This window comes from Semicossyphus pulcher, unplaced genomic scaffold (assembly GCF_022749685.1).
Source record: "Semicossyphus pulcher isolate SPU_LCO1_2020_fin unplaced genomic scaffold, fSemPul1.0.p SCAF_13, whole genome shotgun sequence".
Taxonomy (NCBI): Eukaryota; Metazoa; Chordata; class Actinopteri; order Labriformes; family Labridae; genus Semicossyphus; species Semicossyphus pulcher.
In genome coordinates, this window is record NW_027211637.1 from 2857156 (window position 1) to 2910465 (window position 53310).

At 43.1% G+C, this 53310-nt stretch overlaps 1 protein-coding gene across 1 annotated transcript; it reads right to left on the reverse strand.

Moving 5' to 3' along the window:
* Positions 1 to 776: 776 nt before the first annotated feature.
* ephb2a (eph receptor B2a) lies at positions 777 to 44158 on the reverse strand. Its single transcript, XM_069660260.1, has 16 exons — positions 44059 to 44158; positions 18469 to 18533; positions 16389 to 17073; positions 11260 to 11415; positions 8932 to 9267; positions 8548 to 8672; positions 8277 to 8439; positions 8052 to 8160; positions 6140 to 6207; positions 5901 to 6023; positions 4619 to 4866; positions 3659 to 3874; positions 2503 to 2652; positions 1393 to 1586; positions 1147 to 1302; positions 777 to 975 (listed from the first exon to the last, which is right to left on the reverse strand). Exons 1-16 carry the CDS (start codon positions 44156 to 44158, stop codon positions 867 to 869), a joined length of 3003 nt encoding a protein of 1000 aa, XP_069516361.1. The 3' UTR covers positions 777 to 866.
* Positions 44159 to 53310: the final 9152 nt, after the last annotated feature.

The window sequence follows — 53310 nt, forward strand, 5'->3', positions numbered from 1 at the left end:
TACCGTGACCAATGGCTCCTCCTGCACCGGTAGTGAGGCAGCAGAGCACGCTCATGTGCTGAGGCGTTTATTCAGTTAGATCATTTTAGAACATAGCTTACTGTTTCTCAAACGTTACCTTCACCGTCTGTAAGATCTAAGTTCTGGCAAATTTGGTGGCAACTGTGTTTACTTACAATTCCAAGTCCGTGTTTAAAAAATGGATCCAAAAGTTCTGTTACAACTTGCACATTTATCGACTAGTGGTCGCAGCAAACAGCAGCTACTTATAGGTGCAACAGAAGAAAAGCAACCGGTGGATCTTTTAATGTTTTTGATGAAATCTGACTGTCATGAATGTTACCAAAAATGGTGCTGCTAAAATAAAAACTTTAAATAGTAATAGTTAACTAAAACAACGAGGGCTCCAGCACTGTGCCCTGCTGCCTCCCAGTCGAAATCTAGACAAACACCACAGTGTGAAGGAGCTGGCAGCAACAGCCCGATGTGAAGCAATTTTGTTGAACAAATTTAGTGAAAGTGCAAGGCCTAAATTATCTTATTTAGTGCTTGAACTCGGTGCTGTTGGTGGTATTGAAGTTAAAAGGTGTTTCCCTAATAGACAAGGACTGAGCAGTTTAGACTGGGTTCTTGGCTGTTACCTGAACATACAGCAGCTCATAGGAGAACAACCAAACACCTGTGCTGTGCTGCAGACTGATGGAACCTTCTCGAGAGAGTTTGCAGGGCGGGAGGGAGAGGCTGAGGTCGCACTGAAGTCAGTCTGTGTGAAGGTCCTCAGCCCTCCTCGGAGGTTCCAGGAGGATGCAGGGTTCATGGCTCCTTGTTTTCCCTACAGTAAACAGAGCTGGTGTGTGCTCCTGGTATCACACCTCCACCGAAGTGATCTGGTTCATCTGGGCCCTCATGGACTGGATGCTGTTGAGGATCTTCTTCTGGTGACCGGCCAACGTCACTCCTACTCTGAGGATGTCCCTGAAGAGAAAACCATCTGTTAGTACCACTTAAAATCCCTTCCTGTTTTCTGGATGCTGAGTAACTGTTTAGTGACTAATATAATGTTAGCTACAAAGCAGCAACAAGTTAATATATTTTTGCCAGGCTGTCTTCTTAACAGCGTGGATGTATCACAAGTATCTAACATACTCCATGGTCATTTGAGACACCACGTCAAAGCTGGTGAAGTCTTCGTTGGTAAAGTTCTCCTTGTACTGGCCCATCTTAATGGCCTCCAGCCACTCATCCACTGTGCTGAAGGAGGAGAAGTCTGGAGTGCTGCGATCCAGCAGAGGTAAGTGGACGCTGGTGGACAGAAAAAAGAAGAACATGTCAGCCTGTGAGATGAGATGACTTGTGATGGCAGTGAAGTGATGGAGGTCCTCTCTGCCGTACCTCGAAGACAGCGGTGTCATGGCCTTGAGGGTGTTGGGGTTGCGGATCATCTTGTCCAGGGTGCTGACGATCTGGCTGAACTTGGGCCGGTTGTTGCGGTCTTTCTGCCAGCAGTCCAACATCAGCTGATGCAGTGCACTGGGACAATCCATGGGGGGAGGCAACCTGTAGTCCTGCTCTATGGCATTGATTACCTACAAGAGGTTACATGAAAAATAAACAGTTGCAGCTGCATATTCAGTAAAATAACAGAAAGCTTGATTGGTGGTATTAGAGATGAACCTATTTCAGCTGGTGCCAGATGTTGACTTTAAAGAGGATGCGATGCTAATTCCCAGCTCTATAAATTTATTGTAGAATTCAACTAGAGCAGCTTTGTGTGATTTACAGTTGAAAAAAAATGTGATTTATCTTATACTAGCCCTCACTCTCGCCTGTCATTTCAGCAGCTGTCTGAAACAAGCCGTTTTAGCTCCCGGCCCACTTTCTTCCCATCTTTCTGGAGGCCCACTAAGCGGCCTCAGCAGCATCTCCCAGCAGCGTTGTTATCCTCTGCTAGCTCTGCTTGAAACTTAAATCTTGAGAAGTTGTGCTGAACAGAGCGGTTGGCATATTTCTTCGACAGACAGACAGACAGACAGGGTGGATGAGCACATCCCCATACCTTTTGGACTGCTGTGCCAGGAGCAGATGACTGAATAAAAATATTCATGACTTGTTTCAGAAAAAAATGTTGGAAACCTCGTATTCAGAGGCGTCTGAAGCCTGAACAACATGTAGTAGCGAGCTAGATAGTCGGTGCTGCTGCTGTTGTAACTGCTTGCTTTCTGTCAGCGTCTTGGCTGCCTGGTCTGTTATTTCCCTAAACTACTCATTAGATTTGATTAAAATAAACACTAATTATGTTTGAGCATAATTAAAGCAACTCATAATATCAGAATAATTAGAAAGACACTATAATCAAACAAATCTACTCATGGGGGCTTCAAAAACAAATATGAGATTCGACTGAATTAGAGCAAATTATAATAAATGCATGCTCATTATCGTTCAGTGACAGTTCTGTGATTAAAGTATGAATTCCAGACTGTTCTTCAGTGCTTTACTCACATCTTGGTTGCTCATGTCCCAGTAGGGCCGCTCGCCATATGACATCACCTCCCACATGACGATACCGTAGCTCCAGCAGTCGCTGGAGGAGGTGAACTTCCTGTACTGGATGGCCTCCGGAGCCGTCCACCGGATGGGAATCTTCCCTCCCTGGAAAAAAACAAGCGTGAAGGTCAGCAGTGGTATAGTGGCATCCTTTACTGACCCTCTTTTTGGAAATCCAATCCAGTCCCTCCTTCTCCAGTTAAGAGGAAACGTCTTGCCACTGAAGCGAGTGTACAACACAAAGAGACTAAACAGGCTGCCCTCAGGTGTCACATCCTGAAGCTTTGCTGCGAGCGACGATACGTTCATTAATCTATCGCTTGTGGCACTCACGGATCGTCGGGACAGTGCTAGCCGGCCCTTAGCCCTCAGGGAATGATTGATTTAAGATTCAAATTTTTGTTAATAATGAATATTAAGGAATGTCAATCTATTTTTTTAAGATTAAAATTTTTACCTTAAATCTTAATTTTAATCTCCAACTTTAAAGACCAAATTTGACATTGTTTCTATCAGATAACTGATAACAACTTATTACTTTAAATCTTAATTTCAATCTCGGTTAGTTTCTGTGTTCCCTCATCCGGTTACCACTGTGGGTCCCCTAGTGTCCGCTCCTCGCTCACTGGCCTTGTCCTTCACCTGAAACACTTGCGGACACAGGAGGGGGGTGGAGGTGGAGTTAGGCTTCCCCACAGGCTTCCGTAGGTCCTGGCTCCCTGACAAACTTTACTACTCACTTAGTGTTTGTTGTCCACTACTTTGTCCCTACAGGAGTCTCTAAGCATATTTAGGTAACTTCAACCTGTCAGGTGACTTAAAGCATCAGCACAATTCTTCTGGAGATACCCTCCTTATATAATTTGTTTTTGGCTTTTCAGTTTCTTCATTTTGTTGTGTAATCAACTATTGATGAAGATTCAATAATCACATTTTGTAAGCCATCCCATCCCAAAGACGGGCTGTCCAAAGGACGTATGAAGCAGAACATTATAATTGTGCAACTTCTTCTATTCATTCAACACCACAAACATTTAATGGCTTTTAGTAGGACCCTTAACGGTTTATTAAGAGACCTTATAAGCATGGCCCCTGTAGTCTAAGGACTCACCAGAGCGCTGGTGTAGGTGGGGTCTGAAGTGTCCTCCTCGAGGAAGCGTGACAGGCCGAAGTCAGACACTTTGCACACCAGGTTGCTGTTCACCAGGATGTTCCTGGCTGCCAGGTCTCGGTGGACGTAGTTCATGTCACACAGGTACTTTATTCCTGCTGCTATGCCGCGAAGCATCCCCACCAGCTGGATCACTGTGAACTGCCCGTCATTTTGCTTTAAGAGAAACACAACAGAAAAATGTTTGTTGTTTTATGATGAATGAATCATGACTGCCTTTTGCTGGACAATAGGACTGTAGAAAAGATTCCTTAAAATCAACCACATACTACATGTCTTTGCTGGCGTGGGATCAGACCACCTTAAATGTTCCTCTCGTGTCTTTTGTGAATCCTTAAGTGATGCTACAATGTCTGCTTTTACCAGCTACTCTTTGAAGGATGATGCAAATTCACCTTTACATCATAACTTCACATCGACAGAACTCTTTCTCCTGTAGAATCTGAAGTTGCCATCAAAATTGCTGTGATTATTTCTGGATGTTGAGTCTTTCTTGGACCTTGGAATCAGGCCAAATTGCTATATATGCTATAAAACATGTAGCTTATTCTCACATACACAATGCCTAATGTTTGCATGTAATGTGACACTATGATAGAGCAGTGAAAACAGCTTTCTGTTGCATCTATTTTGGCCCATTTTTCAGCACCATGGACAGAGACCAGAGGTCCAATTGAAGTATTTGTAGTAGGTAACCAAGGGGAGTTAAAACACAGCAAATGTGTTGTCCTATCAAAGAAGAAAGGCCTTGAACAACCAGGCAGATTTCATCTCCCATAAGCAGTGCTTCATTTTCAATAACACAAACCTTTTCTGCCTGCGTCACTGCAGAAGATGCAGCACATCACGATCAGTGTCTGGAAGGCAACACTGTGATTAATCTGTGTGTCTCGTATTTACCCTGAGGAAGGAGTCGAGGGATCCGTTCTCCATGAACTCAGTGATGATCATCACAGGGCTGCTCTTCGTCACAACCCCCTCCAGGTGGATGATGTTGGGGTGGTCGAACTGGCCCATGATGGACGCCTCGCTCAGGAAGTCCCGCCTCTGGCGTTCCGTGTAGCCCGCCTTCAGAGTCTTAATAGCAACCAGGATCTCTCTCTTGCCTGGCAGCCGGAGATTTCCGCTGCATACCTCTCCAAACTCTCCTGATGGGAAGATAAGAGCAGACAGAGGAAGGTGAATGACCTTTAAAGAGAAGACTGTCAAGCTGTGTTCAGATAAAAAGCGGAGGGATGGTTTTCCCTGACAGATAATATATCTTTGTTCGTGTTGGTTAAATATTTGGCCTTCCAGATAAATCAGGAAACCATCAATCAGTCTGGGTTCAGCATCATTCAGAGGCACACACAGCTCAGTGAATTTTACTGCAGTTTCAAGGAACTGTGTCTGGATTAACTTCCAGCTACTTCGACCCGTGCCCAGCGAGAGCCAGATCTCTCAAAAACTGAAGCTTCACTGTGTCAAGCAAGTCACATGTTTGTTCAAATCTAGCTTACTGCGGCTGCATGAACCCAAAATAAACATTTTACTGTGATTTCATTGCAATAAACTGGAACGGCAAAATAACTAAATCATGATGCAGGTGTGGAAAAACTTTGATGTCGCATCAGGATGGTTTTTGATGCAACAACAGGACATCAGAAGAACGTGGACTTTAAACAGGCACTTTTGCATCAGGCCTGAGTTAAGAACATTCAACTTGTGCAGATGCAGACGTGTATTCCCATGATTCCTATCACATGATTTGTGTCGGCAAGAGGGATTTGGAGTCTTTTTGCTTCTGTTGTTAACACACCTCTCAACAAATGGTATGTCTTAATCCAAACATTGTACTAAGCGCTTTATTCTTTATTCTAGGAAACTGAACTAGTAGTTTTAAGTTTTAATCTTGAAAGACAGGAACATGAGCCCTGATGAGGGGTTCCAAATTGGAGGGCGCCGGTTTAGCTCAGCGTTTAAAGCGAGTGCCCCGTGTTTAGAGGCCCAGCCCTCGACACAGTGGCCCCAGGTTCGACAGCCCTTTGCTGCATGTCATCCCCACTCTCCCTCCCAAAGGCCAAAAAAATAAGTTCCAATAATTCCAAGAAAAAAGTCCCCTTGTGAAAAGCTCTGTTCAGGGCTCACCTGCCTTCTCTGATACCTATAATCATTTCCTTTCATGCATGTTTCCTTCCTTTACCTGCACCAATAACTTGTTCAATCTTGACACAAGAAATGTCGATCTCCTTGGCGAACTCTCTGACAGCTTCGTTGGGGTCTTCATATGTGAAGGGGTCGATGTAGATCTTCATCCCTGGCGACACTTCAACAGAGAGAAAGAAGAACAGACAGCAACAGCTATACACACACAAGCCTGAGCAACATAAGAACGTAGAGCAACCGAGAAGAACATACGGCTCAAAGTAAGTCAATACTTACTGTGACCACTGGTGTAATGCTGCAGTTTGTCCGTGTACTCTGACTCTGTTCTGTCTGAACTCCTCCTGCTGCTGAGAAATACAGAGAACAACAGTAAGAAACACGATCCACTGACGAAGACCACGAGAGTCTATTGAGGCTCTGTATTATTTTGGTACATTGATCTCTTCTCTCATTTCAGATATCTTCACTTCCTGCTCTTGTATGTCTCCTGTTTGAGTGTCTGCCTCCCTGATCGGTTGTATCCGCCTCATTAGTCCCACCTGTCCCTCATCATCTGTGTATTTACCTACATTTATGAGGTCATGAATCATTGGATTGGTTTCCATTGGGGAAAGTTGGCGTGAATGATGCCTCAAGTCAAAACGACAAATCCGTTAGTAGGAAAAAATGTTGGTACGTGACTTGCAGAGTCGTCAGACATGACGTTATGTCATGCAGAAACACAGCAGACATGAGTAAATGTTTGGTTGGGGGTCCAAATCTTTTTAGGAATGTACATATTGCATATAATGTTTCTCCTCACATGCACTTGGTAATGGTATTAGGTTGTAATCATTGGTTGGGTGACATAAATTACTTCTTTGCGGTAAAATTTAGCAAATCTTCTTTGCAGCCTCCGAATTGTTTCTGTTTTACGACATAAAGTTAAACTCACAAAGTTGGAGGAATGACTTCCCGACTCAGGAAATTGGACCATCCCCTCAACACATACTGCAGGTGTAGAGTTGGTCCTTGTGCTCTTTGTCTGTTAGCCGTTCCTCTGAGCTCTTGTGGTTAAAGTTCAAGTATTCTGGATCCAAGTGAGTTCTAAATGGACCTTGTTTTTATGTCTTTACCAAGCATTTGAAACCTTTCCCTGTTTGGACTGAACATAGTACCAAGCTGAGTCCTTTGTTCTGCCGGCACCAGTCCGAAGGTAGTGGAGTGTTAGTAATCGCAAACAGCACCATCCTATTGTTATTCATACTGGGAATCTGTGTTAAAGTGCATTCTGTGATATTTCCATGGCTTTGGCTTTGATGCTATGAGGTAAACAAGTTTCATGGTCCTCATGTGGCATGAATAATAAATGATACATATCTCCCCACAGCAACATATTTCCTGAACTAACATTAGCCTGCTGTTCACTCCTGCACTGAGTACAAAATCTTCACTCTCTACCCACAAAGCCGTCCCTGTATCTGCAGTCTTGGAACCCATCGGCTATCGTCTGACAATGATATAGCCTCTGGGAGCAACAGTCAACTTTTCTGGGCTCCCGGTGCAACCAGCTGTTAGCGATGAAGCACTTTCAGCCGAGACTTCCTTCTCTGTGCGGTGCCGTTGTTTAGAGTCCAACTGGCAACTTGAGAAGCGAGAATGAAGTGGAGTTGAGAACGGCTTTCTAGCTGCACTTGCACGCAGATATCTGTTCATAGAGATTCAGTAAGATAAATCTGATTTTCCGTTCCACCCCTTTTCTCTCCACATGGACAGTTTCCCTTCATACTGCCAATGACCTCTGACACGCTGGCGGACAATACTAGTCGGACTACAAACAGAAAAGACTGTTTCTCAGCGCTTCTATCACCATGCCGAATCTCCTTATAGAGACGAATGGATCTGCATCTCTTTAACCTCAGTCAGACCTGCACACCCTCTCTCTAACTTTGCTTCACCCACTCTCAACCAACCCCACTTCAACATGAAACTAAGGACAGAGAAGCGTCACCATTTTCAGACTCTGCAGAGCTTGTTTAGCTCATTACTTTGGTTTAAGTGAACACTGAATCTGGGGTTTGGTTTACAGCACATAACAGTAGATGGAAATAAGACATCAGTAAGTCATGTTCCTAAACTTTAAATGAGTTTAATGAAGCAAATTAAATTATTATTAAATAGTTAATGGGCTGTAACATGTGTGGCTCACCTCCTGCAGACTATTATGAAGACAGTGATGGCGATGATGAAGACGACCCCTGCAGCAGCTGAACCAATGATGAGGGGGAGCTTCTCCTGGATACTGGAGTTATATTCCTCTGCAAGTGCAAAGACACAAAATCAAGAAATGTGACTCCACAGATGAATTCACCTTTTAGGAAGCCCAAGTTTGAGACAAATTTGGCGGACAAGTACACGTGATTGTCATTCTTACCTTCAGTCATGGTTTGGAAATACATTTTGCCGCTAAAGCGTCCAAATCCAGCGACAGTCCGAGCCCGAACCTGAAAGACGTAGATAGTTCCAGGCTTCAGGCCTCGTATGACGGCAGTGTTGGTCTGACTCCTCGTCAGAGACGAGTTCCACTCGGCCTGGTTCTGAAACACATGAAACACAAATCATGTATAAAAAATTCTGAGACAAATGCTGGGACGATTCCTGAAAGTGTGCCATCGACTGACTCTTCTTCATTGCCCCTGACGTACCTTCTCGTAGTACTGCAGCTCATAGTCCAGGATGACTCCATTGGGCTGGTCAGGCTGGGACCAGGACAGAGTGATGCTGGTGGGGCTTCTGCTGACCTGGTGGATGATGGACACTGCTGATGGTGCTGAGGACAAAACAAGACGACACAGGTCAGAGCCTGCAGAGAAAATACTGACAGACAGACAGGCTACTGAAACTGATCAGATTTTTTTAATTATATGTTTAAGTCTAAATGACCAACTCTACTTTCTGCAATTCCAAAACCTTTTGTACCTTTTAGTCATTTACACCCTAAATATTTAAAAATATGGCCTATGTTTCTTAAAAAGGACAATTCCCTTTAAAGTAAAGTTCTGCTATATAAAACGTTTGGTTAGCCTCACCGGCCTGGTTGGTGGTGATGTTGACAGATGTGTACTGCGGTGAATAAGGGCTCTGGTCTGACACCCCGTTAACAGCTTGTATTTCGAAGGTGTACTGGGTGTGAGCCAGGAGGTCGCTGATGTGGACGCGGGTGTCCGTCAGTCCCAGCTGACGTGGGACGAACTGCACATTGTCTCCACAGCGGGTGCACCCGCCCCGCCCGCTGCCGCAGCTCTTGCATATGATGTTGTAGACGACGTCTTCCCGGCCGCCACCCTCCTGTGGCGGGCTCCACTCCAGCCTCAGGGAGGTCTCGTTCACGATGGAGATGACGTTTTGTGGAGCTGATGGAACAGCTGGAGAGAAGGAGTGTTTTTGTGATTGTAGGGCAGACTTACAACAGGTTCCTGCTTCTTTAGTGTTTCTTTTTAACCAATGCTGCTTAACAAATACCCTAAATATGGTACATGCACAACAATACGATCCTTTACAAGATGTTAAGATACACGATTTGATGCTATACAGCAAAGTTTCAGGAGCAGGACCACACCTCAAGCACGTCTCTTCCGGCATTCCCATAAATTCTAACCTAACTCTCTCCTCCCCTTTCGCTCTCGTGTCCTGCACCCCTCCCTCCCACCCCTGCTCTTTTTCTGTTTCTTTCTGTCCTTTAATCGGCAGGTCCCTGAGGGGGTTCGTCGTGCCCGGATGAAACGGCGGATCCCCAGTAAAGCTTCCCCAAAACTCTAACCGCAAGAACTTCAACCTCTCCATGCCCAAGCATCATTGTCATCAATCTCATTAATCAATTAATTGTTAAATCATATCCTGTTGATGGTGTGGTACAATACGATACGATGCAATACAGTACAATACGATACGATATGATGCGAAACTACAAGATGCAACACGACACGATATAGTGCGAAACCATACAATACGATATGAAATGATACAACATGATATGACATGACACGACACGACAGGATACGATACAATACGACACAATACGACACGATACGATACGATACGATACGATACGATACGATACGATACGATATGATGCAGTACAGTCTAATACCGTATGATACGATACAGTACGATACAATACCATGTGATACAGTACAATACGATACGATGCGATATGATACGATGCGATACGATACAGTACAGTATGATGCGATGTGATGCGATACTATGCGATGCGATATGATACAGTACAGTATGTGATGCGATGCGATGCGATACGACACACTATGATCTACTTGTATTGTCCCTGGAAACTGGAATTGGGGTTATGAGTTCTCTTTTAAGATTTAATAAGGAGCCTGGCAGCAGCATTCTAAATTAACTGAAGCCCCTAAAGGTTACGTTTACTTAAGCATGAGAAGACTGAGTAACAGTTGTCCAAAGGGGATGTGATGAATACATAAAAATGTCCATGTTCTTTGAAGAAGGAAAGGACCAGAGATTCTGCAAAACTGATTAAGACAAGACTGGAGAATTATTTTAACGTGCAGATCGAAATATAGATTATCATCAAAAGTGGCACCAAGATTATGATACTGGTGGAGAGTGAACCTAGTTATAGTGAATGTGTGGCGTCTGGGCCTCACATAATGACTTCCAATTAGTCTGTGTTCATGAGTTTATTCCACAGCAAGATAGGAGAAAGGACACAAAGAGCCGGAGGACATGGCTGCTAAGAACGACGTCTGGTATATCTTGCTGCCACAGTGACCTGAATCTGGATAATTGTCAGAAAATATTTGGATAGTTCGATTTTAACCCTCTCCTGTGCAGCCTTCCCTTTTCAGTCTCAGCCAAAACAGACAAACTACCTCACTGTTCACATGGAAATAATCTAGATCATTGTTGTGCCCCTTGCATTCAGAGTACGCAACTGCAGATGGGCGGCTCCCTAAAAAGCTGTTTTGCTGATTTTTCATGCAAAGAAATCTAAATACTTTGCAGCTTCAAAGCTCTTAAATGTAAGAATTTGCTGCTTTACTCATTCTGTAAATTAAAAGTCTTGGGTTTTTGACTTCTGGTTTGACAAAGAAAGAGGAAGGACATCACTTTTGCCCTCTGGAACACTGTGATCAGCATCTTTCACAACTTTCTGACACTTTGGTTTCACAGCAGACACAGCAGTCTCTCGGGTGAAAGAGAAATACTTTGCAGTCACAGAGCTCGCCCGTGTGCACCGCTAAGTCCTGCATACCCCGCCCATCCAAGTGAAATAACCCTGCTTTTAAGGAGTCCCACAGGGGTGTATGGGTATTCAAGACGCTTCTGTTTGCACATTGAGCACTGTGATTCAAGGATGTACAGTTCTGTATACGTACTTGTGCAGGGCATCTGTGGGGGGTCGGAGTCAGTGCGGTAGTAGCCGTTGCGGCACACGCAGTTAGTTGCTCCCTCACTGGTGGTTCTGCTGTTGATGGGGCACTGCAGGCATGTGTGGTCTCCCTGTGCAGCCTTGAAGAAGCCTGATACACAAGCTGTAAGAGAGGAGGAGGTGCAAGGTACAAAGAAGAGAGAGAGAGGAGAGAAACGGAGTGAAGATTTGAGAACAGTGACATGGGAACAAAATGTCCCATTCGAGAGATGACAAAGTTTTTTTATGAAATCACTCCAACTTTAAATCACATCAGCTGCTTCAACAATGTCCCCCATCAGTACGAGTATTAGTCAGATCCTAGATTACTGCGTCTAAGGTCTTTCGTCTCACATTTTCCCCACAGAGCATGTTTATTCATGACGTCTGCATTTCATAAAGGTCATCTCATTGAAGTGACACGCACTGGGACTCCTTCAGATCCTGTCAGCTCTGCTGTCCACAGGGTCGTAAAACATGTCAGAACATGTGGAGCAGAGGAGACGCTCTGAGATCACGACAAGAGAGAGCGGAGAGGAGATAAAGAAAGCTTTTTATCATCGTTTTCCTTTCTTCTGTGTGACTGTATGATGACAGAGTCTGACAGTCTCCCACAGTGACTTTGAAGTTAGAGTTTATTGTATAGTTACTGCGGCGACGGTTAAGATGTACCTGTGCTTTAAAAACTATAATCCTGACTTATGTCAAGCCAGCAGCTTTCCATTCAGGATAACAGTGCACTTTTCTATTATTATGCCTTTAATTATTCAATATTCATTCATCTTTGATGTGTCGGTGTCGTCCCTGTCAGCTCAAAGGAAGCTGTTTCACACCTGACTGACCTCAAAACAGCCGCTTCGTTTGAACAAACCCGTGGTGATGTATCCTCCTCACTGTGAACCTTGAGCTAAAAGTGTTCCCTGTTAAAAATAAACCACAAATTTAAATTGTAAAAAGTGGGAATGCACTGTATTTCCTTCCCTCCCTTTTTGCTGATTACAATACCGATATATTAGGCACATGTTTTTTTCCACCTAATAGCAGAAAACATCAAGTCTCCCCTGTAGTGGAATTGATATCATGCCTACTCTCATTGTTGTGGCCAAAAAACTGCCATACCGCAGACATCTTGCACATCTTCACGCTTGACGGAAGACGTATTGTACAAAAGGTCTGATCACTCGTTTCGGGGCGCACTTGAATGCAGCATCCCCCCGAGACACGGCAGTGAGCGAGACATGCCTGGACTTGTTTACTGCACCTACTACGGAGACATCAGTGATCGCAGACGGACTCTTTTTGTCGCGTGTGCAGAAAAATGACATATCTGCCGATGCTGATATGTCATTTTCAAGCCATAATCTGCAGATACTGATAATGTGCCGATAATATCGTGCATCCCGAGTAAAAACAAACGTATGTATTTCAGTAGCTGTGACACATTTTAACACAGTTTGCAGAGTTATAATTATAGATGAAACAACAGCAAGGAAAGAGATGAAAACAAACAACAACAAAGATGTTTGCAGAAAAGCACATCCTCAATCCAATAGATCAAGTATCTGTCAAAATCCAATCACTGATTGATTAATTGGTTTTCACCTCTTGTTGGTAAAAAAAAAAAAAAGTCCGCCTGTAAATTTCAAAGTCAGTGAACTAAGTTTTATAGGAATGTTTATAGCCTCTGCTTCTGACTCTGAACCAATCAGAAAGGTGAAACAGCCGCCGTTAAGCAGGACTTTAAGTTTGCGACCATGTCTATTAAAAAACATCTTCTCAGCTTTGTGACCACTCTCATGGAGAAGGCATTAGATAGCGTGCTTTGCTTTAACTTTACATACGGGATGACTGAGCCTTCTTATGCTAGTGCTCGAGATATTACCACATTAAGTGACCCAATATGCCTCAAAGCCAGGCTAATGGGTCGGCTCTCTGTGCAGCACTGATTATTTTTAGTCCTGGTTTTCTGTCTCCATTTAAGATGAAGCGCAAATAATGTGGTATAAAAGCACATTGCACCACATAAAGGAGGCCTTATCTTGTAATTATGATGGCCGTGTCAGGTAATTATGAGTCATAATGAGGGGAACACTAAGCTGTAATGATGAGATCCTGATCTGTAATGACGAGAAAAGGTTCGGTAGTTATCAGGCATCGTTATTTCAGAAGACAGAAGACAAAGAATTTAATATGATTTTTATCTTTGAGACTCTTGGATGTGGCTGCCAGTCACTGAGTAATGTGGGTGGTATTTTTATCATTATTACAAAGTGTGACAACAATACAATAAGCTGAACAATAAGTAAGTCAACATTGTGCAGACATCTAAAAGACCTCTGTGTTGTTTAGGAACAAAGCACTGATCTGAAGTGAGTGCATTCTCTCTCTCAGGTTGTGTAAACTTCTGCTGTTGCAGGATGGCTGAACTGAGTCTGACGGGTCACAGAGTACACCTGAGCGTAACACCTGTTGTCTTAATTATGACATCTGATCCTGTAGTTATGAGATAGAGACGTCTCATCTTAAGGTCTCCATTTTTTTCTGTCGTGAAAGCAAAGCGCTCCTCGACTGGGATCTTGGACCCGACAAGATTCGACCCTGACAATCTGTAGCTGCATCGGCCCCATCCCATAAATAATAACAATGTTATATTTGAATAATTAATATTTTATCTCAAAACATTTTGCAGCTTCAGCCTCAATTCTTTTCTCTCTGACCTTTTCTCTTCCACCAAATGGCTTTTCTGGACTTTTATTTTCAGTTTCGTTTGTAGAGGACTTAAATTCTGTCCGTTGTGCATTGATTTCATCTGATTAAGTTATTTGCCCCCTGACCTCGGATATGACACTGACTGATCCACTTCAAGACGAGGGAAAGTGCATCTGTCGGGGTGGCCTATCAACAAATGTGGGATGGGAGGATGTCTGTGAGGATCCTAGTCTCCTTTCCCCTTCTCTCTCTCTGTCTCTCTCTCTCTCTCTGTCTGTTTGTGTGTGTTCATCAGGAGCTGGGTGTGGATCCACACACCTGCCACTCATCTGCAACCAACTACCTATACACTCAAGGCTCAGTCTTCCACTCTCCGCCAGATCGTCTGTTAACCCTGCATGGTACTCAGCTCAGGCTCTTATTTTGAAAGTATTGTTTGAAATCAAGTTGCGTCTTATTTACCCTGGTTCTGCTTGTAACTAGATCTCCATGCATCCAGTGCCCAGCTCTAAGACCTCCACCTCGTCAACGTGGCCAGCCCCTGACTCCCCTGACTAGGACCTCCTCATTCGGACAAGCTAAAATCACCTTTTAAGACTTCAAGACTTTAAACTCTGTTTAAGCTTAACATTATCCCTGTTCACTCTGCGGTTCTGCCTCAGAGCCGTAACGAAGCTCCGCTGTCATGCAGCCTCTGCCATTTTACATTGGACCAAGCAATGCCGGCGTAAAGCTGCCCCAGTGTGTGTTTCTAAATAGCATAGCGGAAGCAAAATGTGTGTGAGGTGTAAACAAACAAAGCACATGATGCTTCAAATACACAAGGCGCTGTTCTGCCCTTACCTACCCTTAGCAACACATCTAAGGCTAATTAACTGACATGTATCCTGTTTGGTCAGCCAATACACAAACAAGTGTTAAAATTAATTGTTGTGTTAATTGGGAAGTTGCATGATGGAACTACTTCTTGAAGAACAAAAGTGTAACCACCCGCCCCTTCTTTCCGTCTGTTGTCTCTGGCTTGTGAGGTTTACCAGAAACCATCAGTGAGCACAGGTGTTGGTTTCGGCTGTTGTTTCAGGATGTAACTCCCCTTTAAACCATGAACTGTTGCCTTTAAATATCTGTCTGAGTACAAAAAATCGGAGGCGTATTTTACAAAATTAACTAGTCCTTTGAGGTCTTGGTTTCCAGGTGGGTCATGGTTGAATTCACATTTAATCTTCCATCCGTCCGCCCAGGGACATCAGTAAAACTCACCGTATGGTTAATTTAGGTTGGAAGCTACTGATTTAACTGGGTGAGCGTACGAGGACTGTCAGGACACATCAGCATCCAGCCTATGAAAGAGTGAACCACGCTGAGAGTATGTGGGTGCTCAAGTGTGTGCCTGCTGGGGGGGCTTCAGTACAGTTACCATTAAAGTGACAGTACTGAGGGGCTTGTCACCAATTAGTACTGACTGATGACAGGTTAGGTCATGTACTGCTTACATTTTTTAGACTTGGTCTCAACCAGTGTAGTATGGTGGTGGATGTGGTCTGAAGATGGAAAGTGCTGCATTAGAGCAGTCTGTTTACCATCCAGTACATTACATTACGTAAAGTCCAGGTAATGAATCCTGGTTCCCTTTGATTTAAGTCCTGCAAGAGTCCAAGTTGACTTTTTGGCTCTTCGTTAAAGCCTGACCTCAGAGTCACATCATAACAAAAGGTAGACGGGTACCTGGAGTGTCACATTTTGAAGCTTTGGGCAAAGCTGCCACATTAGACACATTTGGAGTGAGAACAGGCTGGCTGTACAGATCAATGATGGCAGCAGCTGTCGCCTCAGAAGGCTGTAATAGCATGAAACTACAAATGAATGATGAAAACCTGACGCCACCACAATGCAGCACACATAGCTGAGAAGTGACGGGGCAAACACGCGTCATCATCTGTGTTTTGCTTAAGTCTGGAAACACACACTGCTTAAAAAGATGGAGCTGTACTGAGGACACACACTCGTCATTGGACACATCCGACTCAGCCGCAAAGCTTAATCCCACGATGCAATGCGGGGATAATTCAGCCGTTGAGGTCTGAGAGAGTTTAGTTAGAAAATCCTTTGACCTTCATCTGCCGACCATCAAGCTATGTTTTCTCCTGCGCTGATTTAAAGAGGATCATGTCAAATGTAAAGTCCCCACTCAGCCGAGACACAGTACAGGTCCTGATCAGGATTCATGATATGGATCAGATTGAAGACTTTAATACCAGGGAAACTACACAGCTGGCAGGCACACACGGAAGGCCCATTTCAAGTGATCTGAACACATGCACAGCTCAGACATACACCACAGTGTCCCTAACACATGATTCAAAGGGGCAGCACTGGCCAGCTTCTTACCTCTGCAGACTGTACCATTATCCACCGCCTCGTATCCAGCTTTGCACATACAGCGCCCAATGGGTACCATCCACTCCCCGTCCCCGTTACAGTACAGCTTGATGGGTACATCCACCTCCTCTCCGTTGGGAACACAAACCCCTCTGGCTGCCACCAAAGAGGTGCTCTCTGCTCCAGACAGAGTCTCCGGAAAGACGGCGCCGTTCTGGATCACTCGGGGACATTTCCTGTAGTAGACTCGAACAGCGATAAGCGACATGCAGGCTCCATAATCCTGAAAAGCCAGGTAGAAGCCGTTGCGTGAAACAGGTCCAAAACTCCGGACTTCACTGTTGATCTTCATGATGCGGCCCCCGAGGTCCACCTGAGAGAAGCTCTCGTCAGCAGCTATAGTGTCCACTTTCACCCAGGGGTTCTCCATCCAGGACGGGGCAGTTTTAGTGGCAGTGTCCGAGTCCGACTCATAGTAGTACAGGTTGAAGGTCTCCTTGCAGGAGCCGGGGACGTTGGGTATGGAACTGCAGTCGCGCACTGAGAACTTCATCTGAACATGGATGCGTTGAGCTCCACGGCGGCGGATATATTTGGTGCGGACCCAGTTATTCTGGCTGCTGTCAAAGACGTTGCAGACCTGGTATGTTCGGATGGTGTTCATGTTTTCATCATAGCCGCTGACTTCTTCCCACTAGAGGACAGACAGGAAACAATCAGAGAGTAGCACACAAATACAAACACTGCAAATTCAAAGTTTAATCCAAAAGGAAACCGGACTTAGTGGAAGTTCTTCAAGACGTTTCACCTCTCATCTGAACACTCAGGATCATGTGAGCCTAACAACCCATCAACACCAGAGGGTGCTAACAACATCTGTTGCCATTAGGTCAACAGCCCAGGTTAACGACTCACCCTTGATGACACAACCATTAGCATGCTAATGACCTACAGAGGCTTATATTTCTAGCTCCATCTACCAGGCAGTTAGAACTGAAGAAGCCTTTCAGATGAGAGGTGAAACATCAAATAAAGTCCAGCTGCCCCTTTTGGATTTAGCTTTGCGTAACCAAAGCTGTCGTTTTCCATTTCCTTCATAAACTATTAATATGACCAAAATGAAATGTGGATATAGATGAACTTAACAGCGGCTGAAAATCTTATTCACTAAGTCTCAGTACACTATAAGGTTGCAGGTACATCAAAGAAGATGTTTTAGCACACTCAGAGGTGCATCACATTTTCAAACATGGAGGGTAGTGAAACGTTACAGTTCAGCCGACTATTAAGATTTGGTTAATTTTAGGAAAAGAGTGTACTGATGGTTAAAAGAAAACCAATGAAGACAGGCTTTAGGTTTTCATGCCCAACCACCATCCTATACCTCCTCCCTAAAGGTGTGCCCAGACAGAAATCAGAGCAAACTCTAAACACAGTGCGCCATCATGCAAAGTCAACGGGAAGGCACAACGGGACACTTACTTATGTAATGTAAAGTTTAAATCAAAGTGTAAACTGAGGCAGACATTATTTTTTTTTAAAGATTATTTTTTTGGCTTTATTTTAGAGCGAGGACAGTGGACAGTGACAGAAACAGGGGATGTGGTGGCCGATTTAACCGCTGAGCTAAACCGGCACTTTCAGTTGTGTGCCGTCCACAGGCGACTTTATGAACAAACTTGTCAAGTAAAAATAGACAAAGTCAGAACTGTCTAACAAAAACACTTTGCCACACTCCCACAAGCTGCACATGAATGACGTGTATGAATGCTATGAAAACACAAGGCTAAAATCTGTCAGGAGATAACATCGAGTGCTGCAGGCTTTCTGGTGATGCCTGGATGGAGTTGACAGACACTCAAAATAAGTCGCCTTATCTTATATATAGACCTCATGTTAACATAGATTATTTATGTTTCTACTGTAATGTACAGTCTCATATATAATGCACGCTTGTACGTCTGGTTGAGGCTCCGTGTAATGTCTCAGATGTACAGAACAAAGCAAACCACAGAGATCTAGCAGTGATAATAAAATGAAAACACATGTGTTGCCTGTTTTACACACTGTTCCTGTTTCATGCACTCACCCCCTGTGACGGGCTGATGGTCCAGCCCAGTTCTGCTGTTGCTGTCGTTGAATCCATCAGTACTTCTGCAGGAGACAAAAAGAAACGGTTTGTTTAAAACTTACATCATTTATGCAATATAATTAAAATGCATTAAGTTACAAAGTAAAATGTTTCTGTTTTTTGTGTTGTAACCGGCCAGAATCCAGGAGCCATTAAATGAATCTGACTCACGCTTCAAAGTGACACTTTGCCCCGGCAAATGTCAGAAGAAATTATTTAAGTTAAATCAACCATTAAACCTCTGGGAAACACAGAGGAGAGACTACACCACACAGAACAGGCTGTTTGTTTAATAAAGTACGAATTAATGTTTGAATAGAGCAACTTAACTGATGAGAAGAGATGACTCAATATCTGTTAGATTTATCTCAGCATGAGAATGACTGGCTGATTCCACTGCATTGTTTTAGAAGCTGTTACAAGAACATAGGGATGTGTCTGGATATGATACCTGTGTCTACACACAGCAAAATGAGTGTGCATGCAGGTGAAGTAAAAAAAACTGCAGTAATCGTGTGTTCAGACCGACACCAAGCAACATGTTGTGCAAAGCAAGGTCAATTCAAAGCACGAATACACATCAACCTGCTTTGAAATGTTTTGAGGGAGATCACGGAGAATCAGAAATGGTGGACAAACTCATTGTCCTCGTTATATACTTTTTAATTAAGTTTAAGTTTAAAATGTTTGTTGCAGCAGCAGGACACAGCTTGTGTTTGGCGTCTAGACCTCATCACTCCTCGCAAATTTGTGTTAGAAGAAATCTGAGGAGTGATGAGATAATATCTTAAACGCCCTATACGGAGCCTGCAGGTGGATGCTAGTGTGGTGGTGGGGCTGAAAGTCAGAGCTCTGTACTGGTGCAGGGCAGCGGCGGCAGTGACAGAGCAGAGGGAGAGACCGGCAGCTTAAAGAGACGCCACATTGGGAGGAAGTGTTTGTTAGGTGATTGTGAAGTAGCTCGCAGGCGTCGCTCCATTTGTTTAAAAAAAAACAAAAAAACATGAATATTAAACTTTTTCTTTTATTATTTCAAAGCAGATTTTTGTGGTAAATAGTGGAGCTGCCAGGCTTCATAAATCAAGTCTGGAAATAATTGATTGATTGAATGTTTCATTTAGCAGACGCTGTTGTCCAAAGCGACGTACATCTGAGAGTTAATACAACACAAGCAACGATCGAGACAGGAGGGAACAACGTGAGTAAGTGCCAACAAACAGCTTTAGGTTCGATCAGACACAGGTGCTGACAGCAGTGCACAGAGGCGATGCACAGGGAGTATGCTTGCTCTTCATATGAAAAAAATGTTTTAAGGAGGAGTTCAAATCAGAAATATGTAAAAACAGTTTCTTCCCTTTTTTAATTCAGTGTGCACAGCGAGCATGAAACTGGAAACAAACGACTGGCTGAACTTTTGCCATAACACGGCTGATTCAGCCAACTTCATTTGTGCATGTGCATGTTCCTGTTGCATCACTTGATTAATGTAATTACTGTTTGTGAAATCCTATCTGCTATGAAGCGTTTTACTGTCCACAATCTTTCAAACTAATGGCTCTGTTACTCAAACTGGACTTCCTGGATGGCATTTTAATATCACACCAGTTCCTGAAGCAACACTCCCCCGCCAACACGGCCCCCTTAAATTTTTTAAACAGAGCTAATTTTATTCTGCTGTATTGTAGAGCTCCCTGACAGGTCCTCCGCCTGCCTGGAGGCATCCTGCTCTCCCCGCCACTACACCCAGGAGCCTCTGAGTGGGGTTATAATCTCCATGCCGTCCCCCCACCACAATGTCAGGTGAAACCATGCTGTGTATCCCACACGTGTTCAATTATTCACGCCATCCTGAGAGTCTGCGGCTGCTGAGTAAATCTTCCAGTGGCTCTGAGAGGAGTCAGAGATGGTGAAGAACGGGATGTTACAGAGAAGCTCCTCCCTGCCTGCATCCATGTTCCCAAGTAAAGATAACAAGAATTCAAAGTGAGGATTGTTTCATTCTGGTGCTTTTATTGTCTGCCTTTATGATACACACAACCTGTCAATTAATCTCTGCATGTAAGGAGCTATTAGCATGCTAACAGAGCAGGAGTTCACTGAAAGCCTTTAAACATGCTGCTAACATGTTGACAAATCAAACAACCAGAGTCCATCGAGACTTTAGAGTAAACAAACATGGCGGACGACGGGCAGGAAGAACTGGCGATGACAGTTTTTGGACTTTTTACTGAAAATTCAGGAAGAAAAAAGAACAAACTGTGGATGAAGTGGTGGAGACAGCGTGAACACGGGCTGTACATGTCACTTTATGCTTCACGTTTGCTTTTGTCGCCATGGCTGCGGTTGTTGTGCTTCCTTCTTCAGTCAGCTTGCTTCCTGATTGGCTATCGTTTGGTTCCACAGAGTGCGTGCTCGGCTGTCCTCGGGGTTCCTCCCACACAACAAGAAGAGGATCGTATATATTTTGAAATCAGAGCGGCCACGACATCAGTGCTGATTTAAATCCCCTCCAAAAACACTTCATACAAACTTTCCATAATGTAATCGAATAATAGTTTGTTAGATCCTCTCTGCCTTCTCCCTCAAGCTGTCTTTTTTCATTAATACTTTTTGTGTGTAATCGAGCGCAACACCACAAATTCCTTGAGAAGGGACTGCCTGGAAGTTTCATTAAGTCCCCTCATTTGCATGATTCATTTTGTCAAGACTCCAAGGACATGATGAAGACATACAGCTGTTGGGCAGAGATCAGGGAGGCAGCAGGATGCAGCCGGAGGGGCCACCGATGGCACAGGAAGTACCACTTAGATATCAGACATGGTTGAAACACTTCACGTGCTTGTTTGTTTTACCCTTTTGCCATACCTGCAATCCAAGTGTGTCCCAGTGCTTCTGCTCTGAGGAACAACTACGGCCTGCAGTGATCTGATATTTGTGCGGTTAGTCTCTGAACTCCACAAACATCTTCTGAGTGTTCACAAAGACTTCTCTCACGCACAAATCAACTGATTGCAAATGGAAGTGGGAGCCAAAATGTTGCTCCAGCATGTTCAACAACAACAACACAAACATAAATGAACTATATAAGTATTTAAAAAAGGTCGTTCTGCTCCCCGCACAAAGTGTGTGCTGCCAAACAGCTGTGATGTCAGATGTGGTTATACTGGCAGACTCGGGCATGATGGGTTTCACCAGAGTTTCCGACTTCATATTGAACTTGAATGAAATCTTTTGGTCTATTCGGTGTCTTTTCTAAGCTAGAACTGAATGTAGCAGAACTGTTTGGTCTTCTTAGTCTCTTGAGTGGGGTACACACTACAAGATAATCAGGCTGATTCTGGGCTTGATTCCTCCCTCCAGACAAAAGTAAGCAAAGTCCTGATTTTTTGATGGTTCTGAAGATGATGTCTCCAGATGTTCCTGTGGTGTGAGGGATGTTAAGAGTTGTTTTATTACCCCGATGAGTTAAAATCATAAATATTAAACATAGTATGTCAGTGTGTGGGGGGAACCCCGGGGACAGCCACGCACTCTGTGGATCGTCACGTTGAACCAAGCGATTGGTAAGCGAGCTGACCGAAGGAGGAAGCACAACAACCGCAGCCATGGTGACCAACGCAAACGTGCAGCATAAAGCAACATGTGCAGCCCGTGTTCGCGCCGTCTCCACCACTTCATCCACATCGGTTTCAGTACACCAACACGACGATCTCTACCAAAATCTCTCTCTAACTCACGTTTCCACCGTCCTTTTCAGGTAACATCTCACCACCCGCGAGACTTCAGAGCGAGACTTCTCCTTGAGCGAGACTTTTGTTTCTGGTTAAACAAAAAGGATCTTACTCTGACAAAAAAGGATCTTTGTAGGGATCATTTCTGTCATGTTGTCGGACACCTAGAGTAACAATCTGAGCTTGTCAGCGGCAAAAACAAGCACTTTAAATGGACGTACTTTGATCCAGGGCATTTGCCCCAGGGGACTATGTTGCAGCGGCGGAGGACATCTACTGGACCAATAGCAAAGGTTTTTATTCCTTATTCATTTCGACACAAACATTTGTAAAAATAGAGCCCAGGTTTAAAAATACCAAACTTCTCCTTTAACTTATTGACTGGTTAGAAACTGAGCAATGACTGCGTTATAGGTCATCAAGATTTACAGAGGAGATTCAGAAGTCCTAAAAAATGTTGTGAGCTGTGTAATTTGGCACCATATCAGGTTTCATTAATCAAAACGATCGCACATCATCAAATGTTTTCTCTACCAGTCTGGGAAAATGAAACATGTTTTAATCTAAAGTAAATTGGAAATTATGCAGGCGGAAAAAAAGTGTCTGTGTAATGAATTCACGTCCACACAAAGACGATAACTTTTCTTTATTCAGTGTTATGTTGGTTTTTGGTCTCAGGCTGAAATGCCAGCATCCACTGTTGCTTCTAAATGGCCCATTTTTCCAGCCTCTCGCTTCCTGTTAGTATCAGCAGCGATTAATGAGGAGCTGGGAGGGAGCGGCGAGCCAGGTGTCAGAGCCGCCGCTAAACAGGAATAAAGAGGCCATGAGCACTGACCCGCAACCGATTCCCACAGACTCAGCCAAGACGGAACAAGGAGGGACAGAGGAGAGCGGAGAGCTGAATGTGTCTCTGTGCTCCGGCCGTGATACAGACGAGTTCACTTTCATCAGCCATGTACGAGCTTTCATTTACATTATAACAACGGGAAAAGTGATCGAATGAGGGTGTTCTCTCTTATTATGAAAGGTGTTTCCTGTTTCTTTTATATTCTCGCCACACCCTGTAAGACAGCTTGTTTTGGTTCAGTCTCAGCGCTCTCATTGCCCTGGATATGAGCTAACAGCTCTGATAAACTCGCTGTACACGACCTGCTCCGTCGCAAGCAGCAGACGTAAGAGTTAAAGACTCGCTGGTGATCACAGCGGAGCGTTTAGCAGTTAAAGGGGCAGTTATTTCCCTCGGGTGGAGGAGAAAAATGACACAATTGGGACGTTTACATTCAGCCGAGCTGAAAAAAACAACATATTTATTATTCATGTGGCGGGTTATTGGAATCGTCTTGGACAATATTTTACAATTAGTCTCTCATTGGCACAACCGTTATATATCCTACATTCTGTATGTAAGGCAGGCAGCATCCAACAATCCAAGTCCATCTTATTAAATCGCTTTTTACAAGGTGTGCTTGAATTCGTTTGAGACGTATATTTTCCAGTTGTGTACAACTAAAATTGAGGCATTGCAGTTTCCCAGTTTTCTTTACACAGATAGTTAAAATAAAAATATTTATTTTGACTGACACAAACTTTGCACGCTGTTTTTTCATTATAACCTTTTGGCCCTTATTGCAGCTGAATTCTGCCCCAAACCACCTGCAGGTTTTAGGAATAAAGCTGTGTACATGCAACAATCTGGTGATGCAATATGTACCACACTATAAGAGTTACATTTTTATATATTGCACTATATTGTGTACTGTTACCTAAGCTTTATATTGTGTTTATTTGATCTATGTTTAGGGAAACTGACAAGATGATGGCAGTGATGAAGAGATGAGAACTCCATGGATCTGATGAGCGTTGAGCATCTTGTGAAGTTACACTTGTAAATATTCGCACAGAAGGTTTAATGCAACTTGAGCTGGAGCTTTATATATTTAACACACCTGGTAGCATGGAAGCAGAGCTTACATGTACCTTGCGAGAACATGCGAGAGCTCCTCGTCTCCAAGGTTTTGCTGCAGACTGTGTTACCATATAACACGTAGTAATGCGCAAGTACATTACACAGATTTATATTTAGTATAGTTTCCACAAATACTGAATCTTTTGCATCACATTGTCTCTGAAAAGTGATTTGATTTGAAAATGACTCATGATTTTAGTCATGTCAGCGCAGGCAGCTGGCTGCTCTTCTGATATTTCCCTTCAATATAACATACAGGCTAACCACAGCATAAAACTACGACTTTACTCTCGTAATCTCAGATTCTTTCCTTCTTCAAAGTGTCCCTAACACTCTGCGTCCTGACACTGTACATTAAAGAGTGTTCTTTGTAACGATGTTCACTGAGGCTGCAGAGGTTGTGCAATAGATTCATGTAGTTCTTATCTCTTATCATATATCAGTGTTTTGTAACATGTGAATATGTGCATTTTGTGTGATATACAAGGTTTGAAATTTGCAGTTGTGGTAAGTGAAAGATACTTTGTTTACATTATATTTGTTTTATACTGTTTTTATTATGACTGCTGTGGAGGCAGCTGCTGTTCATGTGTGCAGCTTTGAACAAATGTCCCCACAACAGAAGTCTCTTGTATCTTATTATATATTGTAAGGAACGCACCCTATAGTTATGATCGTATTTGTGGGGCCTGCATTTGCATTTATTACAGAACACATAAAGGCACTACTTTGTGTGCAGTCTGAAAAAAAAAACATGGCATGAAAGAAATAAAACTTTACGTGTGAACTACGAATTAAAATTAAAAATTTGAGATTTTCACAAAACACGATATGTGAAAATTCAAGTGCAGATATTTTCTAACACCACTATTCAGAGGATGAATCCTGTCATGATCAGAGAGCTCAGACGGAGAGGCGAGCGGAGACGACACAAGTTAATATATCAGTTAATAATGAAGAGCAGCGCTGCAGCTGAGCATCTAAAATGCAGGCGGGCTGGAGCTGCTGCTGATGGGAGCTGGAGCACAGAAATGGGGACAGCGTGGGCTGGTGAGGGCGGGGGTGCATTAGTATATGTTGCTATGTTGCCCTCCTTTCGTGACTAGACATTTGTCATGGCAAGTCCTCGGTCCCTGCAGTTAGAGAACAACTTACGGGACACAATATGCTGCTGGAGATCCTCTGACATCAGAAGGAGCTGCTGAATATTAACTCTCATGACGTCCTGCTGAAAATCAAACTGGAACTCTGGGCTCTTAATGATTCTGACTCGGCTGAATCATCTTTATGAATTATTTTATTTAGGGATGGAATTTATATTTCAGAGTGTTGGCTTTGCAGCTTGTTCTCATCACACATCAGCTCTCTCTCTTTTTCTGTCTAATAATGGCTCCCTCCCCTTCCCACTGGCTCCATCTGTCCCTGCATTCCTGCAGTATATATATAGAGAGAGCTCTTGTTCCGCCTTTCTCTGCATGATTCAATGAAAAGTAGGGCAAAGAGGAGGAGAGAGTGGGCCAAGTCCAGCACACATAATCCTTGTAGGCTGCGCCACGCTCTGTGCGCCACGCTGGATTAAACCCACCGGGACACATCAGCGAAATTCACTTTGTTTAATGTCACCGCCGAGCCGCCATGATGCTGGAACCAGCTCTAACACAAATTACTGAATGACAATGGTTACGTCTACATATTCAGACTTCGTTAAAGTGGACGTAATCTCCTAATTTGACCTCTTAATCTCAAAGTTTCATGTTTACTGCCAGTCAGTTATGTAATTTGAGTTATTGATGAATTTGTACCAGTTATTACTTTTTATTATCAGGTTTTGGAGGTTAGCTGATCGTTTGGTCCTGTGTTGCTGTTTTACAGAACATTGTGGTGACCTGGTGCAGAGTTTTAAATATGTATTACTGCCTCAAACTGATAAACACAACCAGCGGTCGCTACATACACCAGAGCTGTATTTTATGACCACCAGTGTGGGGGGTAACTCGTCACAAAGTAATCCTTGGATTACCTTTTTTTTGTCATATTTCTCTTTTCCATTGTTGCCACAAAAACAGAAACTCCCCGAAGCTCTGTTTCTGTTTCTCTCCTCCTTCTTGGCAGGTAGCTGCATACCAGCAGAAGGTAAACACAGCTGTGTCAGTGCACATGCGTAGCTAGCTCATTCAGCTAGCGAGCTGTCAGAGAGGACAGCGTTTACTTTGTGGAAATATTCACATGATTCTGAATGTTTGGGTGAAAGGGACGAGAACAACATGACGGTGAAATGTAAGCTGTGTCTGGAGGAGAAGTGCTCGTCAGCTGTGAAGAGCTCGACTTCAAACGTGAAGAAGCATCTGCAGCTAAACACAGCTCCACAACACTGGTGGGACTAAGAGCCCGTGTTGTGTTGTTGTCATGAATGCCTCAGACCATTTCACTGTCAGACTGTTAGCATCATAAAGAGCTGTAAAGGTTATACTGCGTCTGTCATTCCTGTTATTAGGCTGCAGAGTTACAGATTATGGGCCGTAAACGAGGCTCTGCAACGACGGTAGAGTCGACACATCAAAGGTAGACGTGCAGCAGGCTACACGCCGTCCTGATGATAATACACACACGTGGAACGAGTCACAAAGGGGTTTAATTTTTGGTAACGCAAAGCTAATCTAACACGTTACTTTTCTCAGGAGGTAACGCAGGAATGTAACGAGTTACTTTTAAGTTATGCTACCCAACACTAATGACCACAACTTGAAAAGTAAAAACTGAGACCATTTGGTTTTAAAAGTCTATTTTCTTCCAACAAAACAAAACTCTGTCCTTCCTCTCCAACTCTTTGTTCAGCCTTGTGTCTGCAGCTTGATCACTGATATGGACGAGGAGAGAGAAAAGGTGTGGAAATAGATAGAATAGAACAGATCTGAAAACTTCACATTTTGTGTGGTAGAGACAGTCCCTTGACCAGAACAGGGACAAGATGCTGCTGATACACACACTCAAAGCCACCTGTGTAACTGTTCGGCTGCCTCGAGCATCCAGGTGACATTATCTATGACAGTAGCTGTGAGGCGTGCGTGTTTACAGGCAGGTGAGACTCAGACTCTTTCAGCACAGCAGTCAGTTCACTGTGAGCTCTGGGGCCGGTTTCACAAAGATAGACGTCTATATTCATCAGCAGTTTAGTTCTTGACTATCTCAAGCAGGACTATGATGCACTGAATTCTGGGTAAATTGAGACTTCTTTCAAAGCAAAAAAAAAAAGGCCGACGGAACCGCATGTAACCGCTCAAGTCCATTTACCCCAGCAGAAAATGTTTGTCTATTGGAGGTTATGAGGGCATTTTACTTGCGTAAATTCAGCCACGAGTGTAACAACAACAACAACAACAACAACAACAACAACAACAACAAAACAAAAGACAAACCTGAAATGGAAAACATTTGCAGCAACAGTAAACAGTGTTAATCTGACCGTTGAAAGGACCATCAAGTACATAATTTGGTGCTACTGGTCAGCAGGTGTCACTGATTGTTACCATGGTAACATGGGTCTTAGAGCTGAGTTAGACTGGGGGTAAGGTGTCTAATATTGTTGGCTTAAAATGAGTCAGTCTTTATTTTTGTGAAACGGTCTAACTTGCACGAGACTAATCTTTGAGCAACATTAAGACGGGCCTAACACTTTAGTCCAGTCTAAAACTTCTTTGTGAAACTGGCCCCTGATGAAAGGCTGCACTTCTCCTGTAGACGAGTCATCGGAAATGAGAACAGGGTGAGTTTCACTTTTGCATGAAGCAAGCGAGGTTTCACATCCTGTAATCTGACTGAAGGACGTGCACACATCGAACTCTCAATGCTGAAACGTTACAGTGAAGATGCCACTGTGAGGTTTTAATATCTCACGACAACACTGGTGTTACTGATTACAACAAACATTTACAAGATAGCAGATGAATATCTGTAGAGTGCTGCTGCATTCACGTGGATCAGGCAGACAGCAGACTATCATTTTAGTGGACAAGAGACTCACAGTAAAATTTGGAATCTTTGCCAGCAGAGATTAGTCGACAGACACGTGTTGTCCAGAAGGTCTCATTTGTCTGACATCTACTCCGCCTGAATCCGTGTAAATTCAGTGAACTTTAACTCCATCATCTTGTCAGTCAGCTGCATGGCTCTGGGTTAACTCTCATTAGTCCGGAGACATGTGAAATCAGACTCCTGCTTCTCTGAGCAGCGACTCTGCTGTTACAGCTGTACATAGCAGACACTACCAGTCAATATTGCAGCGTCTGTTGTCCGAGTATTTATTGATAACATGGCTGAAGAAAAGCGAAATGAAAGCAGGGGCAGTTAGTTATGTAATCAGTGTGTGCCTGAACACCAAGTAACACTGGTGACACAAACTACAGCAGCAAGCCGAGTGTACAGAGCAGCCCTGCTGGGTACACTACAAAAATACAATCACATTCATAGCAAAATGCTGATTAGATTTTGTAACTGGACTCTTGAAGGAGAAGCAATTACACCTCAATACCCAAACAACACGGCAGCTGGTTTAAAACACGTTCTTACATTAAGCTCTTATTATTTAAGAAGCAAGAAGTTTAACACATGCGGCCTGAGACTCCAGCTTCAAGATCTCAGTGGCCTGCCTGTGTCTCGCCGTCGGCCATCAGAAGCATTCACATTTTTCCAGCACTCCAACTTGTGCTTTTCAGAGGATTATTTTACTCCCAGCTTTCTAGGATGTCTAAAGAACTCTCTGTACCAGAGGGTGATCCAGGACTGACTGCCAAAGGAACTCAGTCCAACTAGCTGCGTCAATCCCCCTCGAGAAGCTTTGCATGATTCACACATCAAATATTCCTTATTTCTGTGGTCCTGGCTCTTTTTGCATCCCCTCAGTCTGAAACAAGTCAGTGAGCAACGCTTCACCGTCCTGCGGGTGTGGAGGATAGACGTCTCTTGGCCTGCGTATTCAAGCTGCAGCGCTGATGACGTATGTTCAGCTCAAATACTTCTACACTATTTTATAAGAGAAGACGGCAGTGTTTTAATTTGTTAAAGAGGCAAGGCGAGGCCAAGTAAAGACGGTCTGCAGGGAAATACATGGAGATATTTGTGTCTGATCCAACTTCTGCTAATTACGAACAACTACTGAAATGTAGTTAATGAGTTTTCATCTTCAGGCTCAGTGCTCTTCATGATGATCTGATGCCCAGAGGTTTTATCTGTTACACCATCTCAGCTCAGGGAGGAAACAAGTTTCAAACAATGATGGAGTTACGGGTAAGTCGACCAAACTCTCACCTACATGATATTTAGTGAAGATATTCAGATAAAAAGACAAATACGATTTATTCCAGCAGCATGGTGGCGACAGATTGGTTGGGTGTGGGCCACTAAAATCACTAAAATGTCTACCACCACATGAATCCTTGACTGTACTGAGAAATTTCAGCAGATGGAACCTCTGAGGAAAAGGTTTGACAGTCAGTTCCATGTGAGCTCGGTGTACTTTCCTCTCCTGTAACGTCTGTGCCTCGGGCTGCCTGCTGGCCTGGATGCAATCAGCTGCTCCACAGATTGAAGCTGCATACAGTAGATTTACCGTGAAGCACGATACAAAAAGTAAACAGGCAAAAGAGGAAGATGGCGAGCTCACTGAGCTCTCTGCTCTGCAAACTCTGCAGTAAGAAAACCTCTCCGACAGGTTCAATCACTTTCTGTCTGACAGTCTTTGCTGAGTTTTCATGCATACGTAACAAAATACTACCAAAGACATCTTTTCAAATAACCAGAGAGTTAAATCAGCCTTTCTCATGCACAGTGAAGTGACAGCAACTGAAAAAAAAGTGCTTGTTATTTTAAAACAATGACCTCTTTCACAGTGTGCATCCACAGAGTTACTGGCTGCTGTAATCATCACTCCTCCTCTCAGATCGTGGATCACTGTGTGAGTAAGGAAGGCATCGATTCTTGGCCTGCAGTGTGGACGGAACGATTACAACGACCAATAAATCAATAGCTTTGTTTATCCACACTGGAGTGATTGGCTTTGTAGCAGGATGCAAACAATAAGCCCCCATTGAGCAAGTAAATACAACAGTGAAACTTAAATAAAAACATTTGAATACACAGTAAAAAATGCTCAAAGTTAAATATGGTTTCTTACAAAGTGTGATGCAAAGATCAACAGAGTTTCCCTGCAGTGAGAGTCATTCTGCTGCATGAACATTAACCTCCTTAGTAATCATCAGTATATCATTAGTGATGATGGTAAATGTAGTCACTTGGAGCAATAAATATGTGCTGTACTGAAAGCAGATTTCTCCTGCTAGTGCAGTCCTGCTTGCAGTGCCTGCATGTACCAGGATGCATTGCAAGCAAGCAGCTGCAGCATCAGCCTCACTCCACTGCATTTCTTTCTTCTCTGGCTTTTATAAATACGTGAATAAATATCCAGTCAGTCGAAACAGTGTAAAATGTATCCTCATACATTTCACTTAGATTTCAGAATAACATCTTTAATGTTCGTATATGTAGCTTGTTTAGAATACAAGTCATTTCTGCAGGGTTAGAAATCACAGCAGGAACAGTCTGTAGTTCTTTCAGGACCTTACGAGTTCAAATGATGATACAACGAGAATAAAGGCAACAACTGCAGGCCTTTCTCACACTACTATCTTATCCTGGATGGACAAAGATGAGGTTATAAATATGTGAAATTTTGCTTTAAGTCACATAATTTATGTTCCTGTCATACAGCAGTTATCTTTTCGTCTAATTAGCTAATAAGCTGTCTAATTCATAAAATTGTTAACATTGTGTTGTAGCTGTGTGTTGGTCATGGTAAATAAAAAGTACATGATGTAACTTCTTAGGGGTCACTTCTTATTGGAAACATTAAAAATGTTGGTAATGAACCAGGTAAGAGGTGCACTGATATCGTAACTCCTAACCAAATCGATATCGAACTGAATCGAGAACTCATCGATACCCAGCTCTAATCTCTTTTTGTTTTTTCCGGCGCCTGGTGGCTTCACCTGCCAGACGGTGTCTGTAGCGCATCTAAAAGCTGTTTGCTAACCCCTACAAAAGAATAACAAAGCATTAGTGCCAGGAGCCAGTAGAGCCGGAGTGGCACTGTGAGATTCTGAACCGAAGAAAAAAGCAGAGACTTCTGCAGCCGTCAAAGAGTTCTGTGTGGAACGAAAATGAGGTCAAGTGCAAAACTAGGATATCAGTGAGTCTCCAACAACTATGCTCAGTCCTGTGAGAGCGGAATGAGACCAACGTAGTGAAAATGTTAATGTGTGTCTCTCTCCTTATGTCTGCGTGAGTTGGGATGGAGCGAATGAAATGCACATCCCTAACGGTTATATTGTTTGAGGTTTTGAGAGTGACCGACCGTCGACCTTTTCTGTCCTTTAGCTTCGAGGACGTGCTGTGGCAAGTCCAAACTCCATCTGCATATATTTTTCCGCCCACACGGAGGAAAGTCTACAAAGCTCTGTGGATAACAGAACAGCTGCTGACCTCGCATGTCAACAGATTCAAATCAATAACTCAGGAACAAACATCCACTGTTGATAAGTAGAAACACTGGGAAAAAGAGCGGCTAATTGGGCCCTGAGTTGAGATTGTTCTGTCAAATTCAGTCCTGATTCAGAAGCAGGACTCGGGGCGTAAACATTGTGAAAGAGAAGAATCTCTTTTTGTTTCCTTCTTATCTCACTCTTTCCCGTTTCTACCATAAATTAATCACATCTGTCTCGTCCCTGTTATGAAAAAGGAATCCTCAGACTTTAAATGTGCAGACGACACTCTGCTCTGCTCGTCCTGTGGGCTGCTGATAGCTCCTCAGTTTCCCATCATGGCGTCAGACTGCTGGCTAACACGGTGCAGAGACTGATTGAGCAGATGTCACATGGACTAAATCACTCTGATCTCCTGAGGAAAGACAACATGCTTCAGTGGATTAATGCTTTACTAAAAGTTCTGCTTGGCTGCGTTCACAGTCTAAGTGTCTTGTTGGGGAGAATGCACTCAAGTACTCGAGCCTGTTACCTTTGGGGGAAGTGATGCCTGCCAGAAGGACGTGGTGTGACTCAAGATGGGTAGTTTGTAATCCTTCCATGTGGATTCATGAGCTCCTTTCACAAATAATGCAGGAGCTGGAAACATGGACACTTCTCCCCCTCAATGGTCGCCATCTTGGCTACATAGCATACAAGCTAGTTAAAGTTACAGCGCATGAACTTTTGGGGTTATTTAATCTAAACTCAATTGAAGTCAAGTGAGAAAACAAGCCGGCGGATACTTTGGCAGATGACACTTTCAGTCACTTGCAGTGTTAAATTCTTTAATGAAATTTAAGACGATAAATGTTCGTCGACAACTTTTTTTGTATGACACACACGAGACGGCGACGAGCTAAAGATAGATCGTTAACTTCTTCGTTAACGAGACGAGACAGGACTAAAACGTTAGTGGCGGGCTGTCGGTCAATCCATGATATTTTCCCCCACTGTGCGTCTAATCCGTCAAAATACAAGCGATGCATCCTGTAACTGGTTGAGGGGCATGCAGATCTCCCTGAATCTGACCCAGCCGTACAGGTGAGGATGTCCCAAAGTGACAGCTATACAACAACACAACAGCAACCACGCAAACAAACGGGTATCATGAAGGTGGTTGTGAACTTTCTCTGTTAACTCAGGCCTTCTGCTTCAGGCACTGAGCGCACTCACAGAAAAAGGGGCGTGTTACTCGTCATGTGACATGAAAAGGAGCGATCACCGGCTGTCTGCTTCAGTCAGACTGTTTAAATGAGAAGCGATGATGAATATGTAAAAGGGTAAAAACCATCACTGCTGCTGCAAAAAGGCAAGAGAGGAATGTACAGTATGAGCTACTGTAACTGCACAGCTTCGTTCTGTGGCTGTACGTAAGTAACGTTACATTCCAGAAGTTTCCATGAACACATTTGACCTCGTCTGAGGATCTTAATAACCTGTGGAGAACTTCATCAGGAAGAAATTAAAGGACGACGCTTTACAGCCGAGTGAACCTGTATCAGGCAGATTGAATTAGTTTAAAGAGAGAAAACGTTTTGACAGCTGAAGAGAGACAGGAGACGTGGCGAGTAGAGAGGGGATGACATGCACCAAACGATCGGCAGGCCAGGAGCTGAACCCACGCTCAGCCTCTACACACGGGGAGCCCGCTCCACCAGCCGAGCCAAACCAGCGCCCCAGTGACGACTTTTTATTGACTCAAACTGGACAAAAATGTTTCAAGTTTTCGTCAATTAGAACATTTTCGTCTGAAGACTAAATCTAAAATATCAACACTGTTGACTTGTGAGCATGCTCCATCCTGTCTCTCAACACGCCGTTACAGAAAAGACAGGAAGTTGTTAAATTTACAGATCCTTATTTATTGCAAAACACTCACTTCTGCTTTATTATACTTTGTTATACCGTGCCTTTCTGAATGGCCTAAAAAATCAAATACATAAAAAGGGTATAAATAAAAAATAATATTCACTCAGTGATGTGCACCTCGCTCATTCATTTATTCATATTTCCTTTATATTTATATTTCTTTTTATTAATTGTTTATACGCTAATAAGGCTGGAAAGGGGTGGAGCCGAGGTCGCCTTCTGATGACATCACTGCCCTGTGCTTAAGTAGTGACTTTATTGATTGGTTAATTTTAAACAAATTCAATCTGCAACTTCTTTGATCGTCTTTTAATCAATTTATAAACAAAATACTGAACATGTTCGACGTCCAGCTCTGATTTAAAATGTCTTACAGTTTAATGTACTTGAGTTTTTCCATAAAAAACACCAAACCAGAGGAACCGTTTGCTGGTGGAGCTGCCCTCTTACAGTCTGTCGCTCTGTGATGCTCACACACTTTCTGTTACAGAGCTCAAATCCCCCGGTTTGCTGGAGCGACCAAAGGCCAGAGCAGATCTGGGTCATGAGCTGTTTCACTGCTCGATGTTTTGTCACTCTGCTCCCAGAGGCTGAAGAGCACCGAGCTGCTGCCAACGCTGTGTATTGATTGGCTTAGATAACTGAACGGCACTGAGAGATGTCAGCGAAGGACGGCCAGGCTGGCTTCTAACCAAGGACAATCAGAAAGTGTCGCCTCTGAGGGGACGAATGAATAAGTTCATGTAATGTTTCAAGGTTGAACTGAAAATAAAACTTCTGTGCACAGTTTCCTTTTCAAACGTGTATCAAACATATTTATAAGAAGCTTGTCTAATCCATGAGCCTCTGATGCTAAATGCTCGACAATAACAAGCGGGCTAGCAGAGCGGCTAACAACAGCTCACGCTCATTAAGAATAAAAATAGGTGGATCAATACCTTTCTTCTCTAAGAAGTCACCGTCCATGGAAAGCATTAAGAGTATCACAGATGTGTTGGAAAAGTTGTCTTTGGGATCTAATGTGATTTGGAAAAGAGGAGCAACACCAGCAAACATGCCGTGTAGTCCGCCATCGTTGTTATAGTGAGGGAAAGTCGGCGCTAGCACTGCTGGGAAAGCGGTCACATATAGAGTGACGTCATGACGTGGCTCTTCCACGGGCTCTTGCAGGTGGAAAAACAAACTGACACCGAGTTGGTTTCGCAAGTTGAGCCAGCTCTGAACCAGCACGAGCACCAGCCCAGAACTAGAACCAGGTTTGTGTAGAAAAGGGGAATTACAGACATGCAAGGTGGCTTCTGTTTAGCGACTGCTTCAAGGTTTGATTTCTACCTTTCTGAAAGTTTAAAGTCTGATTATGTTTAGGCACAAAATCTACTGGGTAAAGTGTAAGAAGTACATCATGATGTGCTTTTAAATAATTATCAACAATGGCTTATCAATTAATTAACATCGAGGCAGCTGTTGCTCAGTGGTGGAGTCGGTCGTCTTTCAATCAGAGGGTCGGAGGTTCGATCCCCAGCTCGCTCAGGGTACATGTCGAAGTGTCCTTGGGCAAGACGCTGAACTTGCGTATCCAACGGGTATGAATGTGATAACTGATTGACAGTTGGGCACTTTACGTAGCAGCCTTTGCCATTGAAAGTGTGTGTGTCAATGGGTGAATGTGACATGAAGTGTAAATGCAGCTTTGAGTGGTCGCAAAGATTAGAAAATTACAGTCCATTTACCACGCAGGACTTGGACCACGGTGTCCTGTCAGTGGTCAGTGGTCCATGGACAACAGACGCTCCGCTGCTCTGATGCTCCAGTGGTGTCTAACGTTGTAATGTCTGATAATTAATAAATCCCGTCTCGTCTCCCATTCCCTCCCCCGACAATAATGAACCTGTTAGACCGAGCGCCCCCCTACAGCGCTTCTGTTGTCTGGATTTGCAGTGTTTTTCTTTGGCATGTTTTCTGGGTTTGTGTGTTCTTGACTTTGCATCATTTCTGAATTTGCAGCCCGTTTAATGTTAATGCTTTGATTTTGGTTTATGCAGCACAGTTTCTTTCATTTGCAGCGTGTTTCCGTTGTTGCATTTGTTTTGGACTTTTGCATGTGTTTCTGAATTTGCAGCCTGTTTCTTCTAATGGAAATCGTTTGGGCCGTTGCAGTGTGATTGTCCTTGTCGGCCACCGTAGGAATGTCTTGTGCAGACACCAAAAGCATGTAAAAGACCTGTCACTGCACTGCAGATATCCACACTGTGTTCATACAAGTAAAAATTAAGATACATAGATTTCTTAACACAAGTTATAAAGACACGTCAGACTGTCAGAATTGGTGGGAAATAGGGCTGCACTAAGCATTATTTATATTATAAATTAATCGTCTTTCACTATTAATTGATTAGTTGTTTGCTCTCGATAAAGATATTGAAAATGAATCATCACAATTTTCCCAGAGTTCAATTTAAAGTCTTCACATCGCTTCTTTTGTCCAACCAACAGTCCAAAAACCCAAAGACTCTTTATTTACTGTCAAAAATGAGAAAGAAAAACAGCAAATATTTACATTTAAAGTCGAGCTGAAACGGCATTTCTGACTTCAATAAAAACGACTCTGCCTGTCTTCTCATCAGGCTTCGTATTAAAAGCTCTGAATTATTCATCCCGTTATTGCTCCTGGAGGAGTTTCCTCTCAGCACCGTGCTCTGTATCAAACCACACGACTTCCTGTTGTGAGGGAAACAATTATCATTCAGCCGCGGCTCCCGTTTCCGTGTGAGCGTCTCGTGAACAGACGACACAGTGTGACTGGCAGCAACAACACCGGCTGGTAAGAGACAATTAGGCGTAATACACCTCCAGCAGAGAGGCAGAGAGGAGGCGTGACGAGCAGCGTGCCCGTAACATCTGCGCTCCGCTGTGTGAATGTGCCCAGTCAGGTAAAAACAGTGGTGTGTGTGGATGAAAGGAGAGGGGAAGCCCAGCAGAGAAAGGCGACTGTAAAGGCCGGTGCTGACTGGATATATGAAGCTGTCAGTGCTGAAAGGACTTCAATAAAGCAGTGAAGAGACGGCAGCAGAAACACGAGAGGTCAAATACTTCACACTGTTTCCATGTAGGTTAGCTGATCCTTTCTCATCCTCACTTTGCTCTTAAATATATACTATTAATCTATTAATCTATGACTTCAAAGTATAAAATATTTAACTTTACTACAACTTCAATCTTTTTTTAACAGCTTTAGCTCAGGGTGCATGATATTGGATTTTTGGCGGTATGCCGATATTTTCCAACACTTTTTGCTGATTGCGATACCGATAAATTAAGTGCATGTTTTTTTCCTCCTAATTGCAGAGAACATCAAGTCTGCCTTGTAGTGAAACTGATATCATGCCTACTCTTAATTTAGTGGCCAATAGCTGACATAAAGCATCTTGCACCCTTCCTCACACTTGACGGAAGAGGCGCTGTACAAAAGGTCACTCACGTTTCTGAGCGCACCTGAATGCAGCATCCCCCAGAAACACGGCAGCGAGGGAGACGTGCCCGGACTTATTGCCTGCACCTACTACGGAGACATCAGTGATCGCCGACGGACTCTTTTCATCTTGTGTGCATCCATGAATATGTAAGCTAGTTTTGCACTGATGTTTATGTTACACTCTGTTAGCGTCGGCTTTGGCTGTGAGTGTATTTGTCGGTGTGTTTGATGTTGTTAAGTCGGGTAAAATGAGAATGTGTCAACATTAACTTGACTTTGCTCAGGCAGTGGGCCGCACACTCGCGCCGAGTTAACGTCGTAGCATTACGTCAAGCTTTTTTAGAGAATCATTGAGGAATTAGTCATTATTAAAGCTTTTAAAGTTTTATCTGCGGAAAATATCGGCATAAAAATGACGGCATCGGCCGATATGTCATTTTCAAGCCATAATCTGCAGATACCGATAACATGCCGACAATATCTGCATCCCTAGCTTTAGCCATCCCTCCCAGTGGGAACGGGTCAAATCTGGATATGTAAAGCACAAAACATGTGATGTTAACAGATGTTTCTTCAACATGAAGTTGCTTATTAGATTTGCTAATGCTCATGATATTTACTGAAATCAGTTCACATCACTGTGGATGACCTCAGGATAAAAAGGCCCATATTTGTTTGCAACGTAGAGCAACATGATGTAATGTGTGACTTACACCACGTACGTCATCACAGCACTGTTGGCCTCTGCACTGGTACTATTAAATGACGAAATTTAAAATTCTTTTGATCACCTTTAAAGCTCTACTCTGGCTCCCCTACTTTATATTTCTGATTTAGAGTCTCCCGGCTGTCCCGAAAAACCTGGATTAACACCCAAGGTGAGTGAGCTCCTGCAGAGACGTCCTCCGTCAGGTATAAAAGCACAGTCAGCAAACTGTTTTAAGAAGCTGTTAGAAATACGCTGGTCTTTATCAGCAAAGGGTCAGAGTCAAACCCAGAGCTGCTGCATCAAAGACGGAGCATCTGTACTTTGATTACTTTATCAAAGCAGCATAACTTAATAACTTCTTTAAAAGATAGTTAAACTAGAAAATAAAGCTAGAAAGTAAAATAATAAAATAAAATATACAGGGTAGAAGCCCTCTCCAAATATTCCTGAACTTCCTGCACAACAGGAAAGACCTCTTCTTCACTCTTCAGGTGTCAGGATTTCCTTCTGATGTTTAATCTGCTGCAGGGATTCAATTCAAGAGACATGAGAGTGTCAGTGAGGTCAGGCACTGGTGTTGGTGATCTGTCTCAAAGGCGTTGGATGTGCCTGAGGTCAGGACTCTGAGCAGGCGAGTCCTTTAACACCAAACCAGGAGAATCATTTCTTTATGGAGCTTTCGTCCAACACAGGCTCTAAAATCTGACTGTATGCTGCAGGATGAAGAACCATTCTTTGGAGCTAGATCCACAGCAAAAGTATCACACACGTGCACATATATTTCTGGTCAGAGACTGTTTAGTGATTCCAGGAAACAGGCCAGAGATCAGCGAAGAGGACGAGGGGATGTTACAAGAAATCGTTTCAGGCACATGAGCACATTTAACTGCACCAACACTGTTAGCATCGGGCTGGGATGACGCTCATGTGCAGTGAAGGATTGAGAAAACTTTCCTGCCCCGCAGCTCTTCATCATCACTGGAGCAGACTGTCCTCTGATGAAGGCAAATAAACCATTTGGCTCGGAGCCGGAGAGAGAAGCTGTGAACAGCCTCAAATAACCGTCCTGAGCCTGATTCAAGCAGTCGTGACTATAAACAGTGAGACGGGGATTTTATACTTCACACAGTTTATGTCTTATTTTCTATTAAAAGGGTCAGTGAGAGTCAGAAAATACTCTGTATTTAAGTAGCACGACATGCACGTTTCATTTCTTGTGTAATGTTACAGTAATTCACTTCCAGTTACTCCACTGTGACTCGTGTGCATGTTCATGGATGCAGAACAGAGTTAATGTACATCAGGTACAGTCTGACAGACATGTTGCTCATCTAAAAATAATCTCCTGATGGCTTCTCTCATGCAGCTCGTTGTTTTTGTGAAATCAGTCTGTTTGCTATGATGGCTATAAGAGCTTTAATGGGGGTAATATTTAGGAAAAAGTACCACACAACCCACTAATTTATGGATTAATTCATTATAAAGTCACAAATCGCAAAGATCTCTGAAATTCTGCTGGATTAAAGTAAAAAATGAAGAAGAACAATCAGTCCTGCCTGCACCAGACTTTTATGAATCTACTGATTATCAAACTGGAAATTATACATGAGATATACTTGTTTTTAACTACACGTTCTCTGCGTCTGTTTGGAGCGTACGCGTGATGCAGTCTGTGCATGAGCAGTGGGGGCAGTGTAGAGGCAGAGGGGATGTGACAGGGTCAACACAGCAGCAGGGACAACAATGGCAGAAAGTTCTGAGCTGATAAACCAAGTCCTCAACTATCCACATCTGTACGATGTGTCGTTGCCACTGCACAGAGACAAACATGCCGGTCAAACAGCTGCAGACAGATAAGTTCTGTTTTAGAAGTCGACGTGTTTTCTTGACTTTATAATCTTTGAGAATACTCTCAATATTTTGTTGAGTTTTTCCCCCACACAGAAGACATCACACAACAGTCGGTTCAGGCTTAGCAGTGCAAACCACGAGAATAAACTCATCTCGTGTGTAAAACTGGAGAACTGCCGCTTTAAATCTGACTTCCCAAAAAAGCTCGTTGGTAATGCTTTGTGTTTAAATACAGTTTGAGGGATTTTAAAGTAATCCTGCTAATATTCAGATCTAATCCAGAGAGTGACCCGCAGGCGGAGGTTCTCCGTGCCTGTGTGCAGCTCGGTGGAAAATCATCCATCATCAATACTGTACAATCTCACCGCTGCAGTGTGGACTGAGAGGACTCTGATCTGTCAAACGTGACGTCTGTCTGCACAGTAACAGCAGCAGAGTCACAAAAAGCTGGTGAATAAACCAAAGTGGGTGCAAGTGCAGCGAGTCTCAGAGGCCCGAGGCCCCGGCCGTCTGTGTGACAGCCTTTGTGCTGAATTATAAATGTGTTCGCTAATATGAAACACTGAGGCACAATGAAAACCAAGACAGCCGCAGCATGTTTATATAATCTTGTGACCCCGGCTTTTATGAGGGCCTGCCCCGTGTTAAAATCCAGTTTGACCTCTTTTAAAACAGCTATGAGGAACTTTTAGTCTGTGTAGATTTGGCCTGGTTTGGTTCACAAAAACAGTACGCATCGTGTCCCAAACATCTTTGGATTTCAAATCCTGCAATCTGTCCAACACAACTTGACTTTTATTTTCACCCGTCACTGTTTATTTTACGCTATATTGGTCTCCAGTCGGCAAGAAGGCGGTGCAGTGGTTAGCGCTGTTGCATCACGGCTAGAAGATCACTGGTTGAAACCCCGGTTTGGCCTTTCTGTGTGGAGTTTGCATGTTCTCCCCGTGCATGCGTGGGTTCTCTCCGGGGTCTCTGGCTTCCTCCCACCGTCCAAAGACATGCTCGCTAGGTTCATTGCGACCCTAAACTGCCCGTAGGTGTGAGTGTGAGTGCAAAAGTTTGTCTGCCTCTGTGTGTCAGCCCTGTGATTGACTGGCGACCAGTCCAGGGTGTACCCTGCCTTTCGCCCAATGACAGCTTGGATAGGCTCCAGCCCCCCGTGACCCTGAACAGGATAAGCGATATAGATGATGGATGGATGGATGGTCTCCAGTCCATTCTCTGCTTTTTATCTCTTTGCTGAATAGGTATTGTTAGGATTTTATCGATACCAATACCGCTTATCAATACTGATACTTATCGATACTCCTCTCCATTATTTGGTGGAAACAATAAAGACCTGTCTTTATGAGGGTGTCTGATAATGTGCCTCTGGAAGGGGGGTTGTAACTGGGGTCAAGAGCTGCGGTCCTCTCCCTGCAGTAACAACAGTTAACATTAACAGTAAATGTAGTGACAGTAACAATCATAAGCAATACAAACATAGTTTTCTGGCTGTCATGGCAACTCAAAATTCACACTTGGGCACACTAGTGTACCTAAAACAACTGGATTCCTCTTTGGTGAAGTAAATCTTTTACAGTAACCATGGCGACGGCTCTGGGACATTCTGCGGTTTGTTCATTTTCCCTCATTCAGCGATGGACGATGGGTTTAACTTCTGACTCCTGCCAACGTTACCCACTGCAGACGAAGCTGGGGCTGCTGCTTGACTGACGCTGTCTATGGATTAAACTGGAACATAACTTAGAAGTACTAACAACTGAAGCTAGCTAACAACAGTGACTGAGTAACTACACGCTTATTTATAAGAACCATGTGTTTTAACTGCTTTTGTAGTACGGCTAATCCCATCTGCAGCGTTGCCATCGGAGCCACCGGGACTCAGAGTCTGCACTGAGGACGTACTAGCAACGGCGTTAGCATTAGCCACTTTGCTAAAGCAGTCAAACATGCTGCACTGATTCAGATTTATAGACTGTTGAACTTGTGTTTCGTGAGGTTGCTGGTGTTACCCTCTTTAGCCACCTTTTTGCATAAATTGCACAAAGATGATTTAATTCGGTAAAGTGAGCCCAAACTATCAAACGCTTCGCTCTGTCCGCCAGAGAGACCTACTAGACTTCCTCCAACATGAGACCACAAGAACACAACGTCACTGCCTGACACCAGCAGCTGCGTCATCACTAAGGGACGGATGGCAGCTACGCTGGAATGTAATGATTGAATGAACACAAATTAAAATAAGAAAGAATGTTAACGTTAAATACCGATAGGAGCACTCTTTGTCTATGAGCTTATCGGTACTTTCTGTACTGATCACATACCGGTACCAACAAATAGCATTTCTTTATACCCACCCCTATTGCTGATCCTGTCCTGTACGATAGTGTGAAGTATCCTCGACAGAAATATTTCCCCCTGCTTTGTTTTAAAGGGTTACGAACTACTCTCAATGAATCTCTGCTACAAAATATAACAAAACGCTCTTTGGTCTGTGTTTCGTAAATCGCTCCACCAAAAGAGGCACCCGGAATAACTTGTTAGAAACAGTCACTCCCCTGCTGATGGCCTTCTTTTTGTAGGTCGTGTGGATGACTTGGTATTAAAACTAGACTGTTTTGTAACCACTGAATAATCCTCTGAGTAGGTTCAATATTTCTCTTGATAATATGCTGACAAAGAGCTTATGCTTGAACGATCATGGACATAATATCATGTTTGGGAATTCTAAAAACCAAAGATGCTTAGACAGACTGACATTTGTTTCTTATCCTCTTCTATGACCAACTTGAGTGTTATATCAGGCAACACGTCTGTCAACTACACGTTTGTACCAGACGATCACGTGGTTAGTGTTTATGAAACAAACACAATTTGGTTCGGCTCAGGCATCAAAGTTACGGCACTTAAATTACTTACATGGGTAAGTTACGACGTGATGTAAGTGACGCTACAGACGTTACTCGAAAGTGGTTAATGTAAAGATTTCAAACAGGACTCAAATTGCGGTCTCAAGTACTTTAGCTGACCCCCTTTGCTCCCGACGTCATTACTACCACCACTAGAGGTCAACGCCTTAATTTAAACCTAAACATGGGTCATAATAAACTCAGTGACAAACTACACATCATGTTTAGTGCAGGCATGTCCAGCAGAGACGTATGAACTAGTTTAATGTGTCAGCAGTTGATCTTCGTGGCACACTGCTTGTTACCTGGCCTTCAGGTGTTTCAGAGCAGAAACTGGATTGTGTTCTTAACTGTGAGAAAGTTCTCTGTGAGTTGGAGACGTAAAGTAAGACTAAAGAAATAGATATCATCCAGATCTCACCAGTACCTATAGCTGATAAACCAAAATGCAATACTTTGTACTATCGACATAGTAGGTTAATTTTTGGCCTCTTAACATCAAATTAAAATCCTTTTTTCCCCTTTAACAGGCTTTAAGCCTGTTAGCATCATACTATCATACACATAAGTATCATTTTGTTCCAGTTCTTAATATAAGTGACCTGATATTTCCACTGAGGAACATTCAAACCCACAACTCTATTTTTATGGCTGCAACATGTCTGCAAATGGAAATATTCTGGCGGGATTGTACATTATATTGCACTTCAACAGATCTAGGCAGATGTCCACCGCCCGGCTGCTCAGCATCAGCCTGTACTGACCGACCCACCGCAGGTCAGTGAGGTTGATCAAGAGAGGTTAAAAATAGATTTATGATTTCCGAATACAAAAATAATAATGATAACGTTTTTTAAAGAGCCTATGCATTGGTTAATACAGCAGGTACATTACTTTACATGTTCAATATCCATAAGTGCTCTGGTCTCTACTCGCTCTGCCTGCCTGGTATCTTAACTGAGCTGAATCCTGCAGGATCATCAGCGCAAAATGAGTCCAGACTCAACCACAGATCAAACACTGACTTTATGCACTGTTTAGTAACATTTACACATATTAATGCATGCACGTTTTGCATAGCAGTGTATTTGCACACATGTTGCAGAGACTCACAGTTTACAGGCTGAACACAACCAGCCCAAGTGTGCTCTGACCTAACGGCGCGCTGATCTAACAAAAACGATGAACAATATTAGTCGATCATTTTCCCGGCCGTGTTTCATGATGTCAAATAAACATTAAACGGCAGAGAAGCAGATTAATTCCGGTCCAGCCTGCTAACATGTCTGCAGTCTCTACAGCACAGAGCTCCATCAAACACTTCTTCACTCTCTGTTAAACCTGTAGTCTGTGGTTCTGCATTAATGATGGAGCTGCCGTCCCTGTCGCTCTGCGCTCCGCTCCGTCTGCACTCATTCATCCATTCACACTGACACAGAGAGTTCAGCACCGGCTTACCTTCGACAGCCCAAACCGACGGCAGAATCCACAGCAAACACAGGATATCCATAATCACAGTAATTCCAGGCTTCTGACAGTAAAAAGCCCACGCGCTCATCACGCAGCCGTCCAGCAGCAGGCCATGGACTGTGCATTCATTCAGAGCTGCAGAGCATCCTCCTCCTCATCCTCCTCCTCATCACCAGCAGCAGCAGCACGGAGGGATAAAGCTGAGGAGCCGTCGCTCGGGCCAGTTTGGGCGAAACCAAGAGGAAGGGGCGGAAACACACCGGAACAACGACACAGCGCGGACATCCCGCTGCACACAGGCTGGATCCTGATGTGACGTTTATTCTGAAAAACCACAATTTAAAATGAATTATTTAACGTAGGATTAAATTGTAGCTTCAGTATAATTTTGATATTTATCTACTTAACTTGGGCATTTTTTCTTCTGTCCATTTCAAAAGAAAATACTATCATTTTTACTGTAATATATTTATTTTACAAGCATAACTACAGTAACTTTTATGCCAATAGTCCAGAAAAATGCAAGTTAACATCTTTTTTTATACAAAAGATCAAAGACACACAACATGATCAGTGTCACAGTTTAGCTGAAAGCAGAGACAGATAAAGATTCTTCACCTTTGCTCGTCTAACGTGTTTCATTTCTGCAGAAGCAGTACTTTTATTCTTTGATACTTTACTTTTAAAGTAAATTTCACTGATAACACTTCTGAACTTTCAGTTAAGATGCGTTTTGAATACTTGACTTTAACTATCACAGACATTGTTTTAGACATAAAGAAGCACTGTTTGTTTCTTTCTCCCCTCCTTCCTCCTGTTTAAAGATTGATCTTTATTCCGCTGGAATATTCTATATTTTGCATTATTTGTTTGTTCACTTCAGTCATGAATGCTCTTAGGTACGTTGCATAACAATTTAAACTTAATCCTGAACCAGTTGTACCTGTCACACACCTGTGTTTAACGACTTGTATCTGTCTTTGTTTAACCTACCTTAGACAGACACTTTAACAGCTTTTTAATTTCTTCTCTTTAACTCTTCACCTCTCTGCTGTGGTTTCCATTTACTGACATTTCATCTGAATTCTGGCAAAGAAAGCAGAAAAAACATGATGTCACAAATTTTTGTGATTAATATAACAGAACATTTTATCTTCATTGTGCTTTATTTAGCTTGTAAAAATTATTTGCATATAAATGTTATTTGAAGGAGGCGGGGCTTCTTTAAGTTACAAAGGTGATTGGGCCATCTGGAGCTCCAACCAGCTGACATCTGCTGTCTCAATGAGGATGTTAGTGGTAAAGACTACATTTCCCATAATGCAATGTGAGTTAATGAGGCGTAGTAAGTGATTATCGGTTGTTAATGACCCTGAAAAATTCAGGTTTCAGAGGTTTCAATCTGAGGGCAATAGCTCGATTACGCTGGGCTCACTTGACCTCTCAGTCCAGAAGCTCTAGGGTCTAAAGGTCGGGGACAGGTTGTCTACAAAGTTGTGTGACTTTTCTAAAGAAGTAAAATAAAAACAGATAAAAGTGTGCTTCTAACTTTGTAACAGCTTGTGTGTGTTTCTTTTCTGTTCTAAAGAAATACTTTTCCTGGTTCAGTGGGGAAGATTTTGAGCAGCCCCTCCCAGAGCCTTGACCTCAAACCTATCCAGCACATTCCGGATGAAGCAGAGCGTCGACAGTGAGCAAAATCCTCCAACATCAGTGCTGGACCTCCTCACTAAAGCTCTTCAGACCGAACGGAAGAAAATCCCTGCAACCAGAGTCGACATCTGGTGGAAGCTGTTAGTTTTAGCTGCACTTTAATGACCACGCATGCAGAAACACAGAGAGCATGTTCAGCTGACATGTTTGTGTGTTAATATACTTAAAGCCACAAAGTGTAGAACAGCGTTTGTTAGAAGGAGCTCAGAAAGAGAGGCGAGTTTTGTGCCTGAGCTGCACCGCTGTCATGTCCACAGTAATCCTGCAGCTGACGTCTCTGAGCTATTTCATAACATGAGACTGAAAGGACGAATTAGAGGGAGGGAAGGAGAGAGAGGGGGAGAGAGAGAGAGAGAGAGGAAACACAGACAGGAGAAAGAGAGAGAGGGAGCTGAGTGAGGAAATAGAGCAGAAGAATATGGGCCTGACAAAAAGGGACCCAGCCTGCCTCCAGATGAGTGAGAGCTGCACAACAACAGATTAGAGGAGCCCAGGGCTTGTTCCCATGGAAACCTTTGCCCAGGGAGACGACGATGTGAGCGCGGCAGATTGTAGGTCAGACGCGCCGTCAGCGATCCAATCAGATGTGATCTGTCTTGACTTGTGGGTCAGAGATTGAGCAGGAAAGCTGGTGCCTCTCTGTGGTTGCTCGCACTGTCGGGGGTTCCAGTCCCAGCTCACAGAGCGGAGCCGGGCCTGTGTAAGCCCTGCAGGGCTGCAGAGAGGGCTAGGTGTAATCGCTGGATAAATATATAACTGCAAGGCCTGAAAAGATTCAAGCAGGTGGTTTTTCCTGTTTGTTTGTTTTTCATACTCCTGACTTTATTTTTAGCCTTTTTTCTTTTTAACCCAACATCACAGCACAGGAGTCCTTTAGCATATCACTTTTCGGATAAGCTAGCAAAACTAAAACCACAAAAATGTTTATTAACCGACTCTTTGTCTTAACCCGGGGGCGTGTCCAAATGGGGGGTGGTCTGGAGTGGCCCCTTAAATCAGGATGGCCACCCTAAAATCCTAAACTATGGCTTTTATCCCTGTCAGAGGCGGGACTTATGGTCAAACCAACTTATTGGGCTGTGTTGCAAACGTCTGCTCATACCCAGTGAGCACCAACCAAGATTTTAACGTTGGATTTTGGTTGAAAACACGGTGAAATCAGATCTGAACGTCTAAGACGATTTCAACCATGTTCCAATGACTAAAATACGGTTACATCAATGTGTCAGAAAACATATTTTTCTGTTATAATTTTGACAATTTGTAAACCTTAGCGTTGAAAGGGCGACGAAAGTGATGAGTGTAGCGGCATTAAATCCCGTCTACACAAAGGGGCATTTTATTTTTCATACAAAAATTAAATATATAAAGCTTTATGAGCTGTGTGACGTTAAAGGGATAGTTCAGATTTTTGGACACTAAGGTTCCAAATGTAGAACGTAGAACCAAAAAGTTTTACCCTACAAAAAAAAGTATCTGAAATCCTAGGACGATGATTCAGTGTTGGAAACGGATCACCACTGTCTGGGTGTTGTTTTTGTAGGGTAAAACTTTTTGGTCTCATGACCCTGGCATCTCGCCGGAACTACTTATTCTACGTTCCGAACCGGCCAGAACTCCATGAGACACGGTGAGTGAGCTAATAGCTTAAACTGTTTACACTACAGCAAGTGTTTCATATAACTATCCCTTTAACAAGAAGGTTCAGAGACATCACAAAGGCACTTCGGCTGTGCAGCTCTGACTACGAAGGCAGAACGACCCCTGGACGCTGACGTAGTTTATCAATAGCTGATGGAAAGATATGTTTTAGGAGACCTTGGTGGCAGAGGGTGATGATCGCCAAGATCGAATCCAACTACACCCACGTGTGAAAAAATGTCTCATTGGTGATGCACTGCTCATTTGTTCAATCACTTCAGCCGCTATGCAGCTTGAACATTGTTGATATGTGTGTGATCGTGTGATGAAACTTTTTAAAAACAGTTTTAAACTTCTCTTCAACTGAAAAATGCTCACTCTGCAGCTTTTGTGGCATTTCAATGTAGCAGATTATCTTTTGTTGGTACTTTTTACTTTGACTTTGGACATAAATATTCATGTTTTTGAGTCCGTAAATAATTAAGAACGGATGATTTATAAACTGACACCATTGTCTTAATTCTTAAATCAAACAAAGGAATAAAACATCTGTGTGATACCTCGATATTAGTAGTTAAAGTCGATTTGATTGGTGGAGACAGAAATGGTAAATTAAGTGCTATCCAGACGTGTGTGTGTGCAGACACATACTTCATGCCAGCCCTGCCTCAGTCAGTGCCCCAGTTGGACCACCCCAGTCAAAAAGTCTGCACACACGCCTGCATTAACCAACAGAGGGGCTCACAGCTAACTGTAACCTCACACAAACATAACTTATGTTTGTGTTTGCCATCAGTCTGAAATAAACTCTTAGATTTTTGCTTCTTGTAACTTTACTGCAGGCCTGGCTGCAACACCTGAAGTCACTTTGACTTTTGTCATCATTATAACGTTATATTGGAAAATATTTACAACTCAACAATGATCCATATCAAAAGTGAAGTCAGATGGAGAGTAATGTATTCTGATGTCAGTGTAGTAGAACTATACGTTATTATTTCAGCTGAAACGATCTTTTCTTTAATCTATCAAAGAACTTTTGTTGCCTAAACTCAACCGAACTGCGTCCCTTTCGTCCCTTTTGTTTCTTTTTGTTAAACATTGTAAAAGTTCAGTGAGATTAAGGAAACATGGTTTCGGCTTAAATAATACAGAAACGTTGTGCTTTGGTTTCAGAGGAGACACACGTCTTCTGCAAGAGGAAGAAGATTACTGTGGAGGTCACAGAGCTCGCCAAGGTGAACTGATTATCCTGCAAAACCCGAACCCTATCCACGCCCATCAGGGTGAAACAGTGTTTTTAGGGAGTCCCATAACAGCTCACCTGAGACCTGAAACACTCAGCCTCAGCATCAGTGCAGCACAGACAAACTTTTGCCAACCCTGCTGCAGTAGTGGACTAAACCATCTGCCCTTAAAGAGGGGGGAGGGTCCCTGAGAGGCTTTAGACACAAGAGCCCGTAAAACTGTTTGTTTATTTATAATGCTAATCCATCCATTATCTATACCGCTTATCCTGTGCAGGGTGTGGGGGGCTGGAGCCTATCCCAGCTGTCATTGGACGAGAGGCGGGGTGACAACCTACATTCACACCTACGGGTAATTTAGAGTCACCACTGAACCTAACGAGCATGTCTTTGGACTGTGGGAGGAAGCCGGAGTACACGGAGGGAACCCACGCATGCATGAGGAGAACATGCAGACTCCATACAGAAAGGCTCACTACGTCCAAACCAGGATTCAAACCAGGAACCTTCTAGCTGTGAGGTGACAGTGCTAACCACTGCACCACCGTGCTATCACAAAGAAATCTGCAGATGTTAACAAACTTTTTATTCCAGTAGTTTGAGCATCATGCTCCAGGTGAGATGGATCATCTCTGTAGCATGTTCTGGGTCTTTCTGCTGCAGCTTTCAGTAACAGGCTCGTCAGTAGAATTGCAGGTACCAGAAGATCACTTATTAATTGGAACAAGATGTCTTAAAGCATTGGCAGAATGTTTTGGAGGTCGCACAAACACTATTTCCCATAAGCCCTTGACCTCCACAGTGTAAACGTCACAGCTCAACAAGCGGGTGAGTGTCTCTGGTTGGTTTAAAGGAGACCATTAGCAGAGAGTCGGTTATTGCATGTTTGATGAGAGAGCGTGGGGGAGGAGGTTTCAGTCACGTTATTACTCTGACAGATGTAATGTATTTAAATGCCTGTGTGGTATTTGGGTCACAGCAAAACTCTGCTCAGTGTGTCTAAAATCACATCTTCACTTTTGATGTTTGTCTGTGTTGTTACATAATGACTTTTGTTCACTTCATGAGGGAACGACTCATTAAATCTATATTTAGTATCTTTTCATCAGATCCTCGTGTTCAGCTTTGGCAGCGAGGAGACGGTGAGTGTTGTTCAAACATGATCCAAGAACGTGGTGGACAGAAACTGTTTTAAAACTTTGTGAAGTTTGAGTTTAGTTATTAGGATGAAAAAACGTTTTATAGTGAGTGAAACTGTTCATATCATGTTTCATATGTTTATGTTAATGTATTTCAGAAAGTGCCTTTAACTTATAACAACATAAAATCAGTGCACAATGTGAGTGCTCTATATATTAATGTGCATTAAAAGTGCAGTGGGAGTGATTTTGTTAGAAATTGTTTTAACAATATTCACCTGTCTAACCTTAAACTGGAGTCTCCAACGTGCTGCAGAATGAAACAGCTTCAAAAAAACTTAATTAACAGTCATTAGTCTCATCAAAACACAACAAGTATAAAGTACCAGAGGAGTCCACAGGACTTCCAGTTTAAGACATTTAGTAAAATGCATTGTTTCATTTAATTATTATTATATAATATTATCTATTATATAATAGATAATATTATATAATATAATCAATATAATTAAAGCAATTTTAAGTATAATATTAATATTTTGTTTTAGCTTTTCATCATGTTTTACAATTCTGGATTTGAATGTTTTTACTGTAAACATTTTTCAGTTTCTTAAATGAACAATTAAAACATGTTTAAATAAATATTTAAATATAAAATAACAATTAAATAAAATTATTGAATTAAATAAATATACTTAATATTTAAAAAATTTTATTGTCTAAATTTGTCTGTTAAGTCACTGTCTATAATCGAATGAGGTAACACAATGGTGATTGAGCCTATGGCTGATGAAAGCCTTTACATTTGCAGTATATAGTATTATTATGGTCTGGGCGTCTGTGGCGACATTCATGGAATAAATCCCAAGCTGCGCCCAGTTAGTGACGCGTTTTCCATCAGCCAACAGTGGTTGGTCTGCCAGAGAGGGTAGGCGGAGCTAAGCGGCTGCTTTTCTGCTCTCTGCAAGTGTTACGAGTAAACAGTAATCTACTATGGCTGAACAAACAAAGAAAAGATGGATGACTACAGATACAACTTCAACAAGAAGTGAAAATCCAAAGAAGAAGAAACAAACTCGACGCTCAGATGAAGCAAACAGTCTGAAAAGGAAAGCGACCGTCAGCCAGGAAAATCAAGAGTTACAACGGGAGCCAACCGTGGACGTTTGGATATGAGGGAAGTGTTCACCCGCAATTACCGTGTATCACCAGTGGGTGGCGCTCAAGAGCACGAAAGTGAGATCTTTGAGATTGTATCTTTAATTAACCTACTTATATATGCTCCTATCATATAAATATGATTCATACTTTATTTTACAAACCAGAGATGTACTTATCTTTAGCTTATTGGATTTTAAATGACTAATTTGTATCAGTGTACAGAATTGTTATTGTACTGTTATATCATGGTGTATGTATTTAACTGTGTCTTCATATCTGTCATTTTAGGTGGTTTTATGATAAAAAAAATGCTTTACTTTTTATGACAGTGTTTATGTGGAGGCTCAGCTGAGGACAAGAGTTGAAGATTAGCGAAAGCTATAAACTCTCTGTGCAACACATCGGTTTCGTGCTCTGTGCTGGAACTATGTTGAATTGCATCGTCCCTTTCAAATAAAATACATCCTATTCAACTAGCCACAGCGTTACCTTCACCTCCTCCCTCCTGACCTCTGTGTGGAAAAAAGAGCAGAGAACATTTGCAGCCAACCAAAATCCAAGAGACCATCATGTATTTGGTGTTGGCGCACACACACACACAGCTCCGGCTACATGTGTCTCTGATAATGATGAGTGCTGAAGTCAGCGTGCTGCTTCAGGCTCCTGCACTAAATAGTAAGAATGAGCTTTGCTTGGATGTGACATCGCTCTGCTCCCGGAAACAATTCAACAATCAACAATCACAACTGTGTCTTTCAAACCTCAGGGCACGAACAGACACAGAGTGTAATGTTGCTGTCGCGCACAGTGACAAAGCTTTCTGAAGGTGGCGCTGCAGCACTCACACAAGGTGGTTAATGGAAACACACCTTTGTTCTCCTCTAAAGTGATTCACAGATGAGCGCTGAGGTGAATTATGTTTGTGTAGTCCATGTAAGTCATAACGCCCACCAGGTGTCCATTATCAGATTATTATAGATGACGTGGAGGCCGGAGCGCGTTGGACGGTTCCTTCTGCAGAGTTTCAGATACAGACTGATGCAGCGTAATAATTAAGAACGCTGATCAGACAGTTTCAGCTAGACTACTACTGAGAAATGTCTTTTGCAATTAGACCCCATCGTGATGTTTTCATGTACTCGAAGGGGTAGTGAGGCCGAGAGCAGGATAGGACCCCCCCGCTGGAGTCTAGACACTGGTGGTGGTGGTGAAGGAGGGATGCAGGGTGAGCTGAGGAGCTGGACTTGGACACTGATGAGATGGATTGGAGGTGACTGGGGTGGAGGGGGGTCGCAGTGATCGAACTGAAACGGTAACTGACAGCAGAGAGAGGAGGACAGATTTAAGACTTAAAGCGGGATGCTGGTTTTGCTCAGTTGGTAGAGCAGGCGCCCCTCATACAGAGGCTGCAGACCTCGACGCACTGAGCGCAGGTTCGACTCCCGGTCTGCCGGTCATCTGGTGCATGTCAACCCCCCCTCTCTCCTCCCAACACATCATGTCTCTCTTCAGCTGTCCTATAAATAAAGGCACATTTGAAAAAGGTTTGACAGCAGCAGGATGATTGGTCGACAGAAGACGAGGCTAAATCTGGTTGGTTTGGTACTTACATTAGTACACGCCCATAACCAGCTGATCACCAGACAGGAAGGACTGAGAGGGGGAGAGAGAACGTGGCATGAATGATTGATGACTTAATGAATGAATGATTGAGTATGTAACAGTCTTGAACTTACACTGAGCTACATTTCATAGGTGTCCAAGTCCATTGGAGGGACTCAAACTAGGAACCCTCCAGTTGTGCGGCAACTGCGCTATCCAGTGTCCAATTGTCACCCTTCAGCCAATCAGACGCAAGTATTCATCCAGACAATAAGATCAAATAAAGACCTGTAGATGAAAGGCACATCTTGATGATAATTCAAGGCACCAAGGTTTGATCGTCTCATAACTAGAGTACAGTGAAGAGGCTGCATGATGTAAAACATGTATTTAAAGCATGCAGTGCCCTCTAGTGGCTGAAGAGGCAACTGCATGCAAATACTTCAGTCATAGGCAACAAGTGAGAGAAGCTGGAACACAGGAAGTCTAACTGTCTAATGTGTGTCAGGGGTCTTTGATGTAAAAAAAAAAAAAAGTCATCCTTATTTCAACAGATGAGGTTACCATCTCTCCACATGTTCGAGCACCTGTTGTCACCTGTATAAAATGCCATTCTTATGTCATATGACAACAGAGCAACTGCTATTTGCTGAAGGTAATAAAGAAACTCAGTTTCCAGTTGAAAGCTCCACAAAAACATGATAAGTGGACCTGGAGTGTTGCATTTCTGCATCCTG

What these genes read in the sequence shown, in the direction of transcription:
- ephb2a (XM_069660260.1), bottom strand. Translation starts at nt 44,158, where the DNA reads ATGAGCGCGTGGGCTTTTTACTGTCAGAAGCCTGGAATTACTGTGATT. An exon ending in TGAACAAGTTATTGGTGCAG is followed by an intron (nt 4,867 to 5,900) that starts GTAAAGGAAGGA and finishes TCTTCCCATCAG; the next exon opens with GAGAGTTTGGAGAGGTATGC. An exon ending in GGGACATGAGCAACCAAGAT is followed by an intron (nt 1,587 to 2,502) that starts GTGAGTAAAGCA and finishes AACCTCTTGTAG; the next exon opens with GTAATCAATGCCATAGAGCA.